Source organism: Phaseolus vulgaris, chromosome 11 (assembly GCF_000499845.2).
Source record: "Phaseolus vulgaris cultivar G19833 chromosome 11, P. vulgaris v2.0, whole genome shotgun sequence".
NCBI lineage: Eukaryota > Viridiplantae > Streptophyta > Magnoliopsida > Fabales > Fabaceae > Phaseolus > Phaseolus vulgaris.
Window position 1 is genome coordinate 18,466,035 of NC_023749.2, and position 71,688 is coordinate 18,537,722.

Consider the following 71,688-nt stretch of genomic DNA (forward strand, 5'->3'; position numbering starts at 1 on the left):
TGGTTTACATTTCATTATGTATTAGCTTAGGTTTTACGTCCCAAATAGCCTATAAATAGGGAGGCTATCTCATGTATTTTGCAAGTTTATTGTGAGTAAAGTTATGCTGCCAATTTGTGCTCAACTTTGCTTCTCCCTAGAATCCTAGGCTCTAAACTTCAATTCCTTCATCTTTTCCCTTGAGCTGGCCGAACCACTCAATACCCACACTTATCATGCACCTACAAGATCAACACCACTCTTAGGAGGATCTTGTTCACTCTCATTCATTGCTTTCGCCCCATACTCTACATTGATTCAAGAAGAACTTCATGAAAATGCCATCAAGTATGGTTCGCTAAACCAAAGGAACCTCTTTCCTTGAAGTGACACACGGAGAGCAGAGGTAGTTTGGTTTTCCCAATAAGCCCCTCTCGTGTAAGTTCACCAAGGCAAAGAATAGTATGGTTTGCTAATCAAACGAACCTCTCCCTTAAAGTGATACGCAGAGAGTAGAGGTGGTTTGGCCTCTCCAATAAGCCCTCTCATGTAAATTCACCAAGGTAACGAGAAGTATGGTTTGAACGCCAAAAACTCGCTTCTTGACTTTTGAAGCAAGGTCGAGATCAGCTATCCCTTAACTTTATACCGCAAGGATGAAATCGCGAAAGAGATGTTCACTCGGGTTAGAAACACCAAGGGGGGAGGGACATACGTTCCCTCTTGCGTATTAACTCCAGGGTCAAACAACATACGAAACAAAAGTGCTACATAAAGGGTGAACCTAAATCAGAGGCGCTGCATGGAGAGCAAAATGGATAAAGGCAACAGTTAAACAGAAGATAAAATACTTATAAAGGTATACATACAAGAGAGTTTGTTTGTCAACAATGACATAATTACAAAATGGAGTCATCCTCGTGGCACGATTTGCCCGTCAACAACACATTTGGACTCACCAAAGGGGGTAAGATCCACCTCAGGATGCACACAGGCAAACTGGGTAATGGCATCTTGAAACCCCTCACCATAAGTGTCAGCGACATCGTTCGTGAGCTCCTCCTCTGTTTTTTTAAAGGACTCGGTCGTCCCAGCCAAGGACTCGGTTTTCTCAGCCAATTCGCCCTCAACCTGCCCCAGAAGGATATCGCGTTGCCACCAGGTCTTCGAGCTTGATCACTCGGGTACGGAGAGGAAAGATTTTCGCTTCTTGTTCTACTATATCTTGGCCCTTATCATGAAGGGCTTTCATGGCATCCTTCTCAGATTGGCGAAGGCTTGCCAGCTCCAAGTACATGGCGGTCTCGCGATTGGTAAAGGTTTCGGTCCTGGTGGTCAGTTCCTCCTCGAGCTTTGCCACCCTAACCTTGAGGTCCTCGGCCTCATAGGTCCTGTTAAGCGCAAGGTTGGAGGCAATCAAGAGGTCCACAAGGACATCGACCACGTGGTCCCGAAGGAGATTGCCGCTTAAGCCCTCCACCACCTCTTGACCTTGAATATTTGTTGGAGCAGCAAGGGAAGTGGTGAAGTAGAGGGCATCTCTTGGCCCTCGGGGGCACTCTCCCCTCTACCCTCGTGCACAACAAGGGGGAGTGGAGAGGAGGCGCTGGGAGGATGGTCCATAAAGGCCGGGGTCCCCCCCGATGCAGAAGTGGAGGGTGCCACGACCTCACCAACTCTTGACCTTTTGAAGACAAGGTCGGTGCATGTTTCTTCATCGTCAGTTTCGACGACCACCACCCCTTCTGGCCTGTCAACGGCGGAGGCTGGTTCGGTTGGGTGAGGGGCAGGAGCAGTTGAGGTCCAGGGGGCAATGGGCATTGATGTGCCCTCCCCAGCAGCAGTCGCCTTTCGCTTGGCCAGTAGATCGGCCAATTTCTTCTTCTTGTCGTTGCTAAAGCCCATATCTGCACATAGACAATAAGTTAACACAAGGAATAAACGACTAAGAGAGACTGCAAGCGAATGTAAGATGAAAGAGGAAATGTTGGAACCAGAAATACCAATATATTTCTTAAGACTTTTTTGGCTGAATTCGTATTTGAGCAGCTCCAAAGTGCTGAAGGGAGCAGGGAGTCCGGAGAGGAACTCGCATACCCCCAGCTCTTGAGGGGCTAGATCCTCAAGACTTCGAGGGTCTCTAAAGGATGGGCTTCTTCGTCCAGTACAAGGGAAACCCATCAAGAAGGGCGGGGTCCGTCTGATTGCTCCTGATTTTGAAAAAGCTCTTCTTGAACCCCTTATAGGATTGCTGGAAGAGCGTTAAGAGCACCCTACCAGCCACCCCGTTAAAACTAACCCACAACTTCTTCCCAGGGTCCTTGACTTCGAAGAAGAAGAGGAAGGTGTCTACAAATGGCGTAAGGCCAAGGCTGTAGCAGAGAATGATGAAGGCCCTTACAAATGCCCAACTGTTGGGATGTAGTTGGGCAGGGGCTACATTCACCTCCGTCAGGAGGGTGCGCTCGAATGGGGTAAGAGGTAACCGAAGCCCCAGTCTTCGGAAAATGGTGGAATAGACGAGGTGAACCAGTATAAATCTGCTATGTGATTTGTCCCGACCAGTCCTCGGTGATCGACCCAAAGACTGACCTCAGACGTCGCTCATCGATGCTTGGTGATGGAAGGGAGGCCACGAGTTGGACCCCAGACGCACTTACCAGGGGATTGGTTAGTCTTTGGACTTTGGTATTTTAAGCCCGATGTCGAAGATCGATATCGAACCTCGCTAGTAGAAGGAGAAGATCGAACATCAGTCATCTAAACATTCTAGAAGGCCACGTAAGGTGGGCCTAAGAGTTATGATAAGTTAACAGTTAAAGACATGAGATGTGTGAGAAGCATAAGTCACGAGGGATCCATGCACGTGGTGTGTATGACGCATGAAGGTGCAGTAGGTGAGGATGATCCTGGAAGGCGTTAAAACTCATTAGGGTTAGGGTTTCCAGGGAAGTTGCATGCATGACACGTGAATACTTAGGGCACCCACGAAGCAGATGGCGCTAGAGAATAAGTGCACAAGTTGGTACCCAAGCGGCCACTCTAGTGATTCATTGCACTCCAGTTAAGGGAGGTTCCATGTGCTAGATATGCTAAGATTACCTAAATAGTGGCGCATGGACATTTTCCAAGGAACCCTAAATAAGGGTAACAACACAAAGGTAAACCCTAGTTTCAGCCTATATAAAGGGTGCCAAGAACCCTTGTAAGGTACGCAGTTTTTAAGACTGAAGCTAATATACACTTTTGGTGTTTCTCTGCCCTGACACTGACTTGAGCGTCGGAGTGCAAACGGCCGCTGGGGCGCCCCTTTGTCTTTTGCAGGTGATAGGTTTCTTGGACAAGAAGGCACGATTCTCAGGCAAGATCGAAGGGTTGTAGCAATGTTAGAGTCAACTGGTGGAGTGAGTCAACCGAAAAGAACATGATTCTTTCTATCCTTACTCTCATTTAAATCTTTTTTGACTTGTTTTTATTGACTGCTAATAAAAAAATCGATTGAATCGCATAAAGAACCGGTTGATTTTCTGGAAACATAATAAAACATATTTGTTTCTTGGCTATCTTTATTCCTTTCTCTTTGATTCTTCATTGGCTTTCTCTATATCTTCAAAGTTTATGAAAATCTTTTAAAAAAATTCACCGCCTCCCCTCTTGTTTAAGGCCTACAATTCCAACATTAGTGAGTCCAAAAGGCATCACTAACCACTCATATAGTCCAAACTTGGTCTTAAAAACATTTTTCCACTCATTTGGTGATAACCAATTTTGAGATCAATCTTGGAAAATATTGTGGACCCATGCAATTCGTCTAGTATAGTCCTGTATGTCAGTCTATTTGGTAGACTAGCTCCAGGTACCAAATCAATTTGATGTTCTATACCCTTGAAAGGTGGAAGTCCAATTGGTCCTTCCTTAGGGAATACATCATCAAATTCTTTTATAAGACTCTTGACTTTGAGAGGTAAAACACTAGATTCTGAAAGTGTGGCAGTGCATGTAAGAATTAATGGCCTTAATAAGAGGGGAGGTGAATTGTTTAAGGGGGCGTTTTTCGCAAATATAAGTTAAGAATGAAGATTGATATTGATTTACAGATAAACAAATCAAATCATCCAAGAAAACAGAGCTGTTAAACCAGCTATCAGAAAAACACTTGGTTGAAATTACGTTTTAACTGATTGTTTATGGCAGCAGTGTTAAAATCACAATTCAATCAGATTTTAAATAAGTGAAGCAAAGAGAAGATCACACAATCAGTTATAATGGTTCACTCCTTACCAGAGCTACATCCAGTCCCCAGAAAACCACTGGTATTTGTACCGTCCCGTACCTGGGCGTTGACTAAGTCAAGGTCAAAGTCAAAATCAACAAAAGACGTGGCCTAGGTGAAGAGACGCTAAGTGCAAGCGTCGTCAAGAAGAGGCGTCGCCCAACCAGGGCGTCGCCAGATCAAACATTACCAAAGCAAGGCAATCACAGTGTGGTTCCCCGATACCCATGGGTAGGAAAGACCATGGAGGGAGCGACGCCATGGGAAGGCCTCAGGTCTCGATAACCCGGGGCAGCGATAAAGAGAAGGAAAAGGTGGCTTCAAGGCCATAGTGATAACACCAGTGTAGGGCAGCCTGACTCGTGAAGTACCCCTGCTGCCCCAGAGACGCCTTTGGGACAGATACGACTCAAGAGGAAGGTCACGCCCAAGGTAACCGGGTGCAGGGTACAAGAGGAAGGCAGATACGCTCTCAAAGTGAGTGACTAGATGATTGGGGGCGTGAGTTGGCACCCAAAAAGTCACCCCTAGCGCAGTAGCACTCCCAAGCAGGAGGACGCACACGTAGAAACGTCCCCAGATGGGCAGAAACGCCCCCTGATGGGGTCACGACGTCGTGAGGCCCTCCACGTGTACGACAGCCATGTCAGAATAGAAACACCCTTTAGTCAGGTGCCAGGTAATTAAAGTCATTCAATACAGTTTCCGTTTCGAGCATTCAGGTACTATAATGGCTCCCAAGCGTTTCAACGTCTTAAATGCGCTACGTTTTCTAATTAGATACGTTGATTGAGTGCGTTACATTTGTAATTAAAGGCGCTTTAAGGCGCTTTAAATGCTTGGGTAGTTTAAATAGCGCGGGGAATGTTGGAAACGGGGTTGGAACCACTTGCACAGCCTTAGGCAATCTTTGCAAAGCTTGAATCAAATCTCCCTCAAAGATCTTTCTTAATCTCACTTTCTATATCATTTCAAATATGGAGGGTAACCAGTTTAATAGCTCTTCAAATTGGCCGTTTTAGGCAGTTAAACACGAGCCAAAAGAGATTCACATCAACTGAAAACAAATTTAACAAGTTTTTGAAAAGTTGTTAAGAAATTTGACAATCAACCGGTTGAAACGTTCAAAGCTATAATTAATGCACCATTGAACATTAACGACACTAGGATTGATCATAGAAGCAAATCAAAGCACATAGAATTAAAGTAGATTTGACCAGTCCTGTCAGGGTGACGAGGACATCCAAACCAAAGGGCATAGTGAGCAGGAACTTGACCAAGCCATCCCAGATTTAGGCGGACCCATGACAAGAGGAAGGCTTAAAAAGGCCCAAGAGAATTTACAACACAAGGTGGCTAATATTTTAGAGGCCTAATTGTTGAATTGCCCACAGTTTAAAAAGACTTCGTGGATTACATGCACAACATGTTTGGATCCTTAAAAATAGAATAATATTATTATTTTTGCCTCAAGTAGGATTTGAACCCAGAATCAGATGGAAAGTATCAACTTAACTACTGGGGCAAATGATCCTTCTTGAAATATAAGGATTTTAGTTTCGTCTTATTTTGTTCATTTTTTTATTTTAAAAAAATAGAAAAAAAGAAGAAGAAATAGAAAACAAGAAAAGAAAAAAAAGGAAGAAGAAGAGGAAAACAGAAATAGAAAAAAAAAGAACAAGAGGAAAATAGAAAAAAAAAGCTCTTATTTAGTGCTTACTTGGTGTTTGTTAAAAGTTCTAAAAGTGTCCTGTCTACATATTTTATTTTCTCTATAAATTGTTTTGCTTGCTGTTTTTTTAATTGTCTTGCTTGTTTGTTGATAGTGAAATTGTTCTTCACTATTTTGTTCTTTACTATTATTTTTAGTTGATTCTGATTGCTACCTTTGAAAGTGATTATGGATTATTGATTGCTTGATTCTAGTAAGAACCTTAAGTAGAGAAAGAGTGGTAAAAGGCAGTGTGATCATTAGAAAAAAAAAGCCTTATTGTGTGAAACACGAGTTGAGTGTAAACACGTGAGAAAGTGGTGTGAGGCCCAAACTTATTGTTATTTGTCATCTGTTTATTTGAGCATGGCAGGGGAGACGCCAAATAGTGAACTTCCACAAATAAGAATGCAAGCTTTCACACAACATTTGGAGAGAGTAATAAAACAACAACATAATGGACTCTATGAGAGGTTGGATCAAATGGAGCAGACACAACAAGAAAATCATGGAGATAGGAGGAGGAAAAGATATGAAGGAGAAGAAACAACTCTCAGAATTGATGGAATAAAATTAAATATTCCCACATTCAATGGGAAGAGTGATCCTGAAGCCTACTTGGAATGGGAGATTAAAGTAGAACATGTGTTCTCCTGCACTAAGTATAATGATGAGCAAAAGATGAAGTTGGCAACAACTGAATTTTCACATTATGCCTTAACTTGGTGGAATAAATACCAAAGGGAGAGAATTAGATATAAGGAACCCATGGTGAACACTTGGACATAAATGAAAAGGATTATGAGGAAGAGATATATTCCAGCAAGCTACAATAGGGATTTGCAACTCAAACTTCAAAGAATGACTCAAGGGAATAAAAGTGTGAAAGAGTATTTTAAAGAGATGGAGGTGACCATGATTAGTGCTGGAAAGAATGAAGATAACGAAGCAATCATGGCAAGGTTTTTGAATGGATTGAATCATGATATTAGGGATGTTGTGGAGCTTCAAGAGTATGTTGACATAGAGGACTTGTTGCACAAGGCTAACCAAGTAGAACAACAACTCAAGAGGAAGGGAATCATGAGGAGTTCTAACAATAATAAAAATTTCAATTGGAAGGATAAGGTGATGAAGGATAAAGGAGTTCCCTCATGTTCAGTCACATCTTCAAGTGGGAAGTCACCTCACAGATATAGTAATTCACCACATAAAAGGAAAACAATTGAGGTAAAATGTTTCAAATGCTTGGGAAGAGGACATTATGCTTCAGAATGTCCATAAAAAAAATATGATATGTTTATCAAAGACACAAATAGTCAGTGAACCTTCAAGTGAAGAAGAGAAGGAAAAGCTAGAGGTGGAGTTGGATACATTGGAAGGTGATTTGTTGATGATTCGAAGGCTTACGGGAAGCAAAATGCAAGCTTTGGACCAAACCCAAAGGGAAAATATTTTCCATACTAGATGTTCCATTCAAGGGAAAATATGTTCACTTATAGTTGACGGAGGAAGTTGCACCAATGTAGCTAGCTCAAGACTAGTTACCAAATTGAATTTGGAGACAAAACCGTACCCAAGGCCATATAAGCTTCAATGGCTTAGTTAAGATGGAGAGATGACAGTGAGTAAGCAAGTGGAGGTGAACCCATCCATAGGACAATATAAAGACAATGTCTTGTGTGATGTGGTTCCAATGGAGGCAACTCACATTTTGTTAGGGAGGCCGTGGCAGTTTGACACCAAGGCTATTCATGATGGTTTCACCAATAAAATCTCTTTCATGCAGAATAATAAGAAGATCATTCTCAAACCCTTATCTCCTAGAGAGGTGTGTAAGGATAAAATCAAATTGAGAGAAAAAAGAGTCCAAGAGAAAAGAGAGATGAGTGAAACACCTAAACAGAGCAATAGTGGAACACCTGAAAAGAGAGAAACACATTAGAGAAAAATGAGTGGATTACTGAAAGTGAATGAAGTGAATTTTAGCACCTTGGCAGCACCCCTAAATGAGATTGTTAAAAAACATGTTGGGTTTAAATGGGAAGAAAAACAGGAAAAAGCCTTTGCCGCCCTTAAGCATGAATTGACTAATGCCCCCATTCTTGCATTGCCAAAATTTGCAAAATCTTGAAATTGAATGTGATGCATCTAATGTGGGTATAAAAGTTGTTTTGATGCAAGAAGGCAATTTCTTATTTTAGTGAGAAATTAAATGGTGGTTCCTTAAACTATCCCACTTATGATAAGGAATTGTATGCCTTAGTGAGATAATTACAAATGTTCCCGCCGGTTGACCTAAGGTGTCTTGTGCGTCTACGACAGTTGTGCATCCAAGAATCCCTCCTCTTCAACAACGCTTTCCTCCTTGTGAATCACTTGAAAACAAAGAGACAACGGGCGCCCTCGCGGTCGTTTGCACTCCGACGCTCAAATCAAACACCGGGCAAAGAAACACCAAAAACTCTAACTTCTAAGAGCTCTATGTGTGTATTCTCTCCGTGTGTGTTACTGGCCTTAGGAATGCATACCTTATTTTTTTGTTGGTTGTTACCCTTTATATACTTAAGAGTCTTCGCTATTTCTGTTTAACTGTAACTATGTCCACTGTAGGTGTCCCTTAGCACTGCTGTCACCTTCTCTTAAGGTAACTTAGCACTTAAGACGTCGTTACTGGAGTGCAACCTCTGACGAGATGACCGCTTGGGTACCAACTCATGCACCCAATCTCTGGGATCATCCGTCTTGGGAGTCCCCTAGCTGTCCACGTGCCATGCATGCAGATCACCCGTGGGAACGTGACCCTCCCGAGTCGTCTCTTTCCCAATGGCTCTTTAACTGTGTCACACCTTGACCGCGTCACTCACATCCCATGCACGGATCCCTCATGTTCTAGGCTTCTCCCTTGCTGATAACTGGTGTGTGGCTTGGAAACCACCTCTTTGAGCTTATCTTTACTGTTCGGGTCATCGAGGTCCGAGGCCTCCTCGCCCTTCACTACCGATGCGAAGCACACCTCGGCCACCTTGCCTCGCGTGCTTCGCGGGACCCTGACCCATGCTCCTCGTGGGACCCAACTTTCGGGGTCCCACCATAACTGTGGTCAACGTCGAAGTCCGAGGACTGGTCGGTACACAAGCCCCCCAGTCTCGAGTTGTAAATCTGTTCAGCGAAGAGACTAAAGTCCTCGCCCTGCCGACCTACGTGGCTTCACGTGACAGACGTGTATAGGACACCTGAAGTGATGTTTTCCTATTCCTATCTTAATTTGTGCAGACATGTCTCTAATCGAACAGCTGTGACTTAACATCGCTTGTGTTTCCACGTTTACGTTTAAACGTTTCAAAAACGCGCACTTCATGCACTGTTTCATCACTCAAAACTTCTCTTGCACTCTTCTTCTTCTTCTTCGAGCCCTCTCGTTTCCTCTATCGTAAAAATCAGAACTTTCGCTCATTAGCAATCAAAGGTATGATTTTTCTCCATTGATTGCTCTTTGTTTCTGATTTTGTGCATTGATAACTGCGTGGAACTGTTCAAACTTTTGCATGTTAAGTTTTCTTCTGCTTTTTCTTCGTTCCTCTGTTTTCTGGGTTTTCCTGTCTGGGTAGGGTTTTTCTGGGCTTCTTTAGTTTCACACCATAGCCCCCTTTATGAACCTTTGCTTTCTACTTTTCCTTGCTTTTTCTAGCTTCCTTCATCATGGCACGAATGAAAGTCACCGCTAACCCTCCTCCACCTAGCGTCAACTACAAGCCCTTATACCCTTGGGCCTCCGATGATCTCCTTGCTAAAACCTCCACCCTCAACCTCTATTGTAGACTAGAGGACGCATCTAGATAGCAAACCTGAGTTCATGGGTAGGGTGTTCGGGAGAGAGTGCGACGCCTACATCTCGGTTCGTCCATGCGTAGAGGGCAAACCCGTGTGCATGGACAGTCGTGCCAATGAAGGTGAACCCTTATTCTTCTTCTACCAGACTGTCTTCAAGCGCATTAGGCAGGGCCTTCCCTTCAGCAGTTCGAAAGGGAGTTTCTAACAGAAATAAATGTTGCCCCTGCCCAGCTGCATCCCAATAGTTGGGCCTTCATAAGGGCCTTCTCCATACTCTGCAATCACTTTGGCCACGCCCCCTCTGTCGACGTCTTCCTTCATTTCTTCGAAGCCAAGCAACCTGGGAAGAACTTATGGGTGAGCTTTAGCGGTGTGGCGGGAAAAGTCTTCCTTACCTTGTTTCAATCGTCATACAAAGGCTTCAAGGGGAAGTTCTTCAGGGTGTGCAGCTCTGAACACGACCGCACCTCGTTGGACGCATTCCCCTTGTACTAGGTGGGGGAGTTAAAACTCAAGAAATCCAAAACCCTTGATGAGCTTTCTTTTGCCAATCGTGGGGTATGCCAAGTGTTAGCCAGCTTGGGGGTGGTTTTCAACACCGCCGAGCTTATAAAGTGCGAGTATGATCCATCCAGACTCGCCAACTACATTGGTATAGAGCCCTGCCTCTAACCTTTTACTCTACCTATACCGCTTTGTTTATCTGTTACCTCATACCTTACATATGTCTTAATTTTCTTCCTTTCCTTCATTCGCTAAGTTCTTATTTCTTCTTCTTCTGGTGCGGGCGCCTCAGCACCCGCTGCTGCACCTATACCCCAATCCGTTCTTGCCCCTGCGACCTCAGCCCCTATTGCCGCAATTCCCTTGGCAATCGTTGGGGCCTCTCCAACTCCAACCCCCCTTGAGAAAGGCAAAGGGGTGGTAAACATCGCCTCTGATGATAAGGAGGACACCTTGGACAACCCTGTCTTCAAGAGGCGTAGGACGGCAGTGGCGGCTTCCTCTCATTCCACATCAGCTAGCTGTCCTGCCTCGTTCAGGGAGCACCCACCGAGCGCCTCATCCCCCCAAAGCCTTTTTGCGCACGAGGGTGGGGGTGAAAACGCCCCTGAGCCTGTCCCTACGCCTGCTCCTGACCTTCCCCTGGTCCTTCAACAAATCCTTAAAGGCTATCAGAAAGAGGCCATGGGAGGCTCCAATGAAAAGGCCGCGCGGGAGAGCTTGGCTTTCAACCTCAGTGAATTCTTTGCCCAAGTTGACGCCTTCTCCCGTGAGGCAGAATCGAAGACAAAAAAGCAACTAGCTTTGACAGGAAAACTGGATCTGGTGAAGGAACAACTTGCGCAACAGGCTCAGGTCTTCTTCAACCATGAGACTGCACTGAACCAGAAGCTAAGTGCCCTCCACAGGCCGAGCTAGAAACCAACAAGAAACTCCACGAAAAGGGCCAAGAGTACACCACCCTGTTGGGCAAAGTTGTGCCATTATGTACTCAGGTGGTGGGACTCCAAGAAGAAGCTGAGGCCAACAAGGCTAAGATGGCAAGACTTGAAGAGCGCGCCACCGATTGGGAGGTGCAGCTGGGCAAGGTGGAGGTTGAGCTCGTCGCACAAACTGAAGCCCTTGAGAAGGCCAAGGCGGAGCTCACCTCACAAATCGAAGTCTTTGGGAAAGCCAAGACGGAGCTCATCAATGATGCCGTCGATGCATGCGCAGCGGGGTTCAAAGATGCTCTCGCTCAGGTTGCTTGCAAGCATCCTGAGATGGATGTCGCTCTCTTCGAACCACATCGTTGATGGGCAGATTGTGCCTAGGCACCCTCAATAGGAGCTTGGCTTGTGTAATCTAATCTTTGAAACAATTCCCCTTTGGAAACTTGTATTTAATATGATCTTGCACCTTTCTTTACTCGTCTTTACTGCATTTGCTTTGCTTGTCTTATTCATCTTCGTTTGCCAATCACTGTGTCTTTTACTGCCGATCTTACTTGACAACGCTTCAATACTAATATCTTTAGCACACAACCTTCTTGACAAACTTAAGACTTTGAACCTTAGGTAGCACGCCTACTACCTTCACTACCTTGTAACTTGAGATGGAGGCGAGGCACGCGTGAACCTTTAACTGGCCTTGCTCTGATTCTGCTAGGGCAAGGGAAATTCCTTTTTTGATCCTTACGCATGCTTTGTGGTTGGAGAGAATGTAGTAACTGGCCTCATCTTTACCCCTAAGACGATAGAGGACTTAATTGGGACTCCTTTCGCTTAGCCCTGGCGTTTGTACCTGAGAGGAGGCGTCCTACGCGGGAGCTGCCACTCCCCCTCAAGGTTTCTAGTTTCAAGGTGTTCCCCTAGCCTCGTCTTTGCTCACAGGAAAAGGAGGACTTAGCTTGATCAAGGGGGAGGTGTCCTAAAGGAAACTGTCAATCCCCCTCGAGGTGTCTAAACACCAAGGCGACAGGTTCGCCCCTGACTGAACCTTGTTGTTCGTACTTGGTGCCCACGCTCGAGGGGGAGGCGTCCTAAAAGAAGCTGCCATTCCCTCTTGAGGTGTCTAAACACCAAGACGACAGGTTCGTTCCTGGCTGATCCTTGTTGTTCGTACTTGGAGCCCATGCTCGAGGGGGAGGCATCCTAAAGGAAGCTGGCACTCCCTCTCGAGGTGTCTAAACACTAAGACGACATGCTCGCCCCTACATTGCACAAAAATTCGAGAATGTGTATACTTCAATCGAAATTTTTATTGGGTGATCTCATTAAAAAACCCTTGTAAATTTAAGATTGGCCGCAATCCATGTTCGAGGAATTGCGCCTCCTTCTAAAGTCTCAAGTTTGTACGTCCCGTTGCCGAGGACCTCCGTCACCCTAAAAGGACTAGTCCACTTGGGGGACAACTTGTTCTCCAACTAGTATGGTTGAGCCTTTCGGATTACCAGGTCAGCGACCTGAAACTGTCTAGGCCTTAGCTTGGAGTTGTGCTTGTGCTCCACCCTTCTCTTCAATGCTTCAACTTTGATCCTCGCCTCCTCCCTGACCTCATCCAGCAGATCCAGATTCACCTTCCTCTCTTCATTAGACTCCTTGGCCACGAAACTTTGAAAATGTGGCAAGCTCTCCTGAATCTCTATCGGAATCATCGCGTCTGACCCATACACCAAGCTGAAGGGTGTCTCTCAGGTGGTGGAATGAGGCGTGGTGTGGTAAGCCCACACTATCCTAGGAACCTTTCTCTGCCCAGGTTCCTTTAGCCTTCTCGAGTCTTCTCTTCAGACCCCTGAGTAGGACTCTATTGGCGGACTCAATCTGCCCATTTGTCTAGGGGTGCTCAACCGATGCGAACACCTGTTTTATTTCGACCTTCGTGCACAGTTTGCCTAGTTGTTGGCTCGCAAACTGTGTGCCATTGTCGGAAACTAGATTCCTCGGCACACCAAAGCGGCATACTATATTCTTCCACACAAAGTTTTGTATCTTGTGAGCTGTGATTTGTGCTACTGGCTTAGCCTCTATCCACTTCGTGAAGTATTCAATAACCACTACGAGATATTTCATCTGTCTTACCGCCAAAGGAAAGGGCTCCTAGAATGTCGATTCCCCATGTGTGAAATGGCCACGGGCTGTAAATCGACCTCAGCTCTTCTAGCGGCGCCTTGTGCCAGTCGGCGTGCTATTGACATTGCTTGCATCGCAGGGCGTACCTCGTGCAATCTTTTCTTACTGTTGGTCAGAAATACCCTGCACGAACGACCTTTGATGCCAGGGACCTACCACCAACATGGCTACCACAAATTCCCTCGTGGTTCTCAGCCATTATTTGCGTACACTGGTCTCCGCTCACACACACCAAGATTGGGTGGGTGAACCCATGTCTGAACAGCTCCCCATCCACAAGGGTGTACTTGACAGACTTCCTCTTTATCTTCTTGCCCTCCTCGGTGATAGAGATCAAATAAGGGAGGATTTTACTAATGGAGGAAGAGGTCATTCACCCAAACATTTGAAGTTCTTCCTTCTAGTCTTCTCAAAAATTAAAGAAGAATTAAAATAAAGAGAGGACCAAACCTAAAGCCTAAAGAAGACTCAAGAATGGGCTTCAATTAATATCTCTCTTTATAGTTTCTTTTGTATAAATTTGTAAATAATATAGAATAGTGTTTAGGTAGGTGCTAAGAGGGAAACCTAAAGATACCTCTTGTGTAAAGCATCTTTAGATATTAGCTTTAGAAAATTCTAGAAAGATATCCCTTCCTCGTTCACTTTAGGCACTAGAAGTGGAAGAGTTACAAGGGAACTTTAGTTAGCTTCTTTTGTAAGCCTCTTGTACTTTCATGACAGGTCCTTCTCCTATATAAGGAGGGCTTGAGTCTTTCTAATACATATTTGATATTTTGAGTAAAGAAATTCTCCTAAATTGGTGAGTGATTGAGAGACTTATGTCTTCTCTTCTTCTAGTCTCATCTTGAGTGCATCATGGAACCTCAAGTGGTGGCTTCTACACTCATCTTGGAGCCTTACATCCTTCAAGTGGCGTGTTCATCTCCAAGAACTCCAACCACATAAGTTCCCTATTTCATTTCATCTTCTTCATCCATTTTCCCTTCATTCCAAATTATCCATTTTTGTTCTACTTGTTTGTTTTCACTTTCAATCGGTGCAATCTATTCCTTATGATGTCCTCTTTCATTTTCTGCACTTATATTCAATTTTAATCGGTGCAAATTGGTTGTTCTTGCTGTTTTTGTCACGTCCTCCATGGGTATAATTGCTATATGTTGTGTTCTTGAGTTTCTATTATGGGTTGTTGTTCAAAATGGGTTTCTATGTGAGTTTGGCTTGGTTACTTGTGTTTTGGTGAGTTCTGTTGAACCAAGTGGTGTTCAAGCTTTGAAGAATCCAAACCCTTTGAAGGATGTTGAAGCCTTGGATGTGCTTGTTGTTGCTGTGCTGTTTTAGTTAGGATCTGGGGTAGATTTTGTATGTAATCCACCTCTTGATTGAATCCAAAGCATAGGCATTCTCAATCTTTTTGAAAGAAAAATGTTTTTCAAACTAAGTTAAAAACAACCGATTGTTTTATCGAAACAACCGATTGTTTATACTTAGATGTTTTTAGAAAAGATTGAAAACTGTTTTTCAAATGGTTGAGCTGTTAAAACCAAAACAACCGATTGATTCGAGGAAACACTTGATGTGTGATAACACAAGTGCCATCAATCTTGCCAAAAATCAGATTCAACACTCAAGGACCAAACATATTGAGATAAGGCATCATTTCATCAGGGATCATGTAAACAATGGGAACTGTGAAGTGAAGTTTGTGGAGACCAAACTACAGTTAGCTGACATTTTCACGAAGTCATTACCAAAAGAGAGGTTTTTCTTCTTAAGAAATAAGTTAGGTATTCTTTATCTTAATAATTTGTGAAGACAAATAGGGGGAGAATTAATTGGTTCTTGTATATCTTTATCTGATACTGTATAAACTGTTAAATCTCTGATTTAAAGCTATTTTCTGTTGCTGCTGATAGAAAAAACCGATTGTTTCGTGTAAACAACCGATTGTTTATCATGTTTTATGCTTTGAATATATAAAAATCTAACCTGCTGCTATAAGAAGCATTGGATAGTATAAATGCTACTTTTGCAGGTACTGCTTTAGATTCAATCTGATCAAACACAAGCACCATGGATTTGTCTTCATCAAATAGGGGGAGATTGTTGAACCAAGTGGTGTTCAAGTTGTGAAGAATCCAAACCCTTTTAAGGATGTTGAAGCCTTGGCTGTGCTTGCTGTTGCTGTGCTGTTTTAGTTAGGATCTGGGGTAGATTTTGTATGTAATCCACCTCTTGATTGAATCCAAAGCATAGGCATTCTCAATCTTTTTGAAAGAAAAATGTTTTTCAAACTAAGTTAAAAACAACCAATTGTTTTATCGAAACAACCGATTGTTTATACATAGATGTTTTTATAAAAGATTGAAAACTGTTTTTCAAATGGTTGAGCTGTTAAAACCAAAACATCCGATTGATTCGAGGATACAACCGATTGTTTGTTTTGGTACCATAACAGAAAAACTGTTTTATCTTTGATTGAGCTTTAAATATTTTTGATTGTTTACGCTCCAGTCTTTAAATGCTTTGACCAATCTTTAAATGCAATTAAAAGAGTTTGTTAAGATTTGATAACAAACAACATCTTTGAATATATTCAGAAAAACATATTTGAGTAACAAGATTTGTTAATAGAGTTTTTGAGTTTTGCAAAGAGTTGAGATTGCTTAGAGTTTGTGATTGATCAAAGTGTGTGGAATAGGATTCTGCTTGTATTGATTTCAAATTATCTTCTGTAACAAGTATAATCCTTGTACTCTGTTGAACAAGTTTCCTTTGTGTGTTTGTTGAAATTTGTTGTGTGTTCTTGAGGGGATCATGATCAACAATCTTAGTGTTGGTGTGTTGGCCAAGAGAAGTGTGTGTCTTGAGGGGATCAAGGTCACTTTCTTGGTTGTGGTGTAAGTGATCAAGGTGTGATTGCTTAGTGGATTTCCTCAGAGGTTTTTGAGAAGACTGGATGTAGCTCTGGGTTTAGAGTGAACCAGTATAAACATTTGTGTACATTTTCTCTATCCCTAACTCTTTAATTTCAGTTTTGATATTTGTTTACTGGTATAAACAATCGATTGTTTCTGCGAAACAACTGATTGTTTTGCTGGTGCAGTGCTTTAAGCTTTGTGTTTTTGAAAAACTGATTTCTAAATCAAGGTATTCTCGAAGTAATTTCATTCCAGGCTTAAAAAATTGCGAAAATTCTCTTTAAACAATTCACCCCCCTCTAGTTTAAAGCCATATATTCTAACAAGTTCTTGAATGTTAAGAACATTGATCCAATTCTTAAAAAGTGCCTAATCATATTCCAACTCAAGTTGAATCCATAACATGTCTTTAGAATATCCCTATCATGTTATTGGAATCATATCACTCGGGCTCCAATGGGAGTATCCCATTGGCTAGGTAGCGCCTATAGGGTGTCATCCATGTGTCCCCTTCCTCAACTATGCATACCTGCATAGGATCCCCCTGCGAGACCGGGTAAGCGCTTACACTGGGCGTCTCCTGAGTTAACGACCGATGGCTCCTCGCCCCTCCCCTAATCGTACTGACCTGATGAACGCCCACCATATTATTCTGCGACGAATGTCCATGGTGCTTTGAGGGTTTCTTGTGTCACCGTCGTCTGCCTTTCCCCCTTGCCCGAACTGGCGAGCTAGGCTAGCATGTCAACTCGGGCATTCTGCTCTCTCGGGACATGTACCAACTCAAACACCACGACGAACTCTTCAAGACATGGACGTACCCCAGGTATGCGGCCATCTGTGGGTCCTTGGCTTGATATTCCCTAGTCACCTGACCTGTGACTAAAAGGGAGTCGCTTTTTGCCAATAAGCTTTGCGCTCCCATCTCCTTAGCCAAGAGCATGCCGGTGATGAGAGCTTCATAATCCGCTTGATTATTGCTAGCCTTAAAAGCGAACCTTAAGGCCTGCTCAATCAATAGCCCGTGCGGTCCTTCCAAGATTATTCCAGCTCCGCTGCCTTGCTGTTGGATGATCCATCCACTGAAAGCACCCATCTGAAGTTGGCCTCGTCCCCTTGCCATGCATCTGTCGGGGAGAGTTCCACTACAAAATCTGCATACACCTGGCCCTTGATGGAGCCTCGGGGTTCGTACTGAACATCAAACTCCGAGAGCTCCACTGCCCAGCGTACCATCCTTCCTGCTACATCTGGCTTCTGTAGCACCTTTCGGATAGGTAAGTTCGTCATCACCACCACTGTGAAACTTTGGAAGTAATGACGAAGCCTCCTAGCTGAGAATACTACGACCAAGGCCTCCTTCTCCAGGGCCTGGTATCTTACCTCCGGTCCTTGCAATACTTTACTCACAAAGTATATTGGTTTTTGTACCTGATCCTGCTCTTGGACGAGGACCGAGCTAATCGCCCGCTCCGTTACAACAAAGTAATATCAGAGCGGAGTGCCCAACTGCGACTTGCAAAACACGGGAGGGGTAGCTAGATACTCATTTAACTTAAGAAATGCCTCCTCGCACTCTTCAGTCCACACGAACCGGCTATTCCTTCTCAAACACTGGAAATAGGGGTGTCATTTTTCCCCTCCAGTTGACACAAATCTGGACAGGGCGGCCATCTGCCCGGTCAACTGCTGCATCTCCTTCACCGAGGTCGAACTTCTCATGGCAAGGATTGCCGCACACTTCTCCGGGTTCGCCTCTATCCCACGCTCAATGAGTAAGAAACCCAAGAACTTACCTGCCTCGACCCCGAACACGCACTTCTCAAGGTTTAGCTTCAACCGATACTTAGTTATTGTCGCAAATGGCTCCTCTAGATCTGACATATGCTGACCCCTCGCCTGCGAGGTCACCACCATGTCATCTACGTAGGCCTGCACATTCCTGCCTACCATGGGTTTAAGGACCCTATCCATCAGCCTCTAGTAGGTGGCGTCTGCATTCTTCAGCCCAAAGGGCATCACCGTGTAGCAATAACAAAACGTCTCAGTCATAAACGCCGTCTTGCACTCGTCTCTGGGGTGCATCTTGATTTGGTTGTACCCGGAGAAAGCATCTAAGAAACTAAGCATCTTACAGCCCGAGGCATTGTCCACCAAAGCGTCGATGCTTGGTAAGGGGTACGAATCCTTCGGGCACGCCTTGTTGAGGTCGGTGAAGTCCACACACATTCTCCACTTCCCGTTGGCTTTCTTTACTAAGACCACATTTGCCAACCACTCGGGATATTGAATCTCCCTTATGTGGCCGACACTCAACAACTTCTTCGTCTCTCCCTTGATGACCTGCTACCTCTCTTCATTGAACTTCCTCCTCCTCTAGCGGACGGGCCTCACCTTGGGGTCCATGGTGAGGCAGTGACACAGGAAATATGGGTCTATACCTGGCATGTCTGAGGCAGACCAGGCAAAAGCGTCTAGGTGTCGTGCTATCACCCCTGCGACCTGGTCTTGTTCCGCCCGATCCAATGACTTACCAAGCTTAAACGTTCTACCCCCGATCTGTCTCTCCACAATGTCCCCTATTGACTCGGGTCGCCTCTCCCGAGCGCTTTCTGCGCAGAAGATCCCTGCGCGGGCGTCCCTGTCTCTGCTAGGTGGGCGCTCTGTAACCATGAACACTGATGAGAATCAAATAAAGGAGGCTTTTATTAATGAAGGAAAAGGGCATTCACCATCACATTTGAAGTTCTTCCTTCTAGTCTTCTCAAAATTAAAAGAAGACATAAAGAGAGGATCAAGCCTAACGCCAAAGAAGTCTACAAGCTTTCAAGAATGGGCTTCAAATTAAATATCTCTCTTTAGTTTCTTTTAAATTGTAAATAATAGAGAATATTGTTTAGAAAGGTTCTTAGAGGGAAACATTAGACACCTCTTTTGTAAAAGCATCTTTAGGTCTTTAGTTTAGGAAAATAATAGGAAGCTTAGGGGGTGTGAGCTTAGTAAAGGAGTGTAGACGTAATAAGGAGGTGCCAAACTAAGAAAGGAAGTCACACCTTCCTCATGCTCTAAGTTGGCGCCACTTTTATGTCATTTAGGGGGGAATTTGAGTTTAATTAGCTTTTTATTTCAGCACCTCTTAGGCTATAAATAAAGGTGCTTGCCTTTGTAAAATGCAGATCTGAATTTTGATTAGAGAAACTATACTCAATTTTTGAGAGAATTGCAGAGCTTTGTGCCTTCCTCACTTAGTCTTATCTTGAGAGTTCTATGGTTACCTCAAGTGGCGGCTTGCACACTCATCTTGGAGTCACCACCCTCTAAGTGGCGTGATCATCCAACCATTCCTCCATCTTCATGAGCTTTCTCTTCTCCTTCCTTCCTTCTCTTGTTATATTCATGTCTTAGTTTGCTTCTTAGCTTTTTCTGTTCGGCATTTTCAATTCCTTGCTGTTTTGCTTCGGTCATTTTAATTCTGCTGTTCATCTTTGGTTCTTCTTCCTTTTCTAGCTTAATTGTTCGGTGCAATTCAGTTCTTACACATTTTATTCGGTGCCTTTGCCTTTTCAATCAATTTGTTTGGTTCAATTTGACAATACATGGAACTTCCATATGAGTTTGGGTTTTGGTACTAGTCTTGGTGAGTTCTTGATCATAGAACCTTGATCCAATTCTATCTTAAAGTGCCTATCTCATATCCAACTCAAGATGATTCCTAAGAATGTCAAGAATCATTCATATTGTGCTATTGGAATCATATCAAACACCCCCCTCTTGGTCTTGAGGTTGTTCTCGTAGCACTTCTTAGCCTCTTGTTGATCCGACTTGATGGTTATCACCTTCCCGCTCAAGTCCGGTAACTTCATCTTCATGTGGCGTGTTGATGCTACCACCCTTAGCCTATTCAAAGTTGGTCTCCCTAACAGAATATTATAGGCTTTGGAAGCGTTAACCACTAAGTACCTTATATTCTCTGTGCGGGATGCAAAGCCATTCGTAAAGGTTGTCCTCAGCTCCAAATGCCCTCGTACCTCCACCTGCTCCCCTGCGAAGCCATACAAGCACCAGTGTAGGGCCTTAGCTAATCGGGAGACAATTGCAGCTTGTTGAAGGTGAACTAAAACATCACATCCGCCGAGCTGCCTTGGTCCACTAGCACTCGGTGCACCTTTCTCTCTGCGGTTACAAGAAAAATTACCACAGGGTCGTTGTCATGAGGAACGACGTCTCGAAGATCGACCTTCGTGAAGGTAAGGTCGACATCGAACACGTCATTCACCGCTTGCGCTGAGAGGCACTGCACCCTCCACCTGAGAAACCCCCCGAGATGGTGTGGATCTCCCCATGAACGGACATCTCATGCCCCTGGTCCTCTCTTGATGCTGCTGGGGTCTCAGTCCCCTCTAGATCTGCCAAATAATCATTTAGGAACCCACTCTTCACCAACTCATCCAACTGGTGTCCCAACGCCAAGCAGTTGCGTATAGGGTGACCAAACGCTTGGTGAAACTCACAACAAGCCTCTTTGTGAGGTCCCAGCTTCTTGTCAGTCTTGGGCGGCATCCTCAACCTTTCTGCTATGTTGTGCACGGCTATTAGATCTTTCAACTCCTCCACAAAGTTATGCCTCACGGGCTTATTCTCCCTTGCACGCCCCCTAGCCTAAGGCTTACCAGGCTCATAGGGTTGCTTCTTCCAATGGTTCCTCTTCTTCGTTGCGGCCTCATGCACTCTCATGGGCTGCGCACGCGCTGACACTCGTGGGCGCGTGGGGACAACACACGCACGCTTTTGATTCACCTCTCCTTTTGCTGCGATGTGAGCCACCACCCGACGCCTAATCTCAGCGAAGGTTTTGGGGCGGTTTCTGATGAGTGATTCACTGAAAGGCCCTGGACAAATCCCCTTCCTGAACGTGTGAACCATCATCGTCTCGTCCTTGGTGTTGACCTTCACCACCTGCGCCCCAAAACGGTTAACAAACTCCTTCAGTGATTCATCCTAATACTGCCTTACTTCGAAAAGATCGTAAGAATTGGGTAAGGGAGCGCGATTCACAATGTACTGCTCCCTGAACAACGTTGACAATTGGGCAAATGACGTCACTTGGTCATCAGGGAGGCTGATGAACCAATCCATCGTCGTCTCTACCAACGTGTTCATGAACAATTTGTACCTTACTGCATCAAAACCACCAACCAGCATCATCTGCGTATGGAAAGCTGTGAGATAAGCCTCTGGATCCTCCATCCCAGTGAACGTGGCTTTCGGTCCCACGAACGTAGCTGGTATCACAACATCCATAATTGCCTGCGAAAAAGGCATGGGAAATTCCCTAGGAGGAGTAACACACTCTCGTTCCTCTGTTTCACGATCCCCTGTCTGGTTTCGCAATTCACGGCGCAACTCTTTATTGGTTCAGTGTAGTTCTTCGTTTCTTGCTTGCGACGAAGCCAGGTCAATCTGGATGCGTTATTGATCAGTTCATGCCGCTGCCATTGCTTCTTGAAGGCCCTGCATCATCTCCAAAACCTGTTGCAGAGTAAGACCTTCTCCACCGACTGGCGCAGCAGATCCTTGCCTTGTATTCCTCATTCTTGGTCGATTCCTGATGAATCTTTCTTGGTTCTTGCGGTTGGGACAATCGTTTTAGATCGTGCCCCACAGTGGACGCCAAATGTTCCCGCTGGTTGACCTAAGGTGTCCTGTGCATCTACGACAATTGTGCGTCCAAGAATCCCTCCTCTTCAACAATGCTTTCCTCCTTGTGAATCACCTGAAAGCAAAGAGACAACGGGCGCCCTCGCGGCCGTTTGCACTCCGACGCTCAAGTCAAAAACCGGGCAAAGAAACACCAAAAACTCTAACTTCTAAGAGCTCTGTGTGTGTATTCTCTCTGTGTGTGTTATTGGCGTTAGGAATGCGTACCTTATTCTCTTGGTTATTACCTTTTATATACTTGAGAGTCTTCGTTATTTCTGTTTAACTGTAACTATGTCCATTGTAGGTGTCCCTTAGCGCTGTTGTCACCTTCTATAAAGGTAACTTAGCACTTAAGACGTCGTTACTAGAGTGCAACCTTTGACGAGATGACGGCTTGGGTACCAACTTATGCACCCAATCTCTGGGATCATCCGTCCTGGGAGTCCCCTAGCTGTCCACGTGCCATGCATGCATATCACCCCTGGGAACGTGACCCTCCCGAGTCGTCTCTTTCCCAATGGCTCTTTAACTGTGTCACACCCTGACCGCGTCACTCACATCCCATGCACGGATCCCTCGTGGTCTAGGCTTCTCCCATGTTGATAACTGGAGTGTGGCTTGGAAACCACCTCTTTGGGCTTATCTTTACTGTTCGGGTCATCGAGGTCCGAGGCCTCCTCGCCCTTCACTCTTGATGTCGAGCAGACCTCGGCCACCTTGCCTCACGTGCTTCGCGGGACCCTGACCCATGCTCCTCATGGGACCCAGCCTTCGGGGCCCCACCATAATTGTGGTCAACGTCTGTACCGTCCCGTACCCGGGCGTTGAAAAGTCAAGGTCAAAGTCAGCGTCAAGGTCAAAGTCAACATAAGGCGTCGCCTAGGTGAGGCGACGCCAAGTGCAAGCATCACCAAGGCGAGGCGTCGCCAAGAGGAAGCGTCGCCCAGATAAGACGTTGCCTAAAGAAGGCGTCGCCAAGGTAAAATGTCACCAGACCAAGGCATCCACAGTGTTGCTCCCCGATACCCATGGGTAGGAAAGACCATGGAGGGAGTGACACCATGGGAAGGCCTCAAACCCCGATAACCCAGGGTAGCAATAAAGGGAAGAGAAAGGTGGCTTCAAGGCCATAGTACTAGCGCCAGTGGAGAGCAATCTGACTCGCGAAGTGCCCATGCACCCCATAGAGGCCCTTGGGATAGATACGACTCATGAGGAGGGTCACGCCTAGGGTAGCCAGGTGCATGGTACGAGAGGAAGGAAGATATGCTCTCAAAGCGAGTGACTAGATGTTTGGAGGCATGAGCTGGCACCCAAAAAGTCACCCCTTGCGCCAGATGCACTCCAAGGAAGGAGGACTCACACGACGAAATACCCCTAAGTGGGTCGCGGTGCTGTGAGGCCCTCCACATGTAATAGCAGCCAAGTCATAACAGAAACATCAATTTGTCAGGTATAAGGTAATTAAAGCTATTTAAATTAAAGTTTACGTTTGGAGCGTTTAAGGTACTTTAAAGGCGCTGAACGTTTCACAACCTTAAATGCGCTTTAAGACGCCTTAAATGCTAGAGGCGTTTAAATAGAACCTTGGATGTTGGAAACGAGGTTCGAACTTTTGGCAAATTTTCCAAGAATACACTCTAGTTGCTTGCTCGAGTCTTGAGGCTACGCACAAAGGACTAGAGAAAGGTTTTTTTTGCCAGAAGGAGAAAAGATACACAATACACAGTTTCGTTTACCACCTTCGGAGTGTCATTCACGGTGCTCCGATACGGAGGTGCAGAGTTTTTGGTGTTTCTTGCTAGCTGACTTGAGCGTCGGAGTGCAAACAGCCGCTAGGGCGCCCTTTTGTCCTTCTTTGCAGGTATCCACAGGTAGCCAGAGGGAAGGTGTCCCTAGCTGACGGGCAAGGTTGCGCACAAAGACGTCCCAGGTCAACCGGCCGGAACATTTGGCGCCCACCGTGGGGCCGATTTAAAACATCAGTCCCACCGCAAGTTTCAGGCAATTTATTAGAGCTACCGTAACGACTGGGGAAGTTTCAGAGGAAAACAGTGAAGAATGAGGGGCACAAGACAAGGTTCTGCGCGCGCAGCAGGAGAGGAAATGTCCATGCAGTAGGTCATGGACATGATGCGGGGGCTGCAAGATGAAATTGCGGAATCAAGGGCGGAGCAAGAGCATATGCAGGCGGATCTCGCGGCTTCCCATGTGAGAAATGATGAGCTCCATCGTATCAATGAAGAGTTGCGTCGTGGTTTGGGCGATAACCAAGGGCAACGTGACCAAAATGAGACCGAGCCTCTCACCCCACCAAGGGAGTTTTCCACACCCTTCTCGCAGGAGATTCTGGAAGCTGTGATCCCCAACACGTTCACGGGACCCAAGGTGATCTTCACCGGGATGGAGGATCCTGAGGCGCACCTCAATGCTTTCCACACGCAGATGGTGCTAGTAGGCGGCTCCGATGCCGTGAGGTGCAAGCTCTTTATGAGCACCTTGACGGGGATGGCCATGGACTGGTTCATCAGCCTTCCAAACGGCCATATCACATCCTTCCAGCAGCTGTCGCGGTTGTTTAGGGAGCAATACTTAGCGAACAAGGCCCTGCCGCCAGTTTCGTATGACCTGTTTGATGTGAAACAATATCAAGGAGAGACCTTGAAGGAGTACATCAACCGTTTCGGGGCCCAGGTAGTGAAGGTTGGTACTACGGAAGAACCCATGATCTTGTACGCATTCAGACAAGGCGTGTGTCCCGGACCTTTTTGCGAATCCATCATTCGCAATCGCCCCAGGACCTTCGCTAAAAAAAGGCGTCGCGCGGTGGAGCATATCGCCTCTGAGGGAGAGGTGTGTGAGAAGCGCACCAGCGTCGTACCCTCACGCCCGAGAGCGCAGATGCGGGCTCAACCCGTCAGGGTCAACAGACCACGACGGGGAGGAAGAAGCCAGATGGGAGACGCCCATATGAGACAAGAAAACCCCAGCCTAGGGGTACAACAGGAGGAAATCGCCCGGCCAGGGAGAGGGCCAGGCCAGCGAGGTACGACTTTGTGGTGGAATTGAAGGATCTGATTGTCGTGCCCAATATAGCTGAAAGGTTGAGGCGACCGGCGAAGACCGACAAGGTGTTAGGGCTTCGCAAGGACTCTTTGTGCGAGTTCCATGAAGCTTTCGGTCATCACATCAACAACTGCCTGTCGCTGGGGTACCAGCTAGATGAGTTGGTGAGAAGCGGGTTTTTGAAGGATTACATCACAGAGCCCGCCACGACCGCGACTCTGCCAGCACCAGTGGAAGAACAAGCGCACGAGATGCCTGTCCTTGGGTGAAGTCCACACCATTGCTGGTGGCTTTTCCGGGGGAGGACCCACTGCCTCCCAACGGAAGAAATATGCGAGGGGGGTCAATTCGATTGAAGAAAGAATCTCGGGTAACCCGTGGGAGTCAGACCCCGTGTTCACGAGGACGGATCTACAGGATGTTGTGCCGCACGATAATGACCCCGTGGTCATTTCGGTTGTCACGGCCGGCAGAAAGGTGCAGAGGGTTCTGGTCGACCAAGGAAGCTCCGCAGATGTTATGTTCTGGTCGACATTCAACAAGTTGCGGTTGTCTCCTGACCTTTTGAGACCCTACACGGGGTGCTTATATGGGTTCGCTGACAACCAGGTGGAAGTACGAGGCTACCCGGAATTGAGGACGACATTCTCGAATGGAGCGGCCTCACGTACCGAAAACATTAGGTACTTAGTCGTAAACGCCAACTCAACCTACAACATCTTGTTGGGCAGACCGGTGTTGAACAGGCTGAACGCAGTAGCCTCCACGCGCCACATGAAAATGAAGCTACCGGATCTCAGTGGCAAAGTGATCGTTATCAAGTCAAATCAGGAGGAAGCGCGGAAATGTTATGAGAATAGCCTGAAAACGAAGAGAGGCGTGTTCATGGTGTTCGAGCGTCCGCCAAGTGCAGACACGGAGATGGAGGTAGAACCCTTGAATGATGCGACGCCCACGGAGTCAACGCCTGGCGAGGCCACACCCGTGAGGGCAACGCCCGAAGCAGACGCGCGCATGGAGGAGGAGCCCGACGACACATCGCCCGTAGAAGAGGCGACGCCTGAAAAGCACTACCGGGCGATGCCCATTAAGGAAGATAGCAGGGATCAGCCGGCGGCCAACGCGGTGGAGAGGCAGATTGGCGGCAAAGCGTTCAAGCTGGGGCGTTTGTTGAGCCAAGAAGAACAGGATGAGGTGGCGGAGGTGATTTCACGTCATCTAGATGCTTTCGCATGGTCCGCCTCAGACATGTCGGGCATCGACCCTGACTTTCTATGCCATCACCTTAGCATGGACGCCACGGTTCGCCCCGTGCGACAAAGAAGGAGAAAGTTTAATGAGGAGAGGCGACTTGTGATAAGGGAAGAGACGCAGAAGTTGTTGAGCGTCGGACACATACGGGAAATCCAATACCCCGAGTGGCTGGCCAATGTCGTCCTAGTGAAAAAGGCAAATGGGAAGTGGAGGATGTGTGTAGACTTCACGGACCTGAACAAGGCATGCCCCAAAGACTCGTATCAACTACCCAGCATTGATGCCCTGGTGGATAGTGCTTCAGGCTGCGAAATGCTAAGTTTCTTGGACGCTTTTTCGGGGTATAATCAGATCAAGATGCACCCGAGAGATGAGGGTAAAACAACGTTCATGATCGAGACGTGTAGCTACTGCTACAAAGTAATGCCATTTGGATTAAAGAACGCGGGCGCCACCTATCAGAGGCTAATGGACAAGGTCCTGGCGCCCATGTTGGGAAGGAACGTGCAAGCCTACGTAGACGACATGGTGGTAACTTTGCACGATAGAAGGCAACATACAACAGACCTGGAAGAGTTGTTTGCCACCATCTCGAAATATCGCCTAAAACTGAACCCTGAGAAATGTGTCTTTGGGGTTGAGGCAGGGAAGTTTTTAGGCTTCATGCTCACGGAAAGAGGAATTGAGGCAAACCCAGACAAGTGCGCAGCCATCATCGCCATGAGGAGCCCGACATCAGTGAAGGAAGTGCAGCAACTGACGGGGGGAATGGCAGCACTATCGAGGTTTGTTTCTGCAGGGGGAGAGAAGGGGCACCCCTATTTCCAGTGCCTCAAAAGAAATAGTCGCTTTGCATGGACCGACGAATGTGAAGCGGCTTTCATAAAGTTGAAAGAGTACTTGGCGACGCCACCGGTCCTTTGCAAACCAGTAGCAGGCGTGCCCCTCCGACTATACTTCGCGGTAACAGAACGGGCTATCAGCTCTGTGCTGGTCCAGGAGCAGGACCAAGTGCAGAATCCCATCTATTTCGTGAGCAAGGCTTTACAAGGCCCGGAAACGAGGTACCAGTCACTGGAAAAGGCAGCGTTGGCTGTGGTATTTTCAGCCAGGAGGCTCCGCCACTACTTCCACAGTTTTACAGTAGTGGTGATGACGAACCTCCCCATACAAAAGGTATTGCAGAAACCCGACGTAGCTGGAAGGATGGTTCGCTGGGCGGTGGAGTTGTCAGAGTTTGAAATCCAGTATGAGGCCAGAGGATCTATCAAAGGACAGGTATATGCAGATTTTGTGGCAGAGCTCTCGCTCGGGGGCGAACATGAGGTGGAGGCGGGTTCACAGTGGTTGCTCTCGGTCGATGGCTTTTCCAATCAGCAAGGAAGTGGTGCAGGGATAGTCTTGGAGGGACCCAATGGTGTGCTGATTGAGCAAGCTCTGCGTTTCGCCTTTAAAGCAAGTAACAATCAGGCTGAGTACGAAGCACTGATTGCAGGGATGCTCCTGGCTAAGGAGATGGGCGCGCAGAATCTCTTGGTGAAAAGCGATTCATAGCTTATTACGGGACAAGTATCGGGTGAGTTCCAAGCAAAAGACCCACAAATGGCGGCGTATTTAAGGTACGTCCAACTGTTGAAGGGAGCATTTAGCGCTCTTGAGCTAATACATGTCCCACGAGAACAGAATGCCAGAGCTGACCTGCTGGCCAAGCTGGCTAGCTCAGGCAAGGGGGACAGGCAGAGGACAGTAATCCAAGAGACGCTTAAAGCTCCAAGAAAATTCGTGGAAGACAACAGGGTGGATGTCCTCCATATTAGCACTGCGAGAGGGAGGCCAAGGAGTCATCGTTCCTTGACTCAAGATACGGTAAAGACGCCCCATATCAGCACATACGCGGACACGCCCGAAGGAGGAAGGCATGCGCAGATATATGCTCTAGCCGAAGGAGACACCTGGATGACGCCATACAGACGGTATCTGGCGGATGGGGTTCTCCCAGCAGAACCAGAGGAGGGCAAGAAGGTTAAGAGGAATGCCGCAAGATACACCCTAGTGGTTGGAGTATTGTTCAGACACGGTTTCACCCACCCTATCCTAATGTGCGTAAGCGGCGACGAGTGCATAAGAATAATGGCGGAGCTCCACGAAGGCATTTGTGGGAGTCACGTGGGGGGGGAGGTCTTTAGCTTCTAAGGTGGTACGCGCAGGTTTCTACTGGCCAACAGTAAAAGAGGATTGCGTGCGGCACGCCCAGCGTTGCAAGTAGTGTTAGAAACACACTGATTGGCACAAGGCGCCGCCAAAGGAGCTGAGATCCATATACAGCCTGTGGCCTTTCCATACGTGGGGGATTGACATCCTAGGTCCATTCCCATTAGCGATAAGGCAGATGAAGTATTTGATCATTGCCATTGAATACTTCACCAAGTGGATAGAGGCGGAGCCCGTGGCCCAAATTACTGCGCACAAGGTACAACACTTTGTTTGGAAGAACATTGTGTGTCGCTTTGGCGTGCCTAGGCAGTTGGTATCCGACAATGGCACCCAGTTCGCAAGCCAATAGTTGAGAAACCTGTGCGCAGAGGTAGGCATCAAGCAAGTGTTCGCATTAGTCGAACACCCCCAGACCAATGGGCAAGTAGAGTCGGCGAATAGAGTATTGCTGAGAGGACTAAAGAGAAGGCTAGAAAAAGCTAAAGGGGCGTGGGCGGAAGAAGTGCCAAGGATCGTATGGGCATACCACACCACGCCCCAATCTTCCACCATGGAGACACCTTTCAGCCTAGTATATGGGTCAGATGCGATGATCCCAGTTGAGATTCACGAAAGCTCGCCACGTTACCAGAATTTTAAGGCTGAAGAATCCAACGAGGAGAGGCGGGTGAATCTGGACTTACTGCACGAAGCCAGGGAAGAAGCTAGAATAAAGGCCGAGGCAGTGAAGAGAAGGGTAGAGCGACAGTATAGCTCCAAGGTGAAGCCACGACATTTCCAGGTTGACGACTTAGTTAGGAGGAAGGCTCACCCATACGAGCTAGAAAACAAATTGTCTCCCAAGTGGACCGGACCCTTCAGAATCACTGAGGCTAAGGGGAATGGTTCGTACAACCTAGAGACTTTGGAAGGGGGTCCCATTCCGCGCAGCTGGAATGCGGCCAATTTGAAGTTTTATTTTAGTTGAATTATGTAAGTGAACAGCCATGTAATAATCTTATCGTGGGGACACTCTTTTTCCCTCTCGGGGGTTTTTTAACGAGGTCACCCAAATAAAAGAAAAGAAGTTCAAGAAAAACCTTGCCTCAGTTTTTTATCTTCTTCCCACTCGAGGTGTAAGATCAAGGGGTAAAGGAGATAAAAGAGGTGTAAGAAAAACCTTGTACTCACACGCTATGAGCTTCAGCGTGTCAAAAACGATCCTCAAGCCAGCTAAGGCCTCACATACCCCCCTATCAGCGGAGGACAACTCATCCAGGGTCTTAGGCTTGAGCAGCTTGGGGTGCTCTGTCTAGTATAGGGGGAAGCCATCCAAGGCTGTGGGGTCCTGTTTGGCGCAGCACACCCTGAAGAATTTCCCTTTCCAACCTTTGTATGAGTTCTGGAAGAGGGAGAGGATGATCCTGCCGGCGATCCTGTAAAAGCTCACCCAGAGGCTTTTCCCTTGTTTCTTCACCTCGAAGAAATGAAGAAAGACGTCCACAGAAGGGGGAACGCCCAGATATCCGCAGAGAATTTGAAAGGCCCGGACGAAGGCCCAGCTATTAGGGTGTAGCTGGGCGGGGGCCGTGTTTATCTCCGTGAGGAGTTCCCTCTCGAAGGGTGTAAATGGAAGGCGCACACCAACGCGTTTGAATATTGTTTGGTACATGAAGAAAAACGGGGCCCTACCCCTGGGCCTATCATCCACACAAACGGGTTCCCCGGGTGTGCCGTAGCGGACGGAGATGTGGGCATCGTGGGTGCGACAGAAGGCGTTGAAGTTGTATAAATGAGGGTCACCCCGATGGTTCTCCACATCCTCGATGGTTGTCAAGGTGGTGCATTCGTTTAAGAGATCGTCAGAGGCCGATTTATAGAGGGCCTTGTAGTTGATCTTGGGGGGAGGACTGGACTTCGTTTTCGAGCGCACCATGATGCGATTAAATAGCTGAAGAAAGAAGAAAGGAAAGGGGTTTTAACAAGCAAGGCCAAGGCAGAAAGGGGAAGAGAAACCCTAGAAAACGCCACCCACGCGAAGAAACCCAGAAAGAGGGAGAAGAGAGTGTAGAAGCACGATGAGAGAAAGAAATGTAGAAATACAGAAGCATAGACGGTCCCAGGCAGTTATATCGGAGAACATAAATCAAGAGAAAGAGCCAGGGAGGTAGAAAAATCGTACCTTTGAACGAGTGGGTCGGTGGTTGTTGAGGAAGCGTAGATGGAGCAGCGATCACTAGAACTTCAGAGAAAGAGAGATGAACAGTAGCGCACAATGCGAAAGAGTGAATAGAACAGTGTTTGAGGCGCGGGATTTCGAAGTCTTAAATGTTACACTTGGAACCCAAGAGGCGCTAATTTGGGACCGTGCAATTGAGCCACGTGTCGAGGGATTTAGTATCAACTTGAAGCGCAAGAGGCGCCAAACCGTGACCGTGTGATTAGGCCACGTGTCAAGAGATTGAGAGTATAGTTCAAAGCGTCGTTTTTCCCGCTCAGCGAATGTTACATCTCCAATACAGAGAAGGTGCAGTACGGAGAGTGTCACATCAACGGTACGAAGGCTGTCATGTCAGCTGACTAGAGAATGACACGTCACCGGGGTGCCACGTGTACGATGGGGGCAAAGCCTTAGTCTTTTCGCTGAAAACAAGTAATCAGCTCGAGACTGGGGGGCTTGTGTACCGTCCCGTACCCGGGCGTTGACAAAGTCAAGGTCAAAGTCAGCGTCAAGGTCAAAGTCAACATAAGGCGTCGCCTAGGTGAGGCGACGCCAAGTGCAAGCATCACCAAGGCGAGGCGTCGCCAAGAGGAAGCGTCGCCCAAATAAGACGTTGCCTAGAGAAGGGGTCGCCAAGTCAAGGCGTCGCCAAGGTAGGGCGTCGCCAAGGTAAAATGTCACTAGAGCAAGGCATCCATAGTGTTGCTCCCCGATACCCATGGGTAGGAAAGACCATGGAGGGAGTGACGCCATGGGAAGGCCTCAAAACCCCGATAACCCAGGGTAGCAATAAAGGGAAGAGAAAGGTGGCTTCAAGGCCATAGTACTAGCGCCAGTGGAGAGCAATCTGACTCGCGAAGTGCCCATGTCACCCCAGAGAGGCCCTTGGGATAGATACGACTCATGAGGAGGGTCACGCCTAGGGTAGCTAGGTGCAGGGTACGAGAGGAAGGAAGATACGCTCTCAAAGCGAGTGACTAGATGTTTGGGGGCATGAGCTGGCACCCAAAAAGTCACCCCTTGCGCCAGATGCACTCCAAGGAAGGAGGACTCACACAACGAAATACCCCTAACTGGGTCGCGATGCTGTGAGGCCCTCCACATGTAATAGCAACCAAGTCATAACAGAAACATCAATTTGTCAGGTATAAGGTAATTAAAGCTATTTAAATTAAAGTTTACGTTTCGAGCGTTTAAGGTACTTTAAATGCTTCGAGCGGTTTAAACGTCTTAAAGGCGCTCTAAACGTTTCACAACCTTAAATGCGCTTTAAGACGCCTGAAATGCTAGAGGCGTTTAAATAGAACCTTGGATGTTGGAAACGAGGTTCGAACTTTTGGCAAATTTTCCGAGAATACACTCTAGTTGCTTGCTCGAGTCTTGAGGCTACACACAAGGGACTAGAGAAAGGTTTTTTTGCCAGAAGGAGAAAAGATACACAATACACAATTCACGGTGCTCCGATACGGAGGTGCAGAGTTTTTGGTGTTTCTTGCTAGCTGACTTGAGCGTCGGAGTGCAAACGGCCGCTAGGGCGCCTTTTTGTCCTTCTTTGCAGTTATCCACAGGTAGCCAGAGGGAAGGTGTCCCTAGCTGACGGGCAAGGTTGCGCACAAAGACGTCCCAGGTCAACCGGTCGGAACAACATCGAAGTCCGAGAACTGGTCGGTACAACAAACATGGCAACACTATCTCTTACCAAAAGAATTTTTTATTCATAGGGACCATGAGTCTTTAAAGTACTTAAAATGCCAAGGAAAATTATATAAAAGACATGCCAAGTGGGTTGAATTTTTAGAACAATTTCCATATGTCATTAAGTATAAAAAAGGAAAAGGAAATATTGTGGCTAATGCTTTGTCTAGAAGACATGTTTTGATTTCTACTCTTGAAACAAAATTGTTTGGTCTTGAATTTTTAAAAGATATTTATCCACATGATTCTAAATTTGCTTAAATCTATAATGCTTGCACAAAGTTTAGTACCAATGGCTATTTTAAGGACAATGGTTATTTGTTTAAGAAGAAAAGATTGTGTGTTCCTAAATGTTCCATTAGGGATCTTTTAGTAAGAGAAGCACATGAGGGAGGGCTAATGGGGCACTTTGGGGTTCAAAAGAGCTACGACACTTTGCATGAACATTTTTTTTGGCCTCACATGAAACGTGATGTAGAAAAGTTTTGTGAAAATTGCATTACTTGTAAAAAGGCGAAATCAAAAGTCAAACCTCAAGGTTTGTACACTCCTTTACCCATTCCTGATAGCCCTTGGATTGATATTTCAATGGACTTTGTATTGGGTTTGCCACGAACTCAAGGAGGGAAAGATTCTATTTTTGTGGTTGTTGACAGATTTTCCAAAATGGCTCGTTTTATTCCTTGTAAAAAAATTGATGATGCTTGCCATGTAGCTAACTTGTTTTTCAGGGAAGTAGTAAGACTTCATGGGCTACCAAGAAGTATTTGAGTGATAGGGATAAAAAATTCCTAAGTCACTTTTGGAGGACTTTATGGGGTAAGTTAGGTACCAAACTTTTGTTTTCAACTACTTGGCATCCCCAAACAGATGGACAAACAGAGGTAGTGAATAGAACTGTGGGTACCTTACTTAGAACTATTTTGAAAAAAAAAATTGAAAGCTTGGGAATTATATTTACCTCATATTGAGTTTGCTTACTATAGGGTTGTTCATAACACAACAAATTATTCTCCATTTGAAATTGTGTATGGATTAAATCCTTTAACTCCATTAGACTTGTTACCTATGCCTAATGTTTCTGTTGTAAAGCATAAAGATGCACAGGATAAGGCTGACTATGTGAGAAAGCTACACGAACAGGTCAAAGCAAAAATTGAAAAAAGGTTTAAGGTTATTCTAAGCAAGCTAATAAAGGAAGAAAGAAAGTAATCTATGAGCCTGGAGATTGGGTCTGGGTACACATGAGAAAAGAAAGGTTCCCTGAACAAAGAAAATCAAACCTCCAACCTAGAGGGGATGGACCTTTCGAAGTGTTAGAAAAGATTAATGACAATGCCTACAAGATCGATCTTCCAAGTAAGTACAATGTCAGTAACACTTTTAACGTGTCTGATTTGTCTCCTTTTACTGCAGATGATGAAGCTTTGGAATTAACTTCAATTCTTTCTCAAGAGGGAAGGAATGATGATGACATCCAAACCAAAGGGCATAGTGAGCAGGAACTTGACCAAGCCATCCCAGACTTAGGCGAACCCATGACAAGAGGAAGGCTTAAAAAGGTCCAAGAGACTTTACAGCACAAGGTGGCTAATATTTTGGAGGCCCAATTGTTGAATTGCCCACAGTTTAAAAAGACTTCGTTGATTACATGCACAACATGTTTGGATCCTTAAAAATAGAATAATATTATTATTGCCTCAAGTAGGATTTGAACCCAGAACCAGATGGAAAGTATCAACTTAACCTCTAGGGCAAATGATCCTTCTTGAAATATAAGGATTGTAGTTTCGGCTTATTTTCTTACAAACAAGAAAAGACCTCTAGCTAAACTTGGAATTTATACACTATTGGAACTCAGAATAGAGGGACGAATATTTTGACAATTTTAGAGAGAGTGTTTCTCTGCTAGGGTTTTTCCCTGCATCTTGCGATCTCATCAAGAATCCGCCAATTCTTGTGCCGATCATCCTTAGGCTTATCAAACTTTGTTTGTGGCACCTTCCTTTATCCAGGTTTCTATTGTTACTATTTTGAATTTATTTCGTTTCGTAACCCTAAATTCCTAATTTTACTGTCAATTTTATTTGGATTCATATCACAGGGTTGAAACAATCGGTTGTTTCGTAGAAACAATCGGTTGTTTCGTAGAAACAATCGATTGAAATTTTGCAACAGTAGAATGAAGTTAGAAAACCAAATTCATTTAATAGAAATCAAACATATAAAAATTTAGATTTAAAGCACATAGTATTTGTATTGGAATAGAAGAAATACAAAACAAAATAATCCAGAACCCAAGAATGAAAATATAGAATTTGATTTATCCTTCAAGATTTTAATACAGATTTGAAACAGTTCATAATTCCATAATCTAAGCTCTATCTTGAGTATTTGCATCCATGAAATTCAAAATTCTACATATCCTTCATCGTGGAAGCAAAGTTCTGTAAAAAAAATAACATATCAAATAACGATATTTGATCCCTTAAAGAATTTGGGACCTTTCATGTTAGATTTATCATTAGAACCATTAATATTTCTTAGAATCCATTTTAAGATACCTTTAGGAACAAAAATTTTGCAAATTCTGCAGAACCTAACAGAATGACCTCTCTTCATACAATAAAAGTAGGTAAGAACCGGTTGTTTCGATCTTTTAATCGGTTGATTTTCTGGCACAGTTGAAAAAGGTTTTGAAATCCCATTCTTTTTACTCTGTGGATTAAATTCTAAACCAGATTTTCCAAAAACACAATTTTGAGATGCAAGAACACTCTCAAAGTTGGATTTTCCTGTTGAAATCCTATCCACAGTTTGCACAAGGTAGTGAACTTTCTTTTCAAGAGATTCACAGTTTTCATAAAACACTTGAGTCATACATGCAAGAAGAGTTCTTGTAAATGAAATCCAAATTTTCAAAATCAATTTTAGATTTTTCCAACTCTTCTTCCAGTGCTTTTACTCTGTTTTCAAGTCAGTTATTCAATCCTTTCAACTAGTTGTTCCAATGAGCCAATGTATTAGCTTCTTCATGTGTTTCTTTAAATGTTACACTACTTGATGTTGATGCCTTTAAGCACATATTAACTTTTGCATCTTCTGAAGAATTGGAAGAGGACACTTCTTTGTCATCCCAATCTACATATGCTTTCTTGATCTTTCCTCTTCTTTTTCTTTGAATTTTGTTTTCTCTTTGTTCTCATTGTTAGGAAAATCTACCTTGATGTGTCCCTGCTCACCACAACCAAAGCATGTATATTTATTAGGATTGAAATCATTCAGTTTCTTGGAACTATATCTTTTAGAAGTTTTGCCTTTGTTGTTCTTCTTCAAGAATTTGCTGAACTTTTTTTGTAGTAAAATCATTGTGTCTTCTTCACTGTCACTGGAATCTTGATGTCTTCTCTGGACAGCTGCTTTCAGGGCTATTCCTTTGATGTGTTTATCCTCACTCTCTTGAACAAACAACCGATTCATTTCAAGTTCATGTTCCCTTATCTTACCAAACAATGAGGTTGTTGTCATGGATGTTAGATCCTTTGGCTTCCAAGACATGTCAAGACACTTTAAAATTTGTATGTTCAGCTCCTCTTTGTCAAAGCTTTTTCCAAGACTCATTGGGTGATTCACAATGTGAGAGAAGCGTTTCTGCACATCAGAAATTGTTTCCCCTTTCTGGATCTTGAATAATTCATATTCTTGAATGAGAGCATGATTTCTTACCCTCTTCACATCATTGGTTCCCTCACATGTGACCTCAAAAATATCCCACATTTCTTTTGCAAAATTGCATTGTGACACCTTGAAAAGGAAGAAGAGGAAACCAACAAAGAAGAAGAGTCTTTTATGACACCCTCTGAAAGCATAGCTGAGAAAGAATCCTTAAAGGGGGATTGCAATACTTTGAACTCTTCTTTTCAATTATATAATGCTCACTCTTCTTTACAAAAATCTCAAAAACCAAACTTTGTGATGTTGTTGCCTAGCTTGGGTAATAAAAAACACAAAGTGAACAAAAATATTTTTGAAAGGGGTCTTATGCTATTCTTTAAAAAGAATTTTAAAGATAAAAGGCTTTATTTTTTGTTTAGTTTTCTCTTGTTTTAATTTTCTTTTAAAAAAGAAATTTATCTCATGTTTGTTTGATATTTACTGTAGATTGACATTTGATCCTAGAGGATGAGAAAAGTTGTCAACGCAGGAATAAGGCTGTTGTTCGAGATCAACCCTATAGATCTGAGGACAGAACCTCTCAAGAAGGAGGGAATGATGGAAACCATCCAACCACATACATCCACATAATGATGAAGAAGAAGAAGCATTGGATTTGAGGACAAGTCCTTTCCAAGAGGGAGGGGATGATGGAAGAAGCCAAAGCCCAAATACAAGTTCAAGCTTCAGCTCAAGCCCAACAAATAGAAGATTTGGACCAACTAAGCATCATTGGATGTCTCTTTATGTAATTACTTTTGAGTAGTTTTTTGGTAGAACATAAAGGGAGGTGTAGATATAGATATAAGAGGTGCAAATGCATAAAGATAAGTCACACCTTCTATGTGACATAAAAAGAAGGTGTAGGTGTAGATTTAGGAGGTGTCAAAGAAAGAAACCAAGTCACACTTCCCTTGTGACTAGGAATTGGCTCCAAATACAAATGCTTCTCATTTGAATTTCCCTCCACTTTCATTTGAATTTTCAGCGCTCTAAACACTATAAATAAGAGGGTTTGGCTCATGTAATTTCAAGATTAATGATATGAGTGAATTGCTGCCAAATTTGTCCAATCTCACTCTTCGTCTCCTACCTCTCTAGGATAGACAATTGATCTTCAATCCTTCACTCTACCAAGTGAGATGGCCTCACCACTCACTCTCCACACATGACATGAACCTTCAAGGAGTCCACACCCCTTAGGAGATCCTTGCACGCCTCATCCATAGCTTCTGCCACCATCAATTTCAAGTTTTAAATCAACATGAAGGCCTTCTTCCATCATTTGGTATCATGAGCTATGGCCTTCAAGAGATAAGTGCCTTATCTTGATTTTAATTTTGTTTTCTTCTTAATTCCTTGTTGTTCATCACTTCCATATTGTCTTGTTGTTTTTTGATTTTCATTTTGAATTGGTGTGCTGTTTGGAAATTCCAATTGGTGCATCTTGTTCAATTGTTCTTGAGCAATCCTTGTGCAATTTTGTGTAGGATTCCATATAGTTTTGTGTTGCTGATTTGTTTTTGGTTTATTTGAGTCCAAATTTATAATTTTGTGTTTGATCCTTTAGTGCATTTTAATTTTTAGATTTGAGTTCATGCTTGAGTGCTAGATGCACACAAGTTCCTATACATCACTTCTATTCTGTTATTGAAGTTTCTTAAAACTGTTTTTAATTCCATAATTAGGATTCCTCTGTTTTGATTTTGTGCTGACTGTTTTAGCTTATGAAATTAAAAATTCGTTGGAGAAAAATTATTAAATTCTGGATCTGAATAGTTTGAAATGTTAAGAAAAAGTGAATCAAAATTCAAAATAGAAAAAAATGATAAATCAAATAAAAAAGTGTGCATTCTGGCGTGAACAAAAACGATAATTTGGCAACAGATTTGAAAAATTTATCACAATTAATTGGTGTAACATTTTGGTGTGATTCCAGCGCCAAAATTTTTCTAAGATCTTGATCTACCTGTGATTTAAATTTCAAATTCAAATTCAAAATATACAGCTCAGCATAAATTTGTTAAGTCACACATTTTGTATTTCAAATTCCAGTAGTACTGTTTTGGTTTTCTTAATCCAATTCTAGTGCCAATCTTTAGGATTCAATTTGTGTGCCACCTTTTGTTCAGTTACATTATTTTTCTTGCTTGTCAAATTGCTCAATTACTCTTTCAAGTTGTCATATTATTACTCCATTTGTTGTTGTTCAATTTCAAATTGAATTGTTTCTTTGCTTTAAATTTGTTGACCTCTATTGTTGGTGAAAGTTTTCAAAAGTGATGCTTGGTTAAGTTTGGAATTAACCATTGTGATGAGTCCATTATTACTTAGTAGGTGTTGTTTTGAAGACTTAATTTGACTATACTTGAGAGGTTGAATAAGAGTGATGCAGCAAGTGAGTTTACAAAAATACACAAAGAGTGGGTGTCAATAGCAAAAGTTACAACAAGAAGGAGTACCCAAAAAGCAAAAGAAGTTCATAGAATAGGAATTCTAAATTTCCTTTTGTAATCCAATTTCCATTGTATTTCTTTTGAATTGTAATTGCATTAAATCCTGATTAATTAGTGGAATAATTACGCATTAGACGATGAGTGTGTCTTCAATGGGTCTAAGTGTCTAGAAGCCTCACCTTAGGATACGTCTAGTTTAAAGCTTACTAGATAGCAACTCTTTTCAAATTGTATTGTTTAATTTCTTTGCTTTGTTTAATTGCTTTGCATTGTTTTTCTTAAAATTGTTTTCATTCTTGATTGTGCTCTAAGTGAATTACTTAGAGAAAGGTTTGTGAAATTCTTCAAGGATAGAATCTGGCAAGGAAAGGCTTGGTACTTAAGTGATCCAAGTGATCCACCTCCCTTTCCTGGGAATCTACCTACATTACTCCACCTATCTTTCTTTTAGTAAATTGCTTTTAACACATAACTTTAACCATGACTTCTCATCCTCATCATTCTAGTGAAAGTGATAGAGAGTCTATTAAAACTCTTTTGAAACAATTAGCACAAGACTTTCAATCACTTTCATATAGACAATTGCAAAATGAGTCCCAACTCAAAGAGTGGAAATTGGCTAAAGAAAGGGATGAAAACAATAAATCAAAAAAAAGTTCTCATGCATCTAGCTCTAGGGAAGATGAATCTTTTAGGAACAAAGCCTTAGAATTAATGAATACTATCAACCACCCCCTAGGAGAGCTAGAAAGGAAAGAAAAGAAAGTCCAGGAGAGGTTAGGGTAGAGCTACCTCGTTTCTATGGAAAGAAAATGTTGAAACATATTTAGATTGGGAAATGAAGATACAACAAATTTTTGTCTGCCACCATGTGATTGAGAAAATAAAAGTACCCTTAGCCACCCTCAGTTTTCAAGAATATGCTAGGTCTTGGTGGACACAAAGGGAAACTAATGTTAAAATTGACAGAAAATCAGAAATACTTAATTGGGATGAGCTGAAGATGGGTATGAGAAGAAAGTTTATTCCGCTTCCATATGTGAAAAAGAAGAAGCGTATAGAAGAAATGAAAGAGCTTATGGAAAAAGGAAGAAACTTTATAAACAGAGAAAAAGAATATATTAGAAGAGAAAAAGAGTTTAAAGAAAAATTTCAAGCTTTTGTAAGAAAGAAAGAAGAGAAGGAGAAAAGAGAAAGCGAAGAGGACGAAAGGAAAGCTAGAGAAGAGAAAGTGATGATAGAAAAGAAAAATACAAAAACCTTTTTTTCTGGAGTTGAATCAGATATCGATAACATTTTATCTTCTCTAGAAAACCCTTGTGAGGATGTGCTTGTAGAGAAATCTATGTTTGGAGTTGAACCAGATATAGATATAAATTTTTCCTCCAAAGAAAATACCGAAGAATGTTTGACTAAAAAGGAAGAAAGGGAAAGCAACAAAGAAGAAAAGTCTTTTATGACACCCCCTGAAAGCATAGCTGAGAAAGAAACCTTAAATGGGGATTGCAATACTTTGAACTCTTCTTTTCAATTATATAATGCTCACTCTTCTTTACAAAAATCTCAAAAACCAAACTTTGTGATGTTGTTGCCTAGCTTGGGCAATAAACAACACAAAGTGAACAAAAATATTTTTGAAAGGGGTCTTATGCTATTCTTTAAAAAGAATTTTAAAGATAAAAGGCCTTATTTTTGTTTAGTTTTCTCTTGTTTTAATTTTCTTTTGAAAAAGAAATTTATCTCATGTTTGTTTGATGTTTACTGTAGATTGACATTTGATCCTGAAGGATGAGAATAGTTATCAAAGCAAGAATAAGGTTGTTGTTCGAGATCAACTGTATAGATCTGAGGACAGAACCTTTCAAGAATAAGGTCATCCAGCCACATACATCCACATAATGATGAAGAAGAAGAAGCATTGGATTTGAGGACAAATCCTTTTCAAGAGGGAGGGGATGATGGAAGAAGCCCAAGCCCAAATACAAGTTCAAGCTTCAGCTCAAGCCCAACAAATAGAAGATCTGGGCCAACTAAGCATCATTGGATGTCTCTTTTTGTAATTACTTTTGAGTAGTTTTTTAGTAGAACATAAAGGGAGGTGTGGATATAGATATAAGGCGTGCAAATGTATAAAGATAAGTCACACCTTCCATGTGACATAAAAAAAAGGTGTAGGTGTAGATTTAGGAGGTGCCAAAGAAAGAAACCAAGTCACACTCCCCTCCACTTTCATGTGACTAGGAACTTGCTCCAAATTCAAATGCTTCTTATTTGAATTTCCCTCCACTTTCATTTGAATTCTCAGCACTCTAAACACTATAAATAAGAGGGCTTGGCTCATGTAATTTCAAGATTAATAATATGAGTGAATTTCTGCCAAATTTGTGCCCATCTCACTCTTAGTCTCCTACTTCTCTAGGATAGACAATTGATCTTCAATCCTTCACTCTACCAAGTGAGATGGCCTCACCACTCACTCTTCATACATGACATGCACCTTCAAGAAGTCCACACCTCTTAGGAGATCCTAGCACGCCTCATCCATAGCTTTCGCCACCATCAATTTCAAGTTTCAAATCAACATGAAGGCACTCTTCCATCAGTCAATCCAATAGGTAATGGGAGGGTCCTTTTTGAAACGTCTATCTCTTTCTAGGGCAATCCACCAATACATTGCATTGGATTGAAAGCTTAAAGTAGTTAGGGGTGCCTTTCTTTCTTCACTCACTCTATGTGATGGAAGAAGGCCAAGCTTAGGCTCAACCACTAGGTCCATGGCAAGGAAGATACAAGAAGATTGAGACTCTGTTATTGATGGCAGAGACACGCTCCTATACGTGTTTAAAAATGCCATAACCTAGTGTAGAATTTTAGAGTAGAATTTTTTTCTTGCCAAAAGTAAAATAGGAACTTTACTTGTATTTTTTTCTTAATTGTAATTAGGGCTGAATTAAGCACCTAAAAACCAACCTACGTTAAATTAGGGTTTCTAGAAAACTCCTAGATTAACCTAGGTTGGTCATAAACCTAAAAAGAAGTCACATGAAGCAAACCTTGGTCATGCTTACCTTGTGACTCCAAAATAGGAGTCATTTTCAAACCTAATATTTTTTAATTTTCCCACTCATTTCTTTGTACAATGGTTGGACCTTTACTCTATATAAAGACGTTCTTGGCTCTCATTTTGTGGAGATCAATATATGAGTGAATTGTTGCCCAAGTTTACAAGCTTTCTTACTCCCTTGTCTACACTCTCTAGGATAGACACCTTGATCTTCTTCTTCACCTCTCCAAGTGATATGGCTCAACCAATCACTCTCATTACCTCTCATTCACCTTCAAGGAAACAATAGCTTCATTGGAGTAATCCTTGTCCGCTTCATCCACTTGCTTCCCCTATTCATCTCAAAATTCCAAGGAAATCAATTGGTCATGAAGGCAACATCATCACTATGGCATGCAAAAAGTTGTTCTACTTTCATTCCCCAATCTAAATACACCTCAACATTTTCCTTATCATAAAAAAAATGTAGGTCTACCCTAGTCTCAATGTGTTGGCTTTCTCTTCTAGTTCTTCTAGGTGTTGGTTGGTAATAATCATTAATTCTAACACTCTCTTCCTCAACTTGAGGGTCACTTGACCTAGAACTAGATTCATGATATCTTTTTAATTTTTTTATGTATTCATATTTTATCTAACAAGTTTCAATTCTTTCTCTAAGATTGCAAGATGAGATATTATTTCTTTCTTTTCTTCCATAGTTTGGTTCTCATGTTGTAATTTGTCTTAGTGTAAGTGATTGAATGTCTCTAGCCATTTGTTTCAAAAGAGATTTAGTAGAGCTCGAATAACTTTCACTAAGATTGGAAGTGTGTTTAAACATGTTAAAGTTTGTGTTAGAAGTAATTTCCAAAGAGAAAAATAGGTTGAGTGAAGTAGGTAATTTCCCAAGAAAGGGAGGTGGATCACTAGGATCTCTTAAGTACCCAGTCTTTCCTTGCCAGAGACTATCTCACAACAAAGCACAATCAAAGATGAAAACACTTTAAGCAAAAACAAGATATGCAAAGCAAGAAAACAATTGAAATTTTCTAAACTAGAAAACTTTAAAGCTAGACGATTCCTAGATGAGGCTTCTTGGCACATTGGACCTTGAAGATACACTCAATGAATAGGCGTGATGTTAATCCCCTGAGTAAACAAGTTTAAACAAATACAACTCAAAGAAAATACAATGAAATTTAGATCAACAAAAGTTTGCACAAAATTTAAATTGTAGCTTCTTTTACCTTGCATTTTGTGTAACTTTGAGGTTGTTGCTCCTTTGCTTTTCCTCTTTAGAATATTCAACCTAAGGTGATATGATTCCACTAGGTAGATATGAATGATTCTTTGACATTCTATGGAATCAACTTGAGTTGAAGATAGCTTAGGCACTTTTAATAGAATTGGATCAAGGTTCTATGTTTCAAGAACTCACCAAAACTTGCACCAAACACCAAACTCATATGGAAGATCCATCTTGCCAATTGAACCAATTAAATTGTGTAAAAAGGCAAAAGCACCGATTAAAAAGATCAAGAACAGAAATGCACCGAACAAATCAGCTAGAATTGAAGAAGAAACAAATGGAAACAACCAATGAAACTATGAACCGAAGCAAAGCTGAAAATAAACTAAATTGCCGAACCAAAAAGAAGTTAAACATGTTTTAGGAATTTCATATGAACATGAAGATGAAAGAAAGAAGAACTTATGGAGATGGATGCTTTGGTTTGATGATCACGCCACTTGGATGGTGAAGGCTCCAAGATGAGTGAGCTAGTGCCGCCACTTGAGAGAACCAAATGCACTCAAGATAAGACAAGGTGAAGGAGAAGACAAGTTCTCACAAATTCTCTCTCAAATTGAGTAGGGTTTCTCTATTGCTAATTTCCAATCTGAATTGTGAAGGACCTAAGCCCTCCTTTTATAGGAGCAAGGGCTGGTCATTTACATAGCTTATTCCCTAAGCTACCCAAAATGCTCTTAAGATCGCGCCCCCTTACTAAGCTCACTCCCCAAGCTTCTAGAATTTTCTAAACTAAAGCCTAAAGATGCTTTTACAAAAGAGGTGTCTAATGTTTCCCTCTAAGCACCTTTCTAAACACTATTCTATATTATTTACAAATTAAAAGAAACTATAAAGAGAGATATTTAATTGAAGCCCGTTCTTAAAAGCTTGTAGACTTCTTTGGCGTTAGGCTTGATCCTCTCTTTATTTTATGTCTTCTTTTAATTTTGAGAAGACTAGAAGGAAGAACTTCAAATGTGAGGGTGAATGCCTTCTTCCTTCATTAATAAAAGCCTCCTTTATTTGATTCTCATCATAAGGTGTTTGGTCTTTACCTCTTTAGTGATGTAACTTGCACCAAAAAAAAAATAAATTAGTTCAACAATTCACCAAAGCAATTAGGTCACTTCCACAAAATTAGAGGTCAAACAATTTTAAAAGCAACAAAAACTCAATTTAAAATAAGGACAACTTCAAATGGAGTTTATAATTGACATGACTTGAAAGAGTGATCACGAAATTGACAAGCAAAAAATTAAGGTTCACAAGAAAAGATAACACACAAATGGAATCCTAAAGAAAGGAACTAGAGTAGATGAAGAAAACCAAAAAAATGTACTACATAATTTTTTTTGTGTAAAATATTTTCTTAACTTTCCGAATTTATAAAGATCAGAAAACTTCAAAATAGACTTTGAAGTTTAAACCGCTGAAACTTCAATGTTTAAGCAGAATATTGGTGTTAGAAATTCACAGAAACGGTGCGCCAATTAATTGCAATAATATTTTAAGTTTCACTACTCAATTCAAATTTTCCAAAGTCGATTTTTTTTACACTCTGTTTGTTTTTCATTTACCATTTTTTTTCTATTTTGAATTTTGATGTACTTCTTTTTTTTCAAATATTCTTAACACATCAAGGTACTCAAATCCAGAATTTCATATTTTTTTACCAACACACTAAATTGTAATAAACTTTTTCAGTTAGCTAAATGAATTAAAAAAAAATGGAATTGAAATTAAGAACATAAATAACAAAAAACTGAAAAAAAGAAAACCTAAATGGAATTAAAAACAGAATTCAAAAACTCAAACACACAATGGAATTTAGTGATAATGGAACTTGTATGGAACTAACAACAAGTATGAACTCAAATATGAAAAAATTAATATGCACCAAAGCTCAAATTCAGAATAGAAATTAGACTCAAATTAAAACAAACAACCAAAATCAAAAGCAATAGGCACCACACGGAATTGATAACATTGTAGGAAGAACATGACTAGACATTACTTGAAATCAATTCAAAAAATTAAAATGACTCAACCAAATTAAAATGCACTGATTGAAATTGCAAGAATACTCAAATAAAATGTAAAGGTATACTCAATAAACACCTAAAAATGCAAACTGATAGTTCAAGAACAATTGAATCGAATAGAAACTAGCATAAGCATCATAAAATGATTAGTAAAATGAAATTGAAGCACAAGACAATCAAGAACACCATATGAACATCATGGAAAATTAAGAACAAAATAAAGAAGAGAAGACACTTAGCTCTTGAAGATCCAAAGCTCTAGATACGAAATTATAGGTTTCTTCTAACCAATTGCATCTTTTCTTGGATTTTGGATGAATCCTGTTGAAGCTTAATGGATTTAATGGATCAAGGATGGCTCCAATGGAGCTATAGATTCCTTGTAGGTGCATGAAGAGAGTGATTGGTTTGGCCATATCACTTGAAGAGGTGAAGAAGAAGACCAAAGATGTCTATCATAAGAAGGTTTAGACAAGGGAGTGCTTAAGCTAGCAATTTGGCAGCATAACACTCATAAAATTGATCTTATTAAACATGAACCAAACTACTCTTTTTATAGTGTAGGATGTCGATCATTGCTTACAAAAATTGAGAGGGAAATTCAAATGCTATTAGTTTGAACTTAACTGCCTAAATTAGAGTCATATGGCAAGCATGATCAAGTATGCTCCATGTGACATAATTAGGTCAATGATCTACCTAGGGTAAATGTAGGCTGCAACTAAGCCCTAATTACACTCTAGGTAGGTTTTTAGATGCCTAATTCTAACCCTAATTCACTTAAAAAATTACAAGTAAATTTCCTACTCTAGTTAAAGCAAGAAATTAAATTTTACTATAAATAATTTACACTAGGTTATGGCATTTTTGGACACATATAAAAGGTGTTTGTGCCATCAGTAGCAGAGTCCCAATCTTCTTGTATCCTCCTTTCCATAGCTCTAGTGATGGGTCTTGAGCTGGGGCCTCTGTCATTTGGTTAGACACTATTTCTGCAGAGAAAATAGCATATCACGACATGACATCATCAAGGTTTAAACATCTTGATGGCCAGATTGAAGTTGTACAAGAGAACCCAGCTGAGCTCTACCATCGTTATATGTAATCTACTACTTTTAATATGTTGTTTTTTGGTTTGCAATCGGTTTAAATTTCTTATGCACTAAACTGCTTTAAGTCTATGGTTTTTAGTTTAGGTTGTATGGTGTTTGTTTATGCACCTTGAACATTTTATATTCTCCCTAAGCATTGTTATTGTTGTTGTTTATGCTAAATTATGTATGTTTATTGTTATTTGATGGTGTACCGACCAGTCCTCGAACCTGGGCGTTGACCAAAGTCATGGTGGGGCCCCGAAGGCTGGGTCCACTAGGAGGTTGGGAGGATGGGCCAGTGTCTCGGGGAGCTCGCGGGTGAGGGTAGCCGAGGAGGGCGCGGGGCATTGAGGCCTCGGACCTCGATAACCCAAACAGTAAAAATGAGCTGAAAAAGGTGGTGTCCAAGCCACATTCCAGCACTCAGTAAGGGAGAAGTCAAGTGCACAGAGGGTCCATGCATGGGGTGTGGACGAGGCGGTAGGGTGCGCCACAATCAAAGAGCCCCTGGGAAAGAGACGACTGGTAAGGGTCACGTCCCAGGGGTGATCTGCATGCATGGCACATGAATAGATAGGGCACTCCCAGGGCGGATGACCCGGAGATTGGTTGCATTTGTTGGCATCCAAGTGGTCATCCCGCGGAGGTTGCACTCCAGTAAGGGGGTCTTGTGCACTAAATGGCCCTAAGAGTGGGTGATAGTGACGCTAAGACGCACCTACAGTAAGCCTAAGTCACAGTTAGCGAAAGAGGCATAAACACTAAATAGTATATAAAGGGTAACAACCAACATGATAAGGTACGCAATTCTAATGTGGAAACACACACAGAGCTCTCTGAGTTTATATTTTTTCGGTGTTTCATTGCCCGGAGTTTGACTTGAGCGTTGGAGTGCAAACGGGCGCAAGGGCACCCTTTGTCTCTTGTTTTTCAGGTGATCCACTGGAAGGAAAGCACCATTAGAGTGGAGGGAACAGATGGACTAGTATATCCATTCAAATAATGTTTGTTCACATTTTCTATTTGATGAACACAAAGGGGGAGATATATGTATTCTACAAGTCAGGGGGAGCAAAGCTGAAAATCTGTAATTTCTTCTTTTCACCTCTGATCATTGTCCACAAAAGATAAAGCATGTTCAAGACTTGTTGGATTGTTTGTCTTCATCAAATAGGGGGAGATTGTTGGACATCTCAAGGATCCCATATACAGTGTTTGATGATGTCATGATTGAAGACATGATGCCTTATGTGTCTAGGTAGCTTAGGTTTTATTTTTTTGTCTTGATTTATCTTTTGCCTTTAGGAATGATGAAGGATTCAAGAATAAAATATTTTTCAACTGGTTTAAACTGTTTTTCAATTGGTTAAAAGATTTTCAACTGGTTAAAAAGGTTTTTAACTTGTTTTAAATTTGTTTTATGGAAAGTTACAGTTTTTCAACTTGTTATCTTTTAATCAATTGATCGAAAATACTTAAATGTTTTTAGATTCTTCTATAATATATATTTATATACTGAAAACCATATTTTGATGTGTAAGATAAGAAATGTTTTCAGTTTAAGTACACTCTATTTGAGAAAAACCAGTTTTCATATAAATTATAGTTTTTAAGTAAAATCAACAAATTGTTTAAATTTTTAACTAGTTGATTTACTAATTATACCCTTTTTGTTTAAACCATCTTTGTTACTCTATAAAAGGGTATTTTTGTTTTCAGAAAAAGGTTACTTACACAGTTTATACTTTTACAATCCGTGGGAACCTAAGTGTGTAACTGTATTCTAACAAACTTCTCTCTGGTGCTCGAATCACTCGTGCGTACAGTGTGTAAGCTCACAAATGATTCAAGTGTGTGTAAGAATGTCAGAACGTACCTTTCTAAGCTTTCAAAAAAGCTTATATACCTTGGGTTTCAGTACTACTGCAACGTGTCATTCATGACTTAAGCGCGACTCCACATGGAAGGCCTTATGAAGCTGTAACCCAACTTAGGGAAATCCCAGCGCGTAAGTCTTCCCTCTTCGAAGTGCATCCGGCGCAGGGGGTGACTACTTGGCCGCCAACTCATGCGCCCCAGCCCTTAGTCACTCGTCGTGGGAGTATCTCAGCCTTCCTCTCGCACCATGCACGTAGAGTACCCCTGGGACGTGGCCCTCTTCAAGGTCGTATCTGTCCCAGCGATTCTCCAAAGGTGGCGTGGATCGCCACGTCCTACACCTCATGCATGGGCACTTCACGAGTCAGGTCACTCCCTGCTGGTATTAGGAATATGGCCTTGAAGCCACATTTGTCTTCTCTTTATTACTGTTTTGAGGTACCGAGGCCTGAGGCCTCCACGCCCGTACCGTGGCCTCTCACTGTGTCGCCCCCTCCACGGTCTTCCCTACCCGTGTGTATCAAGGGGTGGCACCATCTGGCCCAACGCACGCTCTCAGGATAACGGGTCACGCCTTTATGGTGGGCGACGCCTAAGCCTGCTGACGCCCAAAGCTGGCGACGCCCATACCTGGCGACGCCCATACCTGGCGACGCCCAAGGCGGTCAACGTTAACATTCCTCCTTGGAACCCTCTTGGTGGGTCCCATCGTATGTTTGACTTTGGTCAACGCCTGAGGACGGGTCGGTATACTAAGTGTGAGTAGTTTTTTGAAAAAGTGAGTCTTTGATTGATCTTTAAAAGTTCTTGGAGCAAAATCTCCATCATCTAGATAAAGGTCAAAGATTCTTCAATTGTTGTTGTGAATTGGGAGATCATGTTGCCTTTCTTGATTCACAGTCAATGTGTTTTCATTCCTGTACCGTCCCGTCCCCGGGCGTTGACCAAAGTCAAAGTCAACGATTAAGTCAAAGTCAACATATAGTGGGACCACCCGAGGAGTCCAAGGAAGGAAGTCAACAGACTGATCGCTGGGGGCATCGCCAAGACAAGAATGCTCCCTAGGAACACTAGCAGTTGTGTTCTCAGCCCGAAGGCTCCACCACTATTTCAACAGTTTCACAGTGGTGGTGATGACGAACCTACCCATCCAGAAAGTACTTCAGAAGCCAGATGTAGTAGGAAGGATGGTTCGTTGGGCGGTGGAGCTGTCGGAGTTTGATATCCAGTACGAACCCAGAGGATCCATCAAGGGGTAAGTCTATGCTGATTTCGTGGCAGAACTATCACCACGAGGAGATCCTCAAGAGGTAGAATTGGGGTCAAAGTGGATGCTCTCAGTGGATGGGTCCTCCAACCAGCAGGGGAGTGGCGCTGGAATAATCTTGGAGGGGCCTAACGGAGTGTTGATCGAGCAAGCTTTACGCTTCGCCTTTAAAGCAAGCAATAACCAAGCGGAGTACGAGGCGTTGATTGCTGGGATGCTTTTGGCCAAAGAAATGGGCACTCAAAGCCTCTTGGCAAAAAGCGACTCACAATTGGTCACAGGGCAAGTAACGGGGGAGTATCAGGAAAAGGATCCACAGATGGCCACATATTTGACGTATGTCAAGGTGCTGAAGGGAGCCTTCGCCGCGTTTGAGCTGGTGCATGTCCCTAGGGAGCAAAATGCCAGAGTTGACCTGCTTGCCAAGCTGGCCAGCTCAGGCAAGGGGGAAGGCAGAGGACTGTCATCCACGAGACCCTCAAAACGCCGTGAAAATTTGTGGCCGACAACAGGGTGGATGTCCTTCACATTAGTACAGCAAGAGGAATGCCAAGGAGCCATCGCTCTCTGAGTCAAGACACGGCGAGGGCACCTTGCATCAGTGCTTACGCGACCTCGCCGGAAGAAGTGAAGGGCGTACAGGTATGCGCCTTGGAGGAAGGAGACACATGGATGACCCCTTACAGGCGATACATAGCGGATGGAATCCTCCTAGCGGAACCAGAAGAAGACAAGAAGATCAAGAGCAACGCCGCAAGATACACCTTAGTGGATGGGATATTATTTAGACACGGGTTTACGCACCCTATCTTGACGTGCGTAAGTGGCGACGAGTGCACCAGGATAATGGTTGAACTCCACGAAGGTATTTGTGGGAGCCACGTGGGAGGAAGATCCTTGGCATCCAAGGTAATACGTGCAGGGTTTTTCTGGCTAACGGTAAGAGAAGACTGCGTGCGATACGCCCAGCGTTGCAAGCAGTGTCAGATGCACGCTGATTGGCACAAGGCGCCGCCAGAAGAACTGAGATCCATATACAGCCCATGGCCTTTCCATACTTGGGGAATCGTAGGCGCCTTTTCGCGAAGGCACGATGGTCCTGGGCGCTTGACTCCCGTACATGATCCCTCCAAGCATTTGTGGAGACCAAGCTCGAGTACTCGTCGAGCAGTTCGTCTGGAGCCCATGGGTAAAGGGCCCTATGGTTGACTTTGGGGGGTGGAGGGTTGGCCGTTGTTTTGGTACGTGCCATTGATGAAGAAACTGAAGAATGGAGAAGAGAAAAGGTTCAGCAAATAAGGTCAGGAGGAAAAGGGGGAAGAAACCCTAAGAAAACCCCTACCCACGCGAGAAGTTCAGAAGGGGAGAAACAGAGAAATGAGGAAGGGAATACAGAAATACAAGAAATCTAAACAGTCCCAGGCAGTTATGAGATCAATACCGTAAAGTGTAAGGGCGATCAGAGTAGAAAAACCGTACCTTTGTGTTGGGAGTATAGAAAGGCAAGAACTTTCGGAGGGCAGAAGAACGCAAGAGTCGTAGAAATCGCAGGGACGATGAATAGTGCAGAGAATACAAAAAGTGATGGAACAGTGCCTTGAGCGCGCGATTTCGAAAGGTTATAACGTTAACTTGGAAACGCCAACGACAATCATCCTCAGCCATTGGATCGCGCCACGCGTCGAAAGATTAAAGCGAAACTTAAAGCGTCACATCTCTGGCGTAGAGAATGTCGCGTCAGACACTCAGAGAGTGTCACGTCAACTGATCAAAGGAATGTCACATCAGCAGGAATGCCACGTGGATGGTAGGGCGAGGCCTTAATCTTTTTGCTGAAACAAGTGTCAGCTCAAGACTGGGGGGCTTGTGTATCGTCCCGTCCCCGGGCGTTGACCAAAGTCAAAGTCAACGATTAAGTCAAAGTCAACATATAGTGGGACCACCCGAGGAGTCCAAGGAAGGAAGTCAACAGACTGATCGCTTGGGGGCATCGCCAAAACAAGGCGTCGCCAAGAGAAGGCGTCGCCGAGAGAAGGTGTAGCCTTGATGAGGCATCGCCTTGGTGAGGCGTCGACAAGAGGAAGGCATCGCCAGGTTGAAGCATCGCCAGGTTAAGGCGCAGCCTAGCACAGTAACAAAAAGAAGAGAAAGGTGGCTTCAAGCCATAGTTCTAGTACCAGTAGGGAGTAACCTGACTTGTGAAGTACCCATGCCACCGCTCGGAGACCCTGTGGCCGATACGACCCATGAAAGGGCCACGCCCTGAGGAGAACCACGTGCATGGTACGAGATAAGGGTAGATACACTCCCAGGGCGAATGACTAGAGGCTGGGGGCATGAGTTGGCCCTCAGAAAGTCACCCCCAGCGCCATATGCACTTTGAGGAAAGAGGACTCACACAATGGAATAACCCTAAGTTGGGTTACGGCGCTGTGAGGCCCTCTGTGTAGAGCAGCGATCAAGTCAGAAGAACACGTGGCAATAAGCACTGAAACATCAAGGCTTTCCTAAAAGTTCGCTAAGGTACGCGTTAATTTAGTTAAGTTTCGAACTTTTCAAGGGATATTTGCTTTCAATGCGCTTTAACGTGCTTTAAATGCGAGAGGTGTATAAAATGGGGCCTTGGGACGTTTGAAAGGGGATCGGAGTTTTGACCTAATTCTCACAGTTTACACAGAGAAGAAAAACCCTAGTTGTTTCACGACGCACCCACTGTACGCACAGACAATTAGGGCAACACAACATTAGTTACTCAGTATTTTCGACCACCTTCAGAGCATCCAGTCACGATGTTCGATACGGAGGTGCGTCACCTTTGATGTTTCTCGCTAGCTGACTTGATCGTCGGAGTGCAAACGGCCGCGAGGGCGCCCCTTTGTTCACTTCTTTTCAGGTACTCATAGATAGAGCAGAATGAAGGACCCCTAGCTCACGAAGACAAGCCACGCATAAAGACGACCCAGGTCAACCGGTGGGAACAATTCCCTTTATTATTGTTTTGTAATTTTGTGTTTTTTTGGTCCAAGACAGGGTTTCTTGGTGGGAGTCATAACTGTGACAGGGTGTTGCAATGAGTGGTTTGGTTCTTGTAAAAGAATTGTGTTGATTTAGTGAATTTTATCTTGGTGTGAGGTGGGACTGGATGTAGCTCTATTGTGAGTGAACTAGTATAAAATCTTGGAGTTTTTTATGCTTTATTTATCACTGCATTTTATTTTTCTACATAAAATTTTGTTCTGGTTTAATCAATTGATTGTTTGTAAAAATCAATCTAATGTTTTTTTCTCTATAGATTTTATTTTTTTTCTGGAATACCAAAACAGTTGTGTTAAGCAATATTGAATGTTACCCACATTCAAATGAGTAAGGTACATTTGTTTATCAATTCTTAATATATGCTCTGAATACTGAAGACTTACTTGATCGTCGGAGTACCTTTTGCATGTCAACCTTAACTGAGCGCCAACAAATTAAGGAAGGAGAATTAGAGTATTGAAGAGCAAGGAAGTAACCGAACGACCGACACCTCAACAATTTTACAATCAATTTCAGGTACTATTTAGGCTAGTCTACACAATTACACTTCAAAAGCTAATATATTTTGTCCCATTAAGTCTTAACACTACAAGAAAATGATTGAATGGTAATTGATTTAGAAACCAAAAATAAATAGTTTCTATAGTAACTAATTTAGATACTGATCCTGTCGACAACTCAAGCGTGGAGGAATTGCTTTGTCACTTCCTTACCCCGCCTATGCAACTGTGCTATCCGCAAGAATGCTCTTAGAACCTTCTCCGGGAACTTCAAACGCAACCTGCAAAACACACAGACGGCGCCTCTAGCGGCCGTTTGCACTCCGACGCTCAAGTTAGGTCACAGAACCACCAACAAAAATGTCACTGAATCTCTCTCTGATTCTCTTTTTTCTCTCTCTCTGTGTCTGTGCCTAACAGAATTCTGTTCCGCTATCCTCTGCGTGTGTCAGAATTCTGTTACGCTATTGTGCGAAAACGTACCCAAAATGAGTAAAAACGTGGGTGTGTGTACCTTTCACGACGTGGAGTGCACCTTTATCTTGGTCGCGCCTCTCTCAGATGGTGACACGTGGAGGCATGCAACTCACATCTAACCGTACACGTGCCACTACCTAAAGGGCTCTAGCGCATCTCTTTGTGCGCCTAAGTTATTCTCTTGTGGAGTAACTTAGCGCGTTTCTTCCATCTGGGTGAATCGCACACTCCCAGGAGAACGCCAGGTGTGGCTGGACTAGGCACACTCACCAAGCATTGCTCTCTGCATAAACGATTTCCCCTTCACGATGTCATGCACGTAATTGGTTAAGAGAGTCACCAATCACTGACCGGTTTACTAACTCCCTCAGGCCACTCTCGTGCACGATTCTACCGGCGAGCAGCTCCTCTTTCTCTGAGATATGATCATGCGAGGTCCATGCGTAACGCTCTCGCTGGGAATCTCAGTCCCAGTTTAACTGTGTAACACGAAACCCCGATGACCATGCACCCGATGACTGATCGGTGCTCTATTGCTTCTCGCGTTCTCCCCCCAGGTGTTTATCTTGGAACTGATCTGTCGGTGGCCACTCGGTTACTAACCACCGATCACCGTTCTGGGTGATCTCCTCCCTGATTTCTCTGCCACCTGATCCACGTGTCACCCTGCGAGTGGTCCACGTGGTTATCTGCTGCTGACGTCATCGACTACCGATGACTGACCGGATCACTAGCCCCCCAGTCTCGAGCTGTGAACTCGTTCTCAGCGAAGAGACTAAGTGGTCGTGCCCTCGGTCCACGTGGCAAGTGGGGCCACATCACGTGCCACCTCACGTGTTGCCTTTTAGCGTTATGATTTCCTCCCTTAGTCTCACGACAGGTGGACGCATCAACGGCCAGCGTGGAGTGTCGCTAATGCTTCCCTTATTCAAATAGGCGCGCGCCTTCACTGTTTCATTATCTTCTTCAATACTCCAACTCTCAGACTTACTTCAAATCTCCTCTCTGCGCGCCCAACTTTCTTCAAGCTTTCTACCTCAAGACCTTCCGCGATCATCTAAAGGTATGACTTTTCTTCTTCCTTGATCCATTTAGGTTCCTTTCACCGATTGCATTCACCCGTTTCACTACCATGCATTCATCTTCTCTGTTTTTCTTCTTCTCAACCCGCGCTAGGGTTTTTTTTGCGTTTCTCAGTTCGCTCTCTACTTCTCCCTCTTCCTCTTCTTCGCCTGGACCTTTCTTTCTTCTTCCCTTCCTCTGTTTTTCACCGAACCATTCATCATTCCCTCTTCTTCCATTCATCTGACTTTTTGCTTTCCTCCATTGCAGTTATCTCGCAATGGCTCGCTTGAAGCAAACTGCTCGCATCATCGCCTCATCCTCTGGTGCACAGCCTTCAGCAAGTGCACCAGCGTCACCTCCACCTGATGCAACTTCCTATCAAGACAACACCAGGGTCCATGACTGGGCTCCCCTGGCATTGTTGGCCGAAACTTCCACTCAACTACCGAAAGGCCACCTCAAAACCCTTCTGAGCAACGACCTTGATGAGCCCTCCTGCGCCATCGATAGGGAGAATGATTTCAACGTTCGTATACGCATTCCTCCTCGAGGGATGCCAATCTGCGCTGACGATAGGGCTACCAATCGGGTGCCCTTCACCTTCATATACTCCACCATCTTCAAAAGGTTGAAGCTGCGCTTGCCCTTCACCTTCTTTGAGAAGGAGCTGATGATGGAGTTGAACGTCGCCCCTTGCCAACTCCATCCGAATGCCTGGGCTTTCATACGGGCATTCGAGATCCTCTGCAACTACTTTGGGCATAACGCCTCTGTAGACGTCTTCCTACATTTCTTTGAGGCGAAGAACCCTGGGGATAGGTCCTGGGTCAGCCTGAATGGAGTTGCTGGACGAGTGATCTTGGGCCTGTACCAGCAATCGTTTAAAGATTGGAAGGGCAGGTTCTACATGATATTTGCTACCCAGCAAAGCCCAACGCTGCTCGAGGGGTTTCCCCTTTATTGGGTTCCTGGAGTCGAGTTTAAGAAGCCCCGGGGCCTTGAAGCCATGGCTCCCTACGAGCGCGAGCTGTGTAGGTTGCTCCTAGGGGCAAAATATAACTCGGTCCTTCTCATCAAACACGAGTTTGATGTGGTGTCTCTGAAAAAGTACATAGGTAGGCTCTTCTTCTTGCACCTCTTAGAATACTTGCACACTTTCATGCATACTTGCATAACATTTTATCCATTTGCATAATTATGCCATCTAACTCTTCTTTTTACCCTTGATGTAGACATGACTTCAGGGAAAGATAGGAGGAGGGCACTACTGGAGCTTGCCCAGACCAGGGGTGCCAAGGGGACTGGTTCTTCCTCCTCTACCACTGAGCCCATCGCGGCTCCACCTCTCTCGGTCGCGCCAACTGAAGGCCCCGAGCCAGAGAAGAAGAGAAGAAAGCTAGCAAAGGTCTTTCCCGCAACTGTTGCGGCCGCTGCTGCTCCTACCCCCTCAACCGAGGAGGAAAGTTCTGGTTCTCCTCTTATACATCGCAAGAGGAAACACCAGGAGGTTGGGGGGGCTTCATCCCTTAGGCCTGGGGAAATCGAAGTGGTGCAGATCGAGGAGGGTTCACCCCCACCTCCTCCTACTCAACCTGCCCCAGCACCAACTTCCTCCCCCTCCCCTCAGTGCCTACCATCTCCAACGCCCCAACTTCCGTCTCCAGCATCACTTCCACCCCCACCCCCAGCGGGCCAAGCTATTGGTCAACCCACTCCACCTGCTGGGAGTGATTCTGCCCACTCGGGGGGTTTCCCAAGACTTCCTGCATCACCACCACCGCCAACCTCTGCTGCTGAAGGTGGTGAGGCCAGCTCGCAGCCAAACAGCTCTAGTGCTAGCAATGAAAACTTCAGACGAGTCATTGCCTTGGTTCGACATCTCATACGCAGCCGGGAGCTTCTCAAATGGAGTGGGCAAGAGGTGGACATGCACTTGGCCAAGTAGATAGTGCTTTCCCTAGAATTTTCCACCCAGCACCGCAAGCAACTGGTCCTGGAGAAGAGGGTCAAGGAGCTTGAGCACGACAAGGAGTCACTGCAGAGTGACTTTGAGGCTGCCCAAGGGTCCATAGCCCTAATGAGGGATATGGTGGAAAAATCCAGGAAAGACTACCTATCGCAGGTCCAGGAGACCATCAAGACTGAGATCTTAATGTGGCAAGCTGTCAATACTCTGAACAGCGAAGTGGTGGAGCTGAGGAGCAAGATAATCAACCTGGAGGCTGAGACTTCCTCCCTACGCCAAGCAGGAGTGGAGTGTGTGGCCAAAGGCTTGGTGAAACTCACACCACTCGTTCTTCTTCCTCCCAAGTACCTTATCTGTCTTCTCTGGTACTCGGAGTCTTGCAGCTATGGCAGGAAGGGCGATCAGATCCGCCAACTCTACCATGAAATCGTATCTTGGGGGTGCATTATTCTCCCTTGCACGCCCCCTGCCCTGGTCCTTCCTGGGTGCATAAGGACGAGGTTTCCCCTGCACCTTCTTTCCCTCCTTTGCCTCATGCACCCTCGCTTGCTGTTGTTGCTACCCCTGTCCTCCACGCGGCTTCGGTGGAGCAGCACTTCCTCTTTTCTCAGAAACCTCTGTCTCTGCCACTATGTGCGCCACCGCGCGTCGCCGGATCTCTGCAAAGGTGCTGGGATGGCTCCTGATGAGCGGCTCACTGAAGGGACCAGGCAGCACTCCCTTCTTAAACGCATGCACCAACATATCCTCGTCCTTGCTGGGCAATCTAACCACTTGTGCTCCGAAGTGGGTGAGGTAGTCTTTCAGCGACTCACCTTGATATTGGCGTACATCAAACAGATCTTACGACACCACTGAAGGTGCTCTGTTAACGATGTACTGCTCAGTGAAAAGCTTCAAAAACTAATGGAAGGACATGATATAACCCTCTGGCAGACTCACGAACCATTCCATGGCGATTCCACTCAGTGTACTCATGAACATCTTGTAGTACACGGCATCTGAGCCCCCAGACAGCATCATCTGAGTGTGGAACACCGTCAGATGCGTTTATGGATCTTCTACCCCCGTGAACGACACCTTCACTCCCACCAGGTTGGGAGGCACCACGGTTTTCATGATTTCAGGGGAGAATGGCATAGGGAACGCTCTCGGAGGCGATGGTGGCATCGACATCCTTTCTTCAACTGCGCGTTCCTTCTACGCCTGTAACGTCCTTCTCAGCTCCTCATTAACGCGATTCAGCTCATCATTCCTGCTCTGCGATGCAGCCAACTCCGTCTGCATCTTCTCTTGTTCAGCTCTCGACGCTGCGACATTGTCCTGCAGCGCACGCATCATCTCCGGGACCTGCGCCATTGTCACAGCTCCTTCCTCAGCAGATGGCGCAGGTGATGTTTGTCTTGTTCTCCTCATTTTCTCAGCAAAAACTTTGAGAAACTTCATAAACTTTGGTGTGGATGGGACCACGATTCACAGGGCCCCACGGTGGGCGCCAAATGATCCTGTCGACAACTCAAGCGTGGAGGAATTGCTTTGTCGCTTCCTTACCCCGCCTATGCAACTGTGCTATCCGCAAGAATGCTCTTAGAACCTTCTGCGGGAACTTCAAACGCAACCTGCAAAACACACAGACGGTGCCTCTAGCGGCCGTTTGCACTCCGACGCTCAAGTTAGGTCACAGAACCACCAACAAAAATGTCACTGAATCTCCCTCTGATTCTCTTTTTTCTCTCTCTCTGTGTCTGTGCCTAACAGAATTCTGTTCCGCTATCCTCTGTGTGTGTCAGAATTCTGTTACGCTATTGTGCGAAAACGTACCCAAAATGAGTAAAAACGTGGGTGTGTGTACCTTTCACGATGCGGAGTGCACCATTATCTTGGTCGCGCCTCTCTCAGATGGTGACACGTGGAGGCATGCAACTCACATCTAACCGTACACGTGCCACTACCTGAAGGGCTCTAGCGCATCTCTTTGTGCGCCTAAGTTATTCCCTTGCGGAGTAACTTAGCGCGTTTCTTCCATCTGGGTGAATCGCACACTCCCAGGAGAACGCCAGGTGTGGCTAGACTAGGCACACTCACCAAGCATTGCTCTCTGCATAAACGATTTCCCCTTCATGATGTCATGCACGTAATGGGTTAAGAGAGTCACCAATCACTGACCGGTTTACTAACTCCCTCAGGCCACTCTCGTGCACGATTCTACCGGCGAGCAGCTCCTCTTTCTCTGAGATATGATCATGCGAGGTCCATGCGTAACGCTCTCGCTGGGAATCTCAGTCCCAGTTTAACTGCGTGTAACACGAAACCCCGATGACCATGCACCCGATGACTGATCGGTGCTCTATTGCTTCTCGCGTTCTCCCCCCAGGTGTTTATCTTGGAACTGATATGTCGGTGGCCACTCGGTTACTAACCACCGATCACCGTTCTGGGTGATCTCCTCCCTGATTTCTCTGCCACCTGATCCACGTGTCACCCTGCAAGTGGTCCACGTGGTTATCTGCTGCTGACGTCATCGACTACCGATGACCGACCGGATCAGATACCATTTTATAAACTAAAAATTATTGGTTACTAAAATGGTATCTATTATTAATAAAACTTGTAATATAATTAGATACTATATTTTTGGTTGCTAATAATAAAAATAAAAATAAAAGTTTTTTTTAGTGACCATTTTTTTAGTTTCTTGTTAAGATGTAATTGGAAACCTTTTTTTAGTTACTTTTAATTTATTTTAGAAACTAATTTTTTGTCTCTAAAAATAATAGAATTAGAAACTAATTTGTAGTTTCTAATCATAATTAGATGCTTTAATTTTTAGTCATTATTATTTGAATTTAGATACTAATTTTGGAGTAATTAAATTTTATAAAATTAATTATTAATTTATAAAATAATTTAAATTGATATGAATAAATTTATTAATTTTAGTATAATATTAAAATAATTATATCAATTTAAAAATTACATTTAAAATAATATTTTAATATTATTTAAATATAAAATTAAATTAATAATAAATTTTAAATATTATTTAAATTAAAAATTTAATAAATTATTTTAAATAAAAATGCATATTTTTCAAAAATTTATTTAATTTTTTTAAAATCTGAGCAAATGGTTTGGAATTTGAAAGTTGATCTGTCTCGTCCCTCACCCGCACCTTCACACACTCTGCAACCCGCACCTTCACACACTCTGCAACCCGCACCTTGTAATGGCACGACGGCAACGCATCCGTGACGGCAACGCACCCTGCGACGGCAACGTCCATAGGTTTCATTCCTTTACTGTGTTCTGATTCTAATTATCCACTCTCTCTCTCTCTCTCTCTCTCTCTGTCACGCTTGTTGTGTCTTTGTTTCAGTCGAATCGCGGAGATTCAAAAGCTTTGCGACATTGACCACGAATTCAACCCTTCGGAATTGGATACCCCCAATCACTAGGCTCTTCATCTTCAGGTTAAATTAGGTTACTCATTCTCCTTCGTTGCTATTCCCAATTCCCAACGGCTTCCTATCCATTCACTTTCAATTTTCAATCCCACAGAACACACTGCACCACATTCTATTCGAATGTGAAAGAGCTGATAAACAACAGAATAGAGGAATAGGAATTGTATAAAGTCTATAGTTGGCGTGCTTCAACATTAATCTTAGTATTAAATAATTCTCCCATTTATTCTAATTCATTTCTTTTCGTATTGATTAGAATTATTATTATCATGTTTTTACTATAATAAATGGATTTGAGAATTGAGAATGATAGTGGAAAACTAATTACCTCCAAATCTGCAATGATGGCCAAGGATGTACAAGTAGACTATTTAGCGGCTTTGTGGTTTTGTTCACAACTTGATTTGCATCTTTTTCTCTCTTAATTCTTTTAATAATTTTTTTTCTTTGAAAGATTACAGTAAGTAATAAATGTTTTAAGTGATTGTATATAAGATCTGAGGGATTTGTGAAGTCAAATTTCTTATCAGGGTTTACATATTTAATTGTGTTTTTTTAGAACTATAAGCAGATAGCGAAACAATGTTTTGCTCATTAACATAAATTAAAGATTACAGTAAGTTGTCTACCGTGCTATTTGTTGATGCCCAATGATGGAGGGACTATTAGTGATCTGCCATTTGGTTTCTTTATACCTGAACCATTGCCATTCTCTCTCTCTATTTCTCTCTTACATTCATATATACTCGTTCATTTATTTATTTTTGTGCAAGAAGGCTGTAAATGAAACCAGGGTGTAGATTATTTGATTTGCATTTAATTATTTTACCTGAGGGCTATGCAAATATTTTCCTGGTTGCACGAACTGATTTATTGATGAATAATTGGGTTGAATGTGGGTTTGTTACTCTGATTTATCATATAAGATTATATTTTGCTGATGGCAATGGGAGTAATTATTGTTTTTTCCATTTTGAATGATTGGCGGCCACATGTTCTTTAACTTGTTATTTTCCACACTATTGTTAGGGTGATAAAATTCATGGATCCCTCTATCAATTTGTTGGTTTCATCATCAATTTGTTATTGGATCCCATTCTCAACCTTGTGGAATTTATGAATTTCAATCAGTATTGTCTTGAATAAGTAAAATGTTATTTTTAACTTTACTCCTCCATTTATATGTTGATACAAATTAGTGATGGTCTAGTGGTACTTATGTGGGCCTTGAGGGTCTGTTCCTTTTATTCCATGGAAATATTTGAAAGCCTATACATAATAGTGCAGTTTGATGGGTTATTTTGTTTTTTTCTAAGAAAAAGTCCATAGTATTATCTCAATTTGTATTTGTGTTCTATTTTTTTAGTCATGTCAATATTTTGCAGCCATTTGATAATACATTCCATGTACTATCTCAATGCAGGCTTCGTAAATGGTAGTCATTTGCTGATGCTTAATTTTCATTGTTGATTGAGCATGCATAATTTTACAGAGATGGAGAAAATATGGCACGTTCCGTCTTACTTTGTTAGAACGCCATTGCCCTCCAATTTTTGAGAGGAAGGAATGCTTGGTTCCTCCACCAGATGGATACAAGCCTCTAATCAGATGGCCAAAGAGCAGAGATGAGTGTTGGTACAGGTATAATGTTACATGCTTTAAGAGTTAAAAAGCAAAAGACTGAATGAGTTAACTATAAATGTTATCCACTTGTTCAACTTTTTGTTACATTAATGTCAGGAATGTGCCCTATGACTGGATCAACAAGCAGAAGTCTAACCAACTTTGGTTGATTAAGGAAGGGGAGAAATTTCTGTTTCCAGGTGGGGGTATTATGTTTCCCAATGGTGTTGGTGAATATGTTGATATGATGCAAGAACTAATCCCAGAAATGAAAGATGGGGACAGTGAGAACTGCCATTGATACTGGTTGTGGGGTGAGTTTACTCATAACCTCTTTTTCTTGAGGTTTATTTCAAAGTTAATAACTTAACTCTGATTTATTGTAGGTTGCTAGCTGGGGTGGTGATTTGTTGGATCAGGGGATTCCAACAGTTTCTCTTGCTCCAAGAGATAACCATGAAGCTCAAGTTCAATTTGCTCTAGAGAGTGGAATACCAGCTATTCTTGGTGTCATATCTACACAGAGACTTCCTTTCCCATCAAACTCCTTTGACATGGTTCATTGCTCCAGATGCCTTATCCCATGGACGGAATTTGGTAAATCTTCTATGCAAATTGAATTTTATCAATCAAACAGAATTCATTCCTATTTATGTTATCCAGCTTTTTTAGTGCCTTGCACTTAATTAATGTAAAGCCAACACATTTTATGATTTTGTTTCCCTTGGTTGATGGGTGATCAATGATCAATGATCATTGATGAGATGGTATGCAATAGACCTTCATCCTCTAGCTAAGATATTACATAAACTCAGGCATTCAATTTAATTCCAATTTTGGTGTTTATACGTGACTTGTTAACTAGTATCTAAGTTCACTCTAATTTTTTAGTCACTCTCTAATGGGGGATATTCTCATGTGCTTTTAGGTGGTATTTATCTCATGTAAATGCACTGTATTCTTCGTCCCGGTGAATTTTGTGCTTTTAGGTGGATTTTGGGTATTTATCTCATGCAGGCTTGTTTACCTATTTTGTTTACTATTTGGTTGAAAGTTACCATGCTATGTAATGTCAATTGATACAGAAAAGATTGCGAGTATCGTGGCTGTTGTTTGGGGGCTGTAGCAAATCAAAGTTGAAATTGAAATGTAATTGAGTTTTTTTATTCATGTTTATCCAGAACTGCAGTGAATTACTTAATCCTAAGAGATTTGACAATATATATGTAAGCTTTATCAATAGAATGTTTCCTTTACCACACCTAAATGAATTGATTTTTACACTTGATAAAAAATAAAATAAATAGAAATAAAAAAACTAAATATAAAATAAATAATAAATAAATAAATAATAATAATAAAAGAAATATATATATATATTATAATAAATTACATTATTTAGAGACCAATGACCATCCATTTTTTGTTATTTATATATTTGGTCAATAAATAAGTTTCTACATATTTTGGTCACTAAATTGGTTTAAAAAAAAAAATAGTTGTTAATTTGGTTTCTATATAATTGGTCACTAAATTAGTTTCTATATTTTTTGTCACTAAATTGGTTTTTATTTAATGGTAACTAAATTGGTTTCTAAATTAGAATGTAAATTGGTATCTAAAATTAGCGACCATGATTTTAGTCACTTAAGACTATTAATTTCTAAATTAGTCTCTAATTAAGTTAGTGACTAATTTTATCATTTTAGAAACCAAAAATTTAGTTTCTAAAAGCACTTTGTAGTGTAATTTGGTCTTGCTGGAGGAATTAATTCAACATTACCCTGATAGGACTCAACTTGCACGTCTTTTTTTTTTATTGTGCTTAAGAAATTAAGATGAAAATTAGTTAAGAGGAAGGAAAATAATTGTTGTTGTTATTGTAGTCTTTGGATCCCAGGAAAAATAAAATACTAATTTTATGATATCTATATGCGAAAGCAGTTATAACCACCACGTCTTTGTCTACCCAGGAATATACAACTTTATTAGTATTTGATAATTTCTTTATTATCCCTTTTTATTTTTAACTTATTAAAAAAAGTTATAAACATTTTTTTTGAATGATCAAGAGGTATAATCTTATTTTTCCTCCAACCCACATTTTTAAAAGTGATAGGATTAGAGAGGGTAATGCACTTATATATATATATATATAATATGTAATTGTATGGAAAAAGAGGGACCTAGATAGTACCTGAAACTAGTTGTACAATTGCTGACGTGTTGGTGATTTTCAGATTTTTTCAAGTCTCCTTCCTTCAATGTTGATGCTGTTGAACCAAGTGGTGTTCAAGCTTTGAAGAATCCAAACCCTTTGAAGGATGATGAAGCTTTGGCTGTGCTTGTTGTTGTTGTGTTGTTATAGTCTAGTTCTGGGGTAGTTTGAGTGTTGTAATCCACCCCTTGACAGAATCTAAAGCATAGGCATTCTCAATCTTTGTGAAAGTAAAATGTTTTCAAACTAAGTTAAAACAACCGATTGTTTTGTCAAAACAACCGATTGTTTATACTTAGATGTTTTGAGAAAAGATTTGAAAACTATTTTTCAAATGGTTAAACTGTTAAAACCAAAACAACCGATTGATTCGAGGAAACAACCGATTGTTTGTTTTGGGACCATAATAGAAAAACTGTTTTATCTTTGACTGAGTTTTAAATGATTTAACTGCTTACGCTCCAGTCATTAAATGCTTTGACCAATCTTTTAATGCAATTTAAGAGTTTGTTAAGATTTGATAACAAACTGCATCTTTGAATAAATTCAGAAAAACAGATTTGAGAATTAATCTTTGACAAGTTTTCTGCTAAGAGTTTTTGAGTTTTTCAAAGAGCTGAGATTGCTGAAAGTTTGTGATTGATCAAAGTTTGTGGAATAGGATTCTGCTTGTATTGATTTCATATTATCTTCTGTAACAAGTGTAATCCTTGTACTCTATGAAACAAGTTTTCGTTTCTGTGTTTACTGAGATTGACTGTGTGTTCTTGAGGGGATCAAGATCAGCAATCTTAGTGTTGGTGTGTTGGCCAAGAAGAGTGTGTGTCTTGAGGTGTTCAAGGTCACTTTCTTGGTTGTGGTGTAAGTGATCAAGTTGTGATTGCTTAGTGGATTTCCTCAGGGTTTCTGAGAAGACTGGATGTAGCTCTGGGTTTGGAGTGAACCAGTATAAACATCTGTGTGAAATCTCTCTATCCCTAACTCTTTAAATTCATTTTTGTTTGTTGTTTGCTGGTATAAACAACCGATTGTTTCTGTGAAACAACTGATTGTTTTTCTGGTACTGCTGTTTTTTATTGCTGTTTTGGCAAACTGAATTTCTTATCAATTGTTTCTTAAGATAATTTCATTCTTGTTATAAAAGTTTGCGAAAATCCTTTTTAAACAATTCACCCCCCCCCTCTAGTTTAAAGCCATCCATTCTAACAATTGCCATCAAGAGCTTGGTTCTTGAAAGTTATTCAAGTTGATCCTAAAACTGTTTTTAAAATGGCTGAAAAGTTTTCTTTTGGGGAAGGTGCATGTTTAAACAAACCACCTTTGTTTTGTGGTATGAAATATGATTTGTGGTGCATAAGAATGAAATTCTTTGTTGAATCTTTAGATAAGAAAATCTGGAATGTCATTAAAAAGAACTATCTCATGTCTATATCTGAAAATGATTCTTCTGAAACTGAACATCTTGATTGTATAGCTATGAACATCATTGTATCTGCACTTGATTCTAATAAACTGCTCAAGGTTTCAGAATGTAGGTCTGCTAAAGAAATGTGGAATACCCTTGAAGAGCATCACAAGAATCCAAGGAGTGCATGGATGGAAAAAGAAGAATCTTCTGTTGAATCTCTCTTCAGAATCCAAAAGGAAGGGTCATGTTAAAACTAAATGTCCCAACAGAAGGAAGAGAAACTTCAAGAAGCATAAGAAGAAAGGTAAATCAAGAAGTGGTTATAATAATAAAAGCTCATCATCAAGTAAGCAAGAAAAGGCAAACTTATGCTTAGTTGCTGAAGATGATGATGAGTCAAGCAGCTCAAGTGAGGTAAGTTCATGTGCTTCCTTGAATGAACAAAATTACAGTGAATTACTTGAAGCTTTTCAAGAAACTCATGATGAAGCTAATCGATTGGTTCTTTCAAACAACCAATTGAAAGATCTTAACAGCTGGCTAGAAAAGAGAGTGAAATCACTTGAAGATGAGATTGAAAAATCTAAAAATGATTTCAAAAATCTGGAAAACCATTTCAAAAACTCTTCTTGCAAGTGTCACACTCTCATTTGCGAAAATTGTGAAAATCTTGAGAAAAAGGTTCACTACCTTGTTGAAACTGTGGACAAGCTTTCAAAGGGAAAATCTAACTTTGAGAATGTCTTGGCATCTCAAAGCTGTGTTTTTGGAAAGACTGGTTTGGGTTTCAATCCACAGAACCAACAAGATAAGTTTTCAAAAAAAAATTTAAGAAAGCCTGTGAAACAACCGATTGTTTTTCTGGTACTGCTGTTTTTTATTGCTGTTTTGGCAAAATGAATTTCTTATCAATTGTTTCTTGAAATAATTTCATTCTTGTTATAAAAGTTTGCGAAAACCCTCTTTAAACAATTCACCCTCCCTCTAGTTTAAAGCCATCCATTCTAATAAATGCTCGGTCGGGCGGGAGGTGTAAGAATATTATGTGGCACCTCACAATTATTTATCTTATTAATTGATCAATTACCATAATTATCCTATTATATTATTGGTAATTACTTGATGGACGTAATTACTCTTACCATAAATAATTAGGGTTTCCCCTTGGGTGTATTATAAATAGAGATTACCAGACAACTAAAGAGACACCCTCATATTCTAACATCACACGGCCGAAACTCATTCCCTAAAGGAATTTTTGAGCCTCTCATCTCTTTGTCTCTCTACTCACATAATTCCATTCTAAGCGATACACCCTAAAGGGGAACCCGATCAAGATCATGTCTTTGTCCCTCAGCCATACGATCACGGGTCTACCAGATATTATTTAATCATTATTCACGTTTCATTATATGATTGAGGAATCCTAATCCAACATGTGGTATCAGAGCTGTTTATGTTGCTTAATTGATTCTTCTTTCGTTTTCCCTAAATTTGGAAGAAACAAGGATTTTGATTCAACCTATTGATTTTCGATGTTTTTATTTTGGTATATTATTGAACCACTTATTTTCGAAAATCCACCTTGATATCATAAAATAAATTTTAATTTTTTCGAGATCCATAAAATATTTAATATGAATGTTATGTGTTCTTCATAATTTTCGTGAGTATTCCCTTATTTGGAATGGAATTAATTTTGATTCTATGTTCATCATCATTATTTATTGTTCATATAACTTTCGTGAGTATTACCTTAATTAGGAATGTATTTGATTTGATTATGTTTTCCTAAAAAATTAAAAAAATAAATAAATAAAATTGATATCTTAGTCTCCAAGTTTTTCCTTATTTAGGATAGTATATTCTTGCCTTATTAATTTTCGGGTATTATTATTATTATTACTATTTTCGAAAATAGCAGTCGTGTCAAACTTGGAAACATATAAATCTAATTAAAATTTTGAAGACCAAATCTAAAATCAAATCCCTAATGTTCCGCTACTCACCTTATCGGGTTTACGAGTAACATATTTACGCGTTTCCTTTTATTTATCGAATTAAATATGGTAAATCTCATGATACCGTAATTATGTTTAAAAAAATACTTATTTTGTTAAACTCTTAAAAAAAATATTAAGTTTGACAAAATTAAAATTAAAATTTTTGCTTAAACTTAATAACAGGAGTCTCCCTTCTGTCCAACGATGATGGGTTATGTCTTGTTATTTGAGTCTAATTAAGCACCTTCACTTACTTGTGAGTACACTTAATTATTAAATATTCATATGACATTTGCCTAAAAACACATTTATTTCTATTCTGTCCAACAATGTTTAATGCACGTGTGTTTTGCAAACTTAATATGTGCATAAGCTTAAATGTTCACTTCTGTCCAAAGATGATGTGTCATATTCTTATTGCACATACCTTACTTATAATTGTTCATTATGCTTAAATAATTGGTAATTAACCAAAGTGAAAGCTGATTATTTAAGTATAACCTAATCTAGTCTATTATTTTGATGTTATAATAGATTTTATCACAGCTTCATTATCATAATGGTTTTTACTTATGCCTGCTTTAGATCTAAGTTTCCCTATGTCACTCTAACTTTTTCCTTAGCCTAAGTATCTTAATTCGTCGTCTAACCAACCCCTAATATGGGAATTGAGACCTTGACTGGTGAAAATCAGTGAAGGTTTCCTAGTCCACTTCATTATGACTTCTCTTCCTTCTGTGTTTGAAGCCTTCAAAGTCAACTATAATACTCAGAAGGACAAATGGCCCATGAGTGAATTGATTGTTATGACTGTTCAAGAAGAAGAGCGCCTGAAGCTAGAGAACCCAGATGTTGCTTACCTTGTGGCTGCTGAATCGAAGAAGCGGAAGGGCAAATTCCATAAAAAAGAATCTAATAAGGTCCCTAAAACTGATGCAAGTGCACCCTCCAGTTCTAACAAATCCACTAGCAAATCCTACTGCAAGTTCTGCCGCAAGGTAGGACATAAGCAGTCTGAGTGCTCAAGCTTTAAGGAGTGGCTAGCTAAGAAAGGTAATTATCTAAATATGATAATTGAGTCCTTTAATTTAAATGTTCCAACTAATACTTGGTGGTTTGACTCTGGTTCTATGGTTCATGTGACCAATTCAATCCAGGGATTCCTTACAATCCGGAAGTTGGAAAGAAACCAAAGAACACTTAAGATGGGGAATGGACAAGAACTATTTGTCGAAGCTGTGGGAACCTTAGAATTACTTATGAAAACAGGAAAATGTATTAAACTTTATGATACCTTATATATTCCCAAGATTACTCGGAATCTTGTATCAGGACCAAAGTTAGACATCGATGGTTTTTATGTTTCCCATGGTCATGGCAAACTTACTATTTCTTTAAATTCTCAATTGTTTGGTACTGGTTTTCTGGATAACGGTCTCTATAAGTTAGAACTAGATGATAGCTTCTCCAAATCTTTGTTATCATATAATATTAATGAGAACTTAACAAAGACCAAGAGAAAACGAGACTTAGAAACTTCATCCATGTTGTGGCATCAACGTTTAGGCCACATTTCACGAGATCGCTTATCTCGACTTGTGAATGATGAAGTCTTGCCATCTCTTGATTTCATTGATTTTGGAACATGTGTCAAATGCCTCAAAGGCAAAATGGCATCCACGACTAAGAAAGGGCCACTAGGAGTTCAAAATTATTAGAACTTATTCATACTGACATTAGTGGCCCTTACAACATCGTTGGAATAACAGGACATAATTCATTTATCACTTTTATAGATGATTATTCTCGTTACATGTACTTGTATCTAATTAAGGAAAAATCTGAATCACTTACAACTTTTAAAGATTATAAAACTTGTACCGCCCAGGTAGTCGGAAGTGATGACGTGGCAACAAGCGATAATATAGGCGTGTTGAACGGGACGCCTGGCTGACAAAAGGGAAGGAGGTCGGGGACCTCGTGTAGTCGCCAATCGTTAAGTTGGCGTGCTCCGATCTCTAGCAGATCTAAACCGGCGGTCACCAGGTTTGCGTCGTAGTCGCCGGACGCGAACCCAGGCGACCAAGTGATCAGAGATCGCCGAGATAAGGACGTCGTCGAAAGATCAGGAAAGCTTGTTCAAAGCTTTCAAAGGGCACGAGTGCGAAGGATGAAGTTATCAGGTGATCATTCCCTAGCTAGCCAGAGGTTGAGGCCAGGGAACAGCTTACCAGGACATGCACGGTGAAGCAAGTGAAGCAGATTATGATGGCGGCCGGCGAGACCATAGGGAAGGTGTGCATGGTGACACCCCGTACTCGCCACACAGAAGAGATCGCGCTACAAGGCAGCTATACACCGGGTTACTCCTTGCATGGGTAACTTAGTCGAACAGCCTGAAGAGTAAGAAGTGACGCTCAAGCAGAGGACGCTCCAGATGGTGACACGTGTACAGCTGGATGCGAGCCACGTGTTCAGATGTGCAACCGTCAGGAGAGAGAAAGTGCACAGGTATATAAGAGATTCTAACGAACTTCTGAGGTACACGCGTTTAGAACACTTCTTTACGCTTGAGAGAAATTGAGTACGCTGAGAGAGAACATTGCACGGTTCCTGGAGTTCTTAGTTTTTTCTCTTAGTATTTTGGTGGTCCAGTCACTGACTTGAGCGTCGGAGCGCGATCGGCCGCAACGTTACTCTGTCTTTTGCAGGTTCTTGAGGTGAATCGAGGTGGAGGACGGAAGCTAGCATGGTGCAAAGCCGATCCAGAGGAAGAACACCTTTGACGAGGCGAGGCTCTTACGTTCTGGTCAACAGGCAAGATCAAAACTGAAGTTGAAAAACAACTTGATCTTCAAATAAAAGTTGTGCGATCAGATAGAGGAGGTGAATACTATGGTAGACATACTGATTTGGGACAAGCCCCTGGTCCATTTTATGAGTTTTGTAAAAGCCAGGGGATTGTGAACCAATACACCATGCCCGATACTCCTCAACAAAACGGTGTTGCTGAAAGGAGAAACAAGACCCTAATGAACATGGTGCGTAGTATGTTAACCAACTCCAATTTGCCTTTTTCCTCTGGACCGAGGCATTAAAAGCAGCAGTTCATATACTCAATAGAGTTCCTTCCAAATTTGTCCCTAAAACTCCTTATGAACTTTGGACTGGAAGGAAACCAAGTCTTAGATATATGAAAGTATGGGGCTGCCTTGCTGAAGCTAAAGTTTATAACCCTTTCTTAAAGAAGCTTGACATGAAAACATTAACTTGTCACTTCATCGGGTATCCCGATCACTCAAAGGGTTATAGATTTTATTGTCCTTCCCACGTCACCCGCATTGTAGAAACCAAGCATGCTCATTTCCTAGAGGATTTCATGATTAGTGGGAGCAGTGACAATCCTTACCTGGATTTACTAGAAGTACAAGAGGCGGGGGGAGATCTACATCGACTACTAATTTGCCTCTGATCACTCCTCTTGTACCCACTCCGCACGTCATTGCACCACCTACTCCACGCTCAGAACCTGATGTTACTCTGAATCCATCCGAGAATGAAGGCACCCTGAACGACAAACATCAGTACAATGCAGAACCCGCTAATTAGCTCAGGAGGTCATCTAGAACTAGAACTGCTACAAATTTTGATGATTATGTAACCTACCTGACTGAAGCAGAAATGGATGCCGGAAGGTATACTGATCCTACCTCTTACAATGAAGCCATTACTAGTGATCAGTCTTCTGAATGGAATAATGCCATGCTCGATGAGCTTGACTCCATGAAGAAAAACAATGTTTGGGATCTAGTAGAATTACCCGACGGAGTAAAACCCGTAGGATCTAAATGGGTGTTCAAAACCAAGCTAGATCAGAATGGAAACATTGAACGCTTCAAAACAAGATTGGTTGCAAAAGGGTTCACTCAGAAAGAGGGAATTGATTATCAAGAGACCTTTTCACCTATCTCTCGAAAAGATTCCTTAAGGATCGTAATGGCCCTCGTAGCTCAGTTTGATCTAGAGCTACATCAGATGGACGTCAAGACCGCTTTCCTTAACGACGACTTGTATGAAGATGTGTACATGCAACAACCAAAAGGTTTTAAACTTGAAGGTGAAGAACACTTAGTCTGCAAGCTGAAGAAATCCATTTACGAGCTGAAGCAAGCTTCACGGCAGTGGTACATAAAGTTTGATGAAGTCATGAAGAAACAAGGTTTCCTTAAGAATCAAGTGGATCAATGCACTTACCTCAAGATGAGTGGGAGCAACTTTACTATACTTGTCCTTTACGTAGATGACATTCTATTGACAAGTAATAGTATAGACATGTTGCATGAGTCAAAGCGCATACTTTCGCATAATTTTGACATGAAGGATCTCGGAGAGGCCGCTTATGTTATTGGCATCGAAATATACCGAGATAGAGCTAAGGGGATTTTGGGATTATCCCAAAGGGCCTACCTTGACCGTGTCCTCACTCGTTATAACATGCAACATTGCTCTCCTTCTGTGGCTCCAGTAATTAAGGGAGATGTTTTCGGTTCTTTTCAATGTTTGAAAACAGAGGCTGAAAAAGAGCAAATGGCGATGATACCTTATACATCTGTAGTTGGAAGCATTATGTATGCTCAAGTCTTTACTCGTCCGGATATCGCGTACATTGCTGGAATGCTAGG

At 42.5% G+C, this 71,688-nt stretch overlaps 3 protein-coding genes and 1 pseudogene across 3 annotated transcripts; 3 read left to right on the forward strand and 1 right to left on the reverse strand.

Annotated features, from left to right (window-relative positions):
* Nucleotides 1-20,060: 20,060 nt before the first annotated feature.
* Nucleotides 20,061-21,633, reverse strand: LOC137835954 (uncharacterized). The gene is made up of 4 exons (XM_068644723.1): nucleotides 21,388-21,633; nucleotides 21,130-21,288; nucleotides 20,609-20,991; nucleotides 20,061-20,505 (listed from the first exon to the last, which is right to left on the reverse strand). The coding sequence occupies exons 1-4, from the start codon at nucleotides 21,631-21,633 to the stop codon at nucleotides 20,061-20,063; spliced, it is 1,233 nt and encodes a 410-aa protein (XP_068500824.1).
* A 2,523-nt stretch (nucleotides 21,634-24,156) lies between these two features.
* On the forward strand, nucleotides 24,157-27,906 carry LOC137835962 (uncharacterized). The gene is made up of 2 exons (XM_068644737.1): nucleotides 24,157-24,390; nucleotides 25,297-27,906. The coding sequence occupies exons 1-2, from the start codon at nucleotides 24,157-24,159 to the stop codon at nucleotides 27,904-27,906; spliced, it is 2,844 nt and encodes a 947-aa protein (XP_068500838.1).
* Nucleotides 27,907-39,469: 11,563 nt separating this feature from the next.
* Nucleotides 39,470-40,502, forward strand: LOC137835972 (uncharacterized). The gene is made up of 2 exons (XM_068644761.1): nucleotides 39,470-40,249; nucleotides 40,419-40,502. Exons 1-2 carry the CDS (start codon nucleotides 39,470-39,472, stop codon nucleotides 40,500-40,502), a joined length of 864 nt encoding a protein of 287 aa, XP_068500862.1.
* Nucleotides 40,503-56,401: 15,899 nt separating this feature from the next.
* LOC137835981 (probable methyltransferase PMT21) lies at nucleotides 56,402-62,690 on the forward strand (annotated as a pseudogene).
* The last annotated feature ends 8,998 nt before the right edge of the window (nucleotides 62,691-71,688 follow it).

What these genes read in the sequence shown, in the direction of transcription:
- LOC137835954 (XM_068644723.1), bottom strand. Translation starts at nt 21,633, where the DNA reads ATGGATGTTGTGATACCAGCTACGTTCGTGGGACCGAAAGCCACGTTC. An exon ending in ACATCGCAGCAAAAGGAGAG is followed by an intron (nt 20,992 to 21,129) that starts GTGAATCAAAAG and finishes GGTAAGCCTTAG; the next exon opens with GCTAGGGGGCGTGCAAGGGA. An exon ending in AGTGCCTCTCAGCGCAAGCG is followed by an intron (nt 20,506 to 20,608) that starts GTGAATGACGTG and finishes TTGTAACCGCAG; the next exon opens with AGAGAAAGGTGCACCGAGTG.
- LOC137835962 (XM_068644737.1), top strand. Translation starts at nt 24,157, where the DNA reads ATGGACATGATGCGGGGGCTGCAAGATGAAATTGCGGAATCAAGGGCG. An exon ending in CGCAGGAGATTCTGGAAGCT is followed by an intron (nt 24,391 to 25,296) that starts GTGATCCCCAAC and finishes ATTACATCACAG; the next exon opens with AGCCCGCCACGACCGCGACT.
- LOC137835972 (XM_068644761.1), top strand. Translation starts at nt 39,470, where the DNA reads ATGAAGATACAACAAATTTTTGTCTGCCACCATGTGATTGAGAAAATA. An exon ending in TGGGCAATAAACAACACAAA is followed by an intron (nt 40,250 to 40,418) that starts GTGAACAAAAAT and finishes TTGATCCTGAAG; the next exon opens with GATGAGAATAGTTATCAAAG.